The sequence below is a fragment of the Pinus tabuliformis genome, chromosome 3_1 (genome assembly GCF_031772625.1).
Source record: "Pinus tabuliformis cultivar Carrire ecotype Pingquan chromosome 3_1, CPIR1, whole genome shotgun sequence".
NCBI classification, from domain to species: Eukaryota; Viridiplantae; Streptophyta; class Pinopsida; order Pinales; family Pinaceae; genus Pinus; species Pinus tabuliformis.
Window position 1 is genome coordinate 237,373,912 of NC_142301.1, and position 72,089 is coordinate 237,446,000.

Consider the following 72,089-nt stretch of genomic DNA (forward strand, 5'->3'; position numbering starts at 1 on the left):
AGTTTCATTGCAGGTCTTCTACCTCAAGGTTGTGAAGATTGTATTCTTGGGGAATGCAATAGTGTGAAGCATACTTTGCAGAAAAAAGGTGTATATCAGCATACACTTGAACCAGAGAGTTGTGGAAACTTTGAAACCATTGAAGAGGTTGATGGTGTTCCAAAGGGAGCTACTTCTTCATTCAATTCACCTCATCATGAAGGTAATAAAGGTGAAAAAAAATGTATAAATCTAGTTCTAACCATATTCTTTTTTATTATGTTCAGCATGGTAAATTTGCATATAAGTATGGGAAAAGAATTGCATGTTCCTTTTGTGGTTTGGCTAACCATAATGTTTCTAGATGTCAGAAGAGAATGGCCACATACAGGAAAATTTTGATGGAAAGGAAGAAAAAAGCCAAAGGTCCATTGGACAAGGAAAATCATGTTGTCAAAAAGATGCACATGCATTGCACTTACTGCCATAAGCAAGGACATATTGCTACAAAATGTTGGACTCTGAATCCAACAATGCTTCCACGAAACTTGAAGAAGGTGGAAAGAGATAAGGCAGGAATGGAAAGAAAGTTTCCATAAATGATGTGTTTCACGATGATTCACATGTTTCTTTTGATGTGCAAACAAATGAAGGACCTTTGAAATGGATTGGTAAGAAATGGTTAGAATTCTTATCCAATTAAGATTGCATGTCTATTGATATAATGCATCTATTTGCATTTTTTTGTTAATGAGATGCAAGCTGCAGGTTTTACCAAGAAGGTGAATCAAGAAAGCTGAGTAGGAGACTCACTTTATTGCTGCAACATTATGTTCATTTCAGCTTCGAAAGTACAGTGTACTTAAGTGAAAGTTGAAGGATGAAACATTGTATTTCATTTCAGCTTCGAAAGTAAAGTGTGCTTAAGCGAAAGTTGAAAGATGAAATGCATGCATAAGCTCAATATGCATGAACACAAGGATGTTAATGATTTCCTTGTATTTGAACATGTATGTGTGATTAACTTGAAGGGTTGATTACTTCGTTGTAAACATGCATGTAATGTAATGTTGACTTGGAAAAAGTTAATTTGGTCTCCAAGATAGAGATAATGATGAAGTGTTTCATCTTTGAAAAAGAATTGCGGAATTCTTTTTCAACATGCTTGACTTGAAGGGTCTATTGTTTAAAGGCATGTTTTGTTGGCTTGTTATCTATTCAATCATTTGTATGCAGGTGTAAATACATGGAGATGTTCAAAAGATGTGAAATCTGTTTCTTTTGTTGAAGCAGGAGTTTAGGCCATCCAGTTGTTGTCTGTAATTCTGTTGTTGTTAATAGTTGTTGTTGATAGTATGTAAAACAGGTGCAAATGAAAATTTTGTGAAGTAGATTTAACTTCACATTGGTTTAAGCCACCTTAGATCAATGATCAAGGCAATGAAGTTCAAACTACCTTCTGTGACCTTCTTAGCAGGATTTCTCCATGAAGTCAAGGAGGAAGACAGTTCTTCCTAGGAGAGCAAGCACATCCGGGAAGGGGTGTTCAAAGGCTTTGGTTCAGAGGCACTATGCAAGGCAAGTGTATGGAGGCTAAAAGAAGAGAGTGAGGTACTCTCATTTACTATTTAGATCAATATATCAGTCTTTTGGAGTCCAAAAGCTTTTTAGTGGGAAGGCGTGATCCAAAATGGATCTTGGATAGACTTCTAAGTCTAAAAATTTTCCTCACAGAGGAAAATGAAAGTCAAAGAATGCTCTTAAAAATAGTCCGACTGCATAGATCTCTTCATTCTGAATCTAACGCAATTTGAATGGGCTAAAATGGACTTCAGATGAAGAAGTTATTGCAAAACGAAGATTGCTCATTATCCTTAGAAAAGGAGGCAAATCCTTATGAAAATGGGCTTAAGGCTTTATATGCGTTCCTTAAGGAAATTGCATCGGAGAAAAGCAAAGGAGTGGACAACAGGCCGAAGGATGCAGTGATATGTGATTGCGATTATCACATCACACATAACCCAAGGGGAAAGACCCGTAACATTGCAAAGAGCCGATGCGATGGGCCGATAGCGATAGCGCCAATAGAGCGATCGGTGATTGGCGAATCCCCAATACAAGGGCCATTGTGACTTTCATTGTGATTGTGATATGCGATGGTGCCGCTGCAAGGGGGCTGATGGCAATACACCGATGCGAGGGGGCTGATGGCGATACGCCGATGCGATGGGGCCGATAGCAATATGTGATGTGCCAATATTGACGATCGATGATCAATGGATCCCCAATATAAAGGGTCATTGACATATGCGATTGTGATATGCGATGGAAAGGCATACCCAATAAGTTTATAAGCGTGATTTCATAAGTTTTGAAATTTAGATTTACGAGATTTCTTTGTATTTTCGTGTAATTGGCCATTTCTTGGGTTTTAATCATTCCACCTGTGCGATTCCGATATTGCAACCAAAGGCGGACCCGATGGGATTATGGACGCAATTGGATAAAATTTGAGTTCCGACATAAAGTGTTTTGTTTGGATTTCCATGCCTTTTTGTATATTTCTGTTTGGAAAGAAGAATGCATTATGTCGTGGATTTTGTTCTGGAAAACGATCGCCTGTGCATTTACTTTATAACGGTTCCCATTCACTTGTGCCATGCTATAAGCGGGTGTGGCTGTAATAGGAATGCGTTATACGGAGAGAGCCAGAGAGCCACATAACCAAATGGCCAGACATAGAACCATAGAGGGATGATTGCACAGAGAGGGAGACAGATGGCCAGTCGAAGAGACACAAAGCCGCCAGGAATGATTTCTCATGATCAAAGGGACAGAGGAACGGATGGGGAAGAGCAGAGTCAGAGGATACCTCACAAAATCCAAAGAGCACGATTGACAGAGGGATTTTTTGGAGTTGCTCGGAGGTCGAGCGAATCCAGAGAGCTCAATTGGCTGAGATTTGCTTGGAGGTCGAGCGAACCAATGATAACACAGAGAGCCAGAGCCAGAGCAAGAGCCAGAGCCAAGAGCGAGAGCTAAGAGCAAGAACCAGAGCCAGAGCCAAGAGCTAGAGCAAGAGCCAGAGCCAAGAGCAAGAGCCAGAGTTGAGAGCCAAAACGAGAGCCAGAGCCGAGAGCCGGAGCCAAGAGTCGAGAGCTAAAGAGCTAAATGGGTAGGGATAAAGATGGTATTCTAAGCCCATTGGTTCAGTTGGAACCTTATGGAGTTGAGTCAAAGACTTGTAAAACAAAGATTACCATAATCCTAGAGAGCCTAGTCGAGTTGACTAGAGCTCACGGAGACGTAGCCCAAGGGGTTTGGGTGAACTCCTAAGTATATTGTTGTCTTATGTGTTTGCTGATTTGCTGCTTTATTTACTGTTATGTGTGTTTAAATATCAACATAAGAAAATATACATAAGCACTTGAATAGTTTAAAATCAAACACAAACATACACCCCTTTCAAGTTCTTTTAATTCTGCAAATTATCAATCATAAGCATAGATCTTGGGATTAAATAAGCTTTGGAGTGGGAGAGGTTGTTATAAGCATGACAAGAAGCCTTTAGTGCCCCATTTTCAGATCAGTGAATGGTTTTTTTCCCTTTTAGAATATTAATAAGGAAAGCCTATTTTTATGAAATTGTAATAAGGATACATGCCTTGGAAATCCAGATTTGGCATGGGTATAGGGATACTTTGTGAAAGTGATGGATAAGAATAAAATCAATTATTTAATTTTATTAATTTTTTTAATCAAAATATATAAAATTATATGAAACTTTAATTAAATAATTATATAAAACTTTAATTACGTAATTATTTAATTGATTAAATATCTTCATTACAAACCAGTGAAAAAATAATTAATTAGAAAATATCTTATTTAATAATGACAATAATCCAGCCAATCTACAAACATAACTACAACAAAATAAACAAAGCTTCACATTTCAATAAAGAAAGCTTAAAAAATTCCCTATATAAAATCAAAGCAAATGTGATGAACATTCAAACAAATGATATTAATGTCCCTTTCCACGGTGTTCATCGATTTCAGGGTATCTAGAAAGGTAAATAGTTAGAAAATGTCATTGTTAGTACCACTATTCTACAACCGCATAAGATTTTATTGTTTGATCGAATAGTTGGAAGATGTTGTTTAGGGTCCACTGTCACACAACCGTGCGCAAGAAGACCATTTGTATGATTGGTTACATTCTCAAGAGTCGATCACCAACTCTACTCTACAGAAAATCCGTGCAATAAACAGAACGAATGCGAAATCCAGGCCTGCGCTGGCGTACGAACAAGGAGATAAAAGAATTAAGATACCGGGATAGGGCCCATGGTTATAATGAATTATGGAAGGATGGGACTTCCATGGAATTTCAAATTTATCAGAGTTGTTATTGAAAATTCATCATAGCTGTAAAGTATTAAACAAATGAAAGTATTTTTATTGTTAGTATAATTTTTCATATTTGAGAAGGGATTTTCAAGTAAAGTGTTAACAAGTGAATGCAAAATTTAAATAGTTTTAAATGAAAAGAGTAAAACTAAATTATATTTATAACAAAATTTATATAATATCTAAATATTAAATAAATACAAATTATAATTTATTATTAAAATAATCTATATTATATATTAATTATATTTGTTTTTTCTATTGGAAAAAGAGGCAATCAGGTCTGGAATATTCTGCAATCAATAATATAAGAAAAAGACATCTGTGGAGTTGTGCCCTGTGGCTAATCAATTACCATTTTGGAGTCACCCACAATGAGAATCTTGTCAATAGCAGCACACTAAAAGGTCCCCCAAAGGGCCACTACATCTGCCCTTGAATTTCACTTTATAGAATTTAGAAAAACAGATAATTAGCCTATTTGACTTCCTTGATACTTAGCATGTTCCTTTAAAGACCGCCCACTTAATAATTAATAAAAGTAAATAATTATTTCATATAAAGAAATTTCTTATATAACACCCGTCATTTTAAAAAACAATCATTGACACGACTATTAACAAAATTGAGTTACTCAAGAAGAAAAACCTACTCTTCACTTCCGACTTCCTATGGCGATGCTTTGAATGAGAATAGGCGCAACCTGTCATTTTCATCATAACAACAATAGCATAAAAAAATCAGGCATAAAACTAACTTTTTATTATCGTGCATCAAATGTTGAGACAATCTTTATTAGAATGCGATGTTGGACAATGGTTGACCATGGTTGACTTTCATATTGAGACAATATTTGTCACAATGCGATGTTTCACTATGGTGTACCATGGTTGACCATGATATATTTTCTTATGGAGACAATCTTTGTCACAATGCGATGTTGGACCGTGGTTGATTTTCATATTGAGAAAATATTTGTCACAATGCAATGTTAGACCATGATTAACCATGATTTTAAACCAAGAGGAATTATATTAGAGACAAGAATTAATATTATAAATCCTATGAATAATATTAAACCCTAGGAATAAAAACCCTTACATTAATAAACCCAAGGGATTGATATTATAAACCCAGGCGAATAATAAACCCAAAGGATTAGTATTAAAAACCCAATGGATTATAAATCAAAGAGAATAATGTTAAGGGATATATATGATAAACCCAAGGTATATAAGCCCCAAGATAAATATTATAAACCATAAAATAAACATGGTTTACCATGGTTGATTTTCATATTGAGATAATATTTTTCTTAATACAGCATTGGACCATGGTTGACCATGGTTGATTTTAATATTGAGACAATATTTGTCACAATGTGATATTGGACCATGGTGGACCATGATTATAAGCTTAAGTTATTTATATTAAACCCTAGGATTAATATTATAAACCCTATGAATAATATTACACCTATGAACCGTAAGGTTAATATTATAAACCCAAGGGATTAATATTAAAAGCCTAAAAGATTAATATTATAAACCCTTGGAATTAATATTATAAATCCAAGGGATTAGAAAACACAGGGTATTAAGGTGAAACGCTAAGATTCATATTATAAACCCTTGCATTAATATTACAAACCATAACATTAAAAGACCAAATATTAAACTAAATATTATAAACCCAAATATTAAAAATAAACATTAGAAACCCTAATACTAAATATAATATTATGAACCTAATATCATAAACCCCAATATTATAAATCTAATAATAAATGCAATATTAAACACAATATTTTAAACCCAATATTAGAAACCCTAATATTAGAAACACTAATATTAAACACCAATTTTGTAATGTCATGTTGCGACGTTGAATAAATTGCAATGTAATGCAAGGCTACGATTGATTATATTTTACCATGATATCCTAGGTTGGCCATGTTTGACAATATTAACATTGGTTGACCATGTCGAGCATGGGTTGATAATGGGTTTTAAATGTTGATTATGGTATCTATGGTTGACCACATTAATAAATGTGGTTAACTAATTTTTAAATGTCACATTGCGACGTTTGATAAATTTCCACATTGTCGCACCATTGCGATATTCAACAAATTTTTGTCACACCATGCAATGTAACATTACAACCAGGATTTTCATAATGAGACAATGGTTTGTCACATTGAGATGTTTGACTAATTTGATTACGATTGACAATAATTTTCTATGATAGATTATGGTTGTCTATAATGATAATGAGAGGATACGGTTTACTATCGTTTTTCATATTCAAGCTAGAAATATTGACTATGTTTGATTATATCATCACGTTGACTATTATTAAATATGTTAAACATAGGGTTGACCAACTTCAATCATGGTCAACTATTTAAACATTGACCATCAAATATATATATATATATATATATATGAATGATAAATGTAATATAATTATATACTATAATTATTTTAATTATAATTTGAAATATATATTAATATTAATAAATAACTAATGCTAAAATAATCATATAAACATATCTTATACTATTAATATATTAATAATTATATATGGTTAACTAATCATTATTAGTATTAATATTTTAGTTAAACTATTTACTGATATTTTTATTGATTATATTATTTTAAATTATATTTATATCTAAACAAAATTATATATATATATATATATATATATATATATATATATATATATATATTACAAACTTAATATTATAAACCCAATATTTTAAAGCTATATTATAAATATTATTAATTAAATCGTAATATATATAAATTTTAAGAATATAAACCCTATATATTAATCTTTTTTGCTGAAGCAAGAGTAGGACCTTCTTTACCATTAATAATATACAAAATTTACAAAAAGCCACTCAGAAAAGTGGCGAAGGAGATCTGCCCCCCAAAGGAACCAAGAACGGGCCAAGGCAAAAGACTCGGCACAAAAAGCTTACCTTTCAACACATCAAAGCTAAACATGAAAAAGCCAAAATTGAACCTGAGTAGTGGACGGACCAGAGCAAAAGATAAAAGGGCCCCACCAGCCCTCCAAGACATGGAGAGAACCGTGCCCCAAAGAAACCAAACAACAAAGAGGGGCTCACGCAAACCCACCGAAAAACGAATCTCTCACCAGAATCTACAATGATGAACTATCGGGCCCTATCCAACGGCTTCGAACAAAATCGCAAAGGAAAGAAGCACTCCACTTAACTGACAACTCCTCCAACCTGCTCGACCCATCGTCGTCGTTGATTAACAAAAATGGATCCGACGGTCAAGGGAAATATCACACCCACCAAGAAAGCCGAATAAAAGCATGCGATGGGGGCCCCACCAATCTGCTCGTTCGATCTTGAGCATTGATTTTCCTCGCTCCATCGGATGGCTGAGCCAAAAATCATGCGCCTGAAGTCGTCGACCTTTAGGGAGCGGGGAGAGTGGTTTTTGGAACGGGCCCACCACCACATGTCACACTCTCTATGGCATCGCTGCCAAAAAATTAAAACCACTTTTGACATAAAAGCGATGCGATCGCTTCGAACCCGCTCCAGAGGTGGTATTGACTTCCGCCATTGAAAAAATTGGGTGATGTGGAAGTTTTAGATGCTGCTTTCTTCAGTCAGGGAAACTCTGTTGCCGGACGCGGAGAATATTCCTGATCGTGGTCAACTTTTTTGCTAACCTTGGCATACCTCCCATCATGTACCTTTCTGTCCAACCTTGAGAAGCTCTTTGACCGTTGTCCATTACTAGTTGGATTCTAAATTTTTGCTTCTATACTCTTCTTTGTCCTCCTCCGCCTGGTTATGACAGAGTTTTTTTAGATTGCTCTGCGCCATTGTGCTCCACCTCCTTAAAATTGCACTGTCCTTGCAGCTGACACCTTGATTGGCTAGAATTTCTGCCAATTTGTTGGCCTTTCTCCTCACATGAATAAATCTGAGAGTACAAAGTTCCTGTAGATGTACTTGGATCCTGTGTAGAACCTGAGTTAACCTCCTGTGTTTTGTGACCTTTGCTGGCCTTGTTCCATTACTGATTCTCTTCTATTATGACATTTTGACAATTGTTCTGTATAAAAAATTCTAAGCATTGTTCCAAGGCCATTAGTTCTGCCATGTTGTTAGTGGCTTTTCCTAAGTGTCCATGGAAGAGGGAGATTATGCTGCCTGTATCATCCCTTAGAACTCCCCCAAAGCCAACCACCCCCGGGTTGCCTTTGGAAGCTCCATCAATGTTGTACTTAAAAAAACCTTCACGGGGAGGATACCAGAATTCCTCCACCTTACCTCTCATGCTTGCTTTCCTGTCTAGATCTTGAGGAATAAGCCCCTGCATGTCTAACAACCAGAGAATTCTTAACTCTTCTACTGAGGGAGGATTTTTGGGGAGATTCCTAACCGTGGTGCCAATTGTCTCCTTAAGTTGTTTTACGATTAGCTTCACCAGGCTAAGAGAGGCAGTCTTTACCTCTTTGAATATTCTTTTGTTCCTTTCTTTCCACACATTCCATATAATGAAACTCGGGAAGAGATCCCAAGCTGATTTGAGAACTTCGTTATCAGAAAAATTATTCCTCCAATTGTTAAGAGTGTTAGCAATACTTTCTTTGTCTCTCTCAGACTATTTGAAAATGTTGGTAAAAAAATCCCATATCCTGTCGGTGAAGATACAACTGTTGAGAAGATGCTCGATAGTCTCCTCATGAGTCTCACAGAGATGACATTTGGAGGGTCCCAGCATGCCCCTTTTTTTAAGGTTGTCCCAGGTTAAAAGTTCCCTGTGGTGAACTAACCACATGAAGAGTTTGATTTTCATCCAACCTTTGTATCTCCAAAGCTTCTGCCAAGTTTTATTTGGAGCTTCAGGTTCCTGATCAAGGAGAAAACCTTTAGCTTCCTTAATATTAAAGCTTCCCTCTTTGTTGTTACTCCATCTCAGTTGGTCCTGCCCTTTCGTTACTAAAATTATTCTCTGATCTAGCATTCTCTTCAGGGACTCTGCTTTAGTGTTGAGGGTCCTATCCTCTCTACCCCCAATTTTTTTCCAAAGTCTCCATTTTCCAACATTATGTGGATTCTCCCAAAAGTCTTTCACCTTTACTAATCCTTGATTGTCAGTCTCATGCTTGAGGCCAAGAAATTCTTCCTTCAGTAGATTCGGTTCTTTTTGCCATTTGTCCTCCCAAAAAAGTGCCAGATTTCCCTATCTAATTTACCAAAAACTATTTTTTTGAACCACTTCTCTATTCTCCCAAGCCTTGTTCCATATGGGGGAGCCTTTCACTATTCCTATCATACGTATGATTTCAGAAGCCAACCAGGCATTGGCATATTTTTCCTTCCAGATGCTTGCCCATTGAGCTTTAGGTTCCTTAACCCACCTCCACCAAATTTTGGCTCCAAGAGCCTTGTTGAGAATCTCAGGATTGTCCAAACCCAAGCCTCCTTGGTTCTTGGGTTTGCAGATCTTTTCCCAAGAGACTAAGGCCCATTTTTTCCTTGTTTCCTCTTTGCCCCAAAGAAAATCTCGTTGAATATTCTGAAATTGCTGTAAGACTCCAATTGGAGCTAGGAGGGTTGATAGCATAAAGATTGGGATCGCTTGGAGAACTGCTTTAGTAAGAACCAGTCTACCAGCTAAATTTAAAGATCTGTTTGTCCATTTCCTGACCTTGTCTTGCATTTTAGTTACTAGAGGATCCCATATACTTTTGTGTCGGGGTTTAGCTGTAAGAGGAACTCCCAAATACTTAGAGGGAAGGGATTCTCTTTGAAAGCCTAAAATTCTGGAGACATTTCTCTGGATGGAAATATGAGTGTTAAAGAAAAAGACTTTTGATTTGGAAAGGTATACTTCCATACCTGTAGCCTTCGCAAAGTCATTCAAATTTTTTTGTAAGCAAGTGCTTATTTAACTGTGGGAATTCCCAGTAACATGGTATCATCTACAAATTGTTGATGAGTCAGAACTTTCCCATTCTCTGAACGTTGGAGTCCTTGAATTTTTCCCATTACTCTTGCATGCTTGATGGACCACCCCAGCCCTTCCATCATGGGGATGAAGAGAAAAGGAGAAAGCGGATCTCCCTGTCTAAGACTCCTGGAAGGGAGAAAAATTTCAGAAGGCGAGCCATTCACTAAAATTGAAAAGCTTAGAAGTCACAAGGGCCATGACCCATCTGACCCAATTATGATCAAAACCAAACGCTGTGAGCACTTCTTTGATGTAAATCCAATTTACTTTGTCATATGCTTTGGCTATGTCCAGTTGCATGATCATGCCCGCTCTCTTGTTGCAAGTTAACGAGTGGACCACCTCGTGAGCTTGAATTATGTTGTCTAGAATTTGTCTTCCTTCTACATACCCTGTTTGTTCCCCGGAGATGAGCGTGGGCAGCAGGGGTTTAAGTCTGTTAGCCACAACCTTGGAAATTATCTTGTAGACAACATTGCATAAGGAAATGGGCCTGTATCTCTCTGGTGTTTGAGCATTGTCCTATTTTGGAATAAGGGCAATAAAGGAGGTATTGAGAGCTTTAAAAATGGTCTTGTTCCACTTGGAGTCTTCGACAATCTCGACAATATCCCTTTTAACAATATTCCAGTAGGCTTTGAAGAAATCCACATTAAATCCGTCCGGACCTGGTGCCTTGCCATTTTGCATTTCCTTGAGGACCTCACTTATCTCCTTTTCAGTTACAGGTCTGTTGAGATTACAATTATCCTCTTTGGATACCAGTTTAGGTATATGTTTAATTAAGTTCTTAATGAAAGGTTTTCTTCCTAAAAAGTTTTCCTTGGCAATGTCCCGAAAATGCTTTACTAACACTCCATCTATCTCCTCATGGGATTGAAGAATTTGGCCATTCTCGTCCTTGATCGAAGAGATTATGTTGTGAGTTCTGTTTGCAATGGTAGATCTATGGAAAAATTTAGTATTTCGTTCTCCTTCTTTTAGCCATAGAACCCTAGATTTTTGTTTCCAAAAAATTTCTTCTTGTTTACACAGCATTCACCATTCTTGGTGATATTTCTCTACTTGATCATTTTTGTCTTTATCAAAGCCATTCTTGATCAGAGCTTGGTTGAGCTCTAGGATTTTGTTTTCCACAATCTTTTTGCTTGTGAAAATATTACCAAATTCCTTCTGGTTCCATTCCTTTAGCTTCTGCTTGATGTGTTTTAATCTCTTATGTAGCAGGAACATGGATGATACTTGAATCTACAGGTCTTCAGCCCACCATTTTCCAATGTTGCTGATGAAATCCGAGTGTGAAAGCCAAATATTTTCAAACCTAAACGGTTTGTTTCTTGGGGTACCAATGCCCTTGATCTCCATTTGAATTTGCCAATGATCCGAGCCTCCAAAAGTAAGAATATATGCTATTATTTCCTTGTCTAGAAGCATGAGCTCTTCAGAGATCATGAATCTGTCTAGCTTGGAAGCTACCTGGGAATCCCCTCCTCTTTTGTTGTCCCAAGTGCAAAGACCATTATTTGTCTCAATGTCCACCAGCTTCATGTTTTCTGAGAAACATTTGAAAGCTGAGGAATCTTTGTTTAGTGCTCTTGTGCCCCCTTTTTTCTCCAAGAGAGATCTAATCATGTTGAAATCTCCTCCTATAACCCAGAGTAGCCCTGCAAATCTGCGAAGGTCCACTAAGGACTCAATAAACTTGATTTTGTCATCTAACTTTTGAGGGCCATACACATTCGTTACAAGATAAGTGTCCCTGTCTCCTACAGGCTATATAACAACTGATAAATAATTCCTTGATCCCTCCATATCAATAATACCTATTTTTTGGGGATTCCATAAGATGAGGATACCCCCTGCTGTATTTTCTGCTTTGACTTCTATAAACTCATATCTGTTGAGCCACTTACTATGGATTTGTCTTATCTTTTGAACAGAGCATTTCGTTTCTTGGACAAAAATTATATCCGGAGCTACCTGTTTCATTCTATTATTAAGCATTCTCTGTTTTCTTTTACTTCCTAGACCTCTAATGTTCCAAGTTGTAAACTTCATAATTACAGATTGGTAAAGGAGTAATTGGTTAGGTCTTTCATCTTACCTGAGTCTATCATGAGCTTTCCACATTCCATTAATAGCTCGTTCTGCTTTTTTTTGCCCCTTTTTTCCCCGGGTTTCTTGGAGCTAATCCTGGAGTTGATTTTACCGCTTTCATTCCCTGCTTGCCCTGTCTTTCAATGTTGTTATCTTCTGCCAAGCCCTTTGTCTGAGTTTTCCATAAGAATAACTGCTTTATTCGATTGCATTCTTCTTGTGGTAGAGATTCTACTCCACCTGTTGTTCCCTTTCTCAAGAACCCTTCTAGATCTAGGTTTTCTCTGTCGAGGATCTCTTGTAACTCATTGTCTTCCATTTCCATCTCGCTCTGGGTCATTTCCTGATCCATATCCATCTCTTATTCACTCATCATAATCTCTTTCTGTTTTTCCTTTACCTGTTCCTGATCTTGTTCTTCTTCCTTTTCCTGCTTATCATCTCCATCCTTCAAAACTTGATTTTCAACTGTTGCATCTTCCTCCTCTTCAAGAACATGGAACTGATTTAGCCTCACTTTTTAGTCTCCACTTTGGTGATGTTTTGGCCCTTTTTTGTTGTTTTTACCTTTGTGAGCTACTTTGTGAAAGCCATTTGTTTCTTTCATTATGTTCGGTTAGCTTTTGTTCTCTGCCTTACTGAGAGGACAGTCTCTAAGAAGGTGCCCATGTTCATGACATTTTCGACATCTAAATGGAATATGCTCGTAGTCAATTTCCTGCACCCATTCCTCATCATAAACCTCCAATATGACCTCGTCCGGAAGTGCTCCTGATAGGTCCATCTCTACACAAATCCTAGCAAAGGAGGTATATTTTCCCCTTTTTGTGGCTTCAGAAGTTTTGACATACCTTCCTAATTTATTTCCTATGGCTGTTAGTGATTCTATTTTCCAATAATTTAGAGGTAGCAAATAGGGTCTTACCCAAACCGGGACTGAGGTAAAGGTTTCCCACTCTGGCACGAAGTTCATCACCCACGGCTGCATGTAGAGCCCTGTCGCTGTATAGAAGTAGGGCCCACCATCAAACACTCTGTCTTTGTCCTTAATGTTTGCAAACACCACAGTGAAAAAACCCGTGGATCCTAGATGAATATCAATGATTCCTTTAGGCTTCTAGTGGTATCTGATCCATGTTTGTAAAGCCTTTTTGGTGGGCCATAGTCCCATGAATTTGCATATGATTGCATAAGTCTACATGTGCTTCTTGTGGGCCTGCAACTCAGGGTTATTTAAGATTACTCTGGGAGTGACTTCAGGTTTGGGCTTGCACGGTCCCTTTTGTTTCCTGTCTTTTGTTCCCTGTTTTTTGTCATTTTCCTCTTTGTCTTTTGTGCCATCATTCTCCCTCTCCTTGTTACTTTCTGTTTCCTCTTCCCTATTTTTTCCTCCTTCCATCGTGTTACCTCTGCTTGATTCTGGAGGTGCCTTGCTCTTGTTAACCACTACCTCACTATAGAAGGGAGTGGAGCTCCCTCCTCTGCATTTGTCGAGGGAGAAAATCCCGTACAGAAACACTCAACCCTGGTTTTCTGCTCTTCCGCTCTCCTCCCAAATTTAATCTAAACCCTATATATTAATCACTGATACTATAAATAATTATATTTATTTGATTAGTATAACATTATTTAACATTTATATTACTAAAAATATTTTACTAATAATTTAACATTATCAATATACTTTTAATATTTAATAATATATTTTTAATAAATAAATAACGTTATTTATATTATTAATATTATAATTTAATTGAGCCTAGAGGCTCATTCTACAACCCAGTATGATGTGTAACCATGTCCGTCCATCATCAAAGTTGAAATTTTTCTCATGTCTACCAAAATAAAATTTAAAAAAAAATCTAAAAATTAAAAAATTAAATAACTATACAAAACATTTAAATAATGTCTGCTCATAAAAAAATTTCAATTGAAGAAATTGGATCCCTCTTTGATCATGTTAGATTGGTATTTAAGATAAATCTATGCTGGTATAATATTAAGTATATTGTCTTTAAAATTAATATTAATATTAATATTAAAACAACTACATTTACCCACTAAAACAATAAAAGTACTACAACAAAACTTGTTTTAAATTCATTACGTTTTCATTTTCCATTGTGCCTAATGAAGTGCGTTTTCATTTTCCATTATGCATAATGAAGTGTTGTTGTGGATTCTTCCTTAAAATAATAAAAAATTATATATTTATGACTCCAGTTAACATCATTCTTCTTTAAAACATTGATATCACGTTTCTTTGGAACAAAAAAACTCAATAACAATGTTTAATGTAAATTTTATTTATTTATTAAACTTTTTATTAATAGTATTTCCATGTTTCATATTTTCCATTTTCCCCAATATTTTTTTTTATAAAAACTCAATAATAAACTAATTTATTAAATAAAAAATATATTTAGAGGCATTCCTTAAGTTTTCATTTCTGCCAATGACATCGATATTCTTTTGCAATCCATGAGGCAATTGCAAAAGTTAAAAGAGCATAGAAGCGTTGTTGTAGATTTTATTGTAGATTAGGGATATTTAAGTAAATTCATGCTAGGGTTTGGTGGAAAAATGGTTCTCAATACTCAAGCAAAAACGCATGCATGCATCTCGTGTTGGATTGTTCCGATCCAACTGTTCACATTTTCACCCGACGAAAAACAACAAGATGTAAGTGAGAGTGTAGACTAGTTCAATGGGTTAAAAATGGATTGGATTAAAATTTTAGTTTCAATGAAATCTCTATTCTCTCTAATTGATAGTGGGTAGTTAATGTTTTGTCCAAGAAATTTTCTCTAACTCGATTAAAGTTGAAATTTATTAAACTAGAAATTTCATCTAAAGAGGTATATTTAAAAAAGAGATCAATATCTTTTGTAATAAATTTGGTTTTCCAATCAACTATATTGAAATACCTTACTCTTACATAATGAGATCATTATCTTTTCAATAAATTTTGATTTCTAACCAACTTTATTGAAATACCCCACTCTTACATGATGTATCAATATATACAATATATACTAAACTGGATGTATATTATATAATTTGTATTGTAGCAATAATATTTGCTTGATATCAAATGACTAGGGATGATGAATGCTTCCTTTATTTTATTGATCACTTACTAAACTAAGAATCAATTTTTTGATGTGATTCGCTAAACACAAAATTAAAAGGTTGAAATGGGAATTTAAAAAGTGTTAAAGCCTTGTAAACAAAGCATCGATTTTTCCATGTGAATGGCCAACCACAATATTAAAACGCTGAAATGGAAATTAGAAGAGTATTAAAGCCTAATAAACAACACAAAACATAAGCTTCAAATTCACAATTCGCAATGAATTAATGTTCAAAATTTCTTCAGGGTCTATAACCGCATTAATAATGCAATATACAAAGCTTTGATATTCAGTACCATGTGTAGGACCTCCATTCATATTTTTTCAAAACTAACCATAAAGAGAATTAATATAATAAATTCGAATATTTTTAATAGGAAAACCTTTGGAATGTACTACTATAGATGAATTAACTTCCTTTGACTGCACATATATTGTTGTGGCTAAATAGAAAAAATTCTTGCACCCCACTCCTCTCATGACACTCAATCCTAATGTAGTTTTCCTGATTTATCACATGATCTACATGCTCCCACAATTAAAATCAAAATCTCTCATCTACTATTGAACAATAAATCAAAATGTTAGAGTGATAAACAATAAATCACTAATTCATAGAAAATCAATGAGTAATGAACAATTAAAATTAAAATATCACGTATATTTTTAGAAAAATTAAACAAAATTAAACATTTGATGGACTGCTAAACAAAACACTATAGAAAAGCGACCTTATTTTGCATATGGAGATGAAATCCTTCAACTGGAGAATGGATTCATCAACTCATCCTAATAAAGAGATAATTTAATAAGAGGCGAGATATAAAACCATATTGCTCTACATTCCTTCGAGGTTTCTCATCATGTTCCTTCTTGCGACGTCCTTTTAGGGCCACAATGATGGTAATGTGAAAACCAGCTAAACCTTAGGATGGAATGAAAAGAAATGAATCGATGATGGAATGGAGTGGAATGAATTGAAATCAATAAAAAAACATGAATAATTGGGAGATTTGAATTTTTGAAACGCACATATTTTAAATGTAACGCACATGCAGAGAATGCAACACGTTTGAATGTATCTTTCAACAATTTTATTTTTAATTCTATTTTTTCAAAAATGGGCATACTCACATACTTTTGAGAATGTCATACATAGGCAACCACTCATTAAATGGAGTGGACAAAACACTTGTCTCTTTGCCAAGTGGTTGAGTAGGAATAAGTTTGAGAATATAGAAAGTTGTAAGTTTCAAAATAAAACCACGTTGCAATGCATGGTTTATAAGTTTTTTTTTAATTCATTTTTCACTAATTAAGATACATGTTAATCAACAAGAGGCATAATAAATTTTAATCATTTTTTGTAAACAAACAATTTAAGTATGGTTTAAACATATGATTAAGATATGAAAGGAAGTTATCACTTTCCATTCCATTAGTTGATGGAGTGGCTATGACGAGAATATATCGACATATTTCAATTTACACCATCAGATCAAAAAAATAATTAGCAAAATCATTACCGTTACCAATTCCAATAAGGAGGTGCCTATTGGCGTAAATATGATAATGAAAATTATCGCATTTTAGGAAGTATTCCAACAACTTCACTCTTTTAAATTTTCCCACGCTTCTGATAGTCATTGAGCATTCCTTGTCAAAACCTCTCTCCACCCTTAATTCATTCATGCATTATGTGCGAGCCTTGTTAAAGCCATTTGTAATTAAGTTTATTATTATGCTTGAAGTTGCCTATACTTTAGGGAGAAAACGGTTGAAGCTGCTTATTCTGTCATACGCAGCATATTTTCTTTGCATCTAAATTGTTCCTCAGATTTTATTTGATAAGAATTAAAGAAAAATGTGTTGTTGTGCTCTTTGATAATGAAAACTGAAACGTGTCATGATATTTTTTTAGATCTCTAGCCGAATTAATAGAAAGAGAAAGAATTTGTAGTTATTGATATTATGGCTCCAACTAATAGACCATCAACGCTGACAAAAGTAAAATAAACCATCTATTAAAATCTAATTAAGTTTCTTCTTCTTCTTGAAGTTGCATATACTTCAAGGACAAAATGGTTGAATCTACTTATTGTGTGTACGGAGGATGTTTTCAATGCGTCTCAATTGCTCCCCAAAATTTTATTTGAATTAAAGAAAGATATGTTGTTGTTGATGAATACCAAACCAGGGGTCTCTTCATTTTTTCCCCTGAAATCCTTTTATCATAGGACTTGTGGGTTTCGATCCACAACCTCTTACTTCCAACTCCATGAACAACACTATGGCCAAAAAATCATGACACACTTACATTCTATGAAGCACAACTAATTTCCTACCATTAGAATCTATTATGTTAGAAAGGCATAGGATCCAAAACACAAATTTCACTCATAAAATACATGAGCTATGGCTCTTGTATTGATCACACAAAAACTTGATTGATTACAATGAACCTGGTGAGGGATATTTATATGTTTCCAACTAGCGATTAGCCTAAAATAACTTGACATGAAACCCCACACTAAATTCATCTATCACTTAACTCAACTTGACTCAACACTCATTTAATTGACTCTCTAAGTTTATCCAACTCCTCACGTGGGAGTAATTAGCTTATTTTAACACTCCCTCTTAATTACGACCACTAAACTAGGACATGACTCATGAAAACTCAAACATGCCTACTGGTCTATATCTCAGCAAAGTTTACAACACCCAAGTTTCTTCTATGAAACTCAAACAAATTTTTTCTAATGACTTAGTAAATATATCAACCAATTGGTCACTAGATTTGCAAGGCTTCAAGTGAACTTCTCCATTGCTCACAAGTTATCTAATAAAGTGATATCTAGTATCAATATGCTTGCCCTTTTGATGAAACACGCTATTCTTGGAGAGTGCAATCATTGAGTTGTTGTCACAATATATTGTTGTTGATCCTTGTTGTTTCTCCTTAAGTCCATTAAATACTCTTCTTAACCACACTGCATGACATGTTGTTGATGTTGTTGCTACATATTCTTCTTCTGCTTACGAAAGTGTCACAATAGGCTACTTCTTATATGCCCATGAAATCAAGCTTGAACCAAGATGGAACACATAACCAGAAGTGCTCTTCCTATCATTCAAACTTCCTAAAAAACCACTGTCAATGTATCCAATCAATTCCTTATTTTGTGTGTTTGAATACATTATGCCACAACCTCTAGTTCATGCTATGTATAGCAGAATTCTTTTTCCTTCTCTCCAATATTTGTTTTTTGGAGACTCCATAAATTTGGAAATTAGACTTACTCTTTGCATAATATCTAGTCTTGTAATTGTGAGATACATGAGGTTTCCAACCAATCTTTTGAATACAGTTGGATTGACATATGATCTTTCATCATCGTTGCTTAAGTTTATACCTATTGCATCTGGTGTAGGGAAAATTTTGCAATAATCCATCCTAAATATTTTTAGCAAATATTTGACATATTTATTTTGACAAATAAAAATTCCTTTTTTCAGATTGCTTAACTTTTATGCCAAGAAAATATTTCATGAGATCGAGATCTGTCATCTCAAATTATTTCTTCATAGCTACTTTAAATTCATCTAACTCAAGATCACCTGTAATAATCATGTCATCATTAACATATAGGCAAACAATAAAAATCTTTCCATGCTCATTTACCTCTGTGTACAAGGTAGGCTCAATGTTCCTTCTACAAAATCCATTCTTAATCATGTAGCTATCAATTCTACTATACCAAGCTCTAGGCACCTGCATGAGTCCATAGAGCGCTTTCTTCAACCTGTAAACTTTATCTTCTTTACCTTCAAATTCATTACCTCGAGGTTGATACACATAAATTTATTCTTGTATATTTCCATTCAAGAAGCTTGATTTCACATCCATTTGATATACTATCCACTTGTCTGGAGATTTTGTGGCTAGAACTGCTCTTATAGTATCCAATCTTCCTACCAGAGCAAATGTTTCTCCAAAATCTATTCCTGATTGCTATGAGAATCGTTTTGCTAAATATGTCAATTTCACCTTTCTCATTCAACTTTGTCTTGTACACCCACTTCACACCAATGATATTTTTTTTCCATTGGCAAATAAACGAAATCCCATGTATCATTCTTTTCAATAACTTCAATTTCTTCATCCATGGCTTTCACCCAATTTTCATCTCTTATAGTTTCTTCAAACGAAGAAGGTTGGAATTAAACAATGCAAAATTTGTACTAACATCCAAATCATCAAAAATATCTTTTAGACTTCTCATATTTGTCTTACCATTGCTTGATTCATCACTTGATTGACTATTAGGAGAATCTCGATATGTTGATCTGCTTGAAGATCTATGCTCAACAAATCTTGGAGTCCTTCTTGGTGTGTCTCTGTTTGGTGTCTGCGCTTTTGATCCCTACTGCTCTTTTTCTACTACATCATCCTCTTCCATCAATGGTGCTTACATCAACTATTTTGTCTATACTACCATTCCATGACTCTTGTTCTTTGAACACAACACCTTTACTAATTATGGTCTTCTTGGAATTTGTAAGCTTTTGATTGCTTACTATAACATGTAAATATGCATTTTTCACTTTTATCATCCAATTTGCCTCTTCGCTCCTTAAGAGCATGTGCATAAGCTACACATCCAAAGACTCTAAGATGAGATATTCTGCAAGATATACTTGAACATGCTTTTTATAATACTCTATTCATCGTACTATTTGTAGGAGATCTATTGATCACATAAATAACACATGAAACTGCTTCTACTGAATACTCATTAGACATGTTCCTTTCTTTCAACATTATCCTTTCCATATTCATAATGGTTCTGTTCTTTCTCTCTGCTACACCATTTTGTTGCATGTGTATCTAGTTCTAAATTGTCTTCTGATTCCATGTTGTTTGCAATAATCATGGAATGCCTTCGAATCATATTCTCTGCCACAATTTGACCTTAATACCTTGACCTGTCGATCAGTTTGGTCCTTTGCTAAGGCTTTGAATTCCTTGAACTTTGAAAATGTTTCAGACTTCTGATTCAAGAAGTAAACCCAAGTATTTCTGCTATAGTCATCAATGACAGTGAGAAAGTAACAACTTCCACCAATCGACTGTGTCCTCATAGGTTCACACAAGTCTATATGCACTAGATCAAGAGGTTTATTTGCTCTGTATTCAACTCCCTTTGGAAAACTCTCACAGTGTTACTTTCCCAATATGAAACACTCACAAGTCATAGTATCATATTTTATGGGAGGTAATCCTCTGACCATCTCTTTCTGCTGCAACAATCTTAAACCAGAAAAGTGGAAATGTCCAAATTGAAAGTTCCATAACCAATAATCATTAGAACATGCAATTGTAAGCGAGCTAACCTGATCACTATAATTCATAATTATAGGAAAGAGTTTGTTCCTTGTCATCTACACCTTTTTTATCAGCTGCTTGCTTGGGGGCTTTTCATATATAACACATTCTTGTCCTTGAAAGATAACTATGTATCCTTTCTATGTCAATTGACCAATACTTATTAAATTATGTTTCAGACTAGGAACATAATATACCTATGATACTATCCTCGACTTCCCTGCTTGGTCAGAACATTGACCACTCTTTTTACATCTACATCCACAACCTTGTTAGTTTCCAACTATACCTCTGTCTTCATAGATTGATCCAAAATTGCAACCAAATTCTTGTTTCCTATCATGTGGTTATTGTAATCACTATCTAATAGCCACACACTATCAGAAGGTTCGTGTAAGGTATGGAAAGCTAGGAACATGGAGTTATTACTCTCTGTAGTGACATTAGTTGTCTGATTTCCTTGATTAACTATCTTCTTCCCGCAATCATGGGCATAGTGACAAAATTTATTGCAATAATAACATCTCACCTTTGATTTTTCAACTTTTTGATTATTGTTGAAGCTTCTACAGTTTCTTCCACTTCCATGTTCATTCTCTTCTAGGCCATCTCTTTGACCACCATGTTTTCTACCTCTGGATCTACTTTTTCCTCGACCTCTGTCTCTTGAAATAGAAACTTTACTTTTGAAATTGGTCTCCAAATTGGAATCCTTATTTCTTTCTATCATTGCCTCATGTGATAGAAGTGATACCATTAGCTCATCAACTGTCAGTGATGTCAAATCTTTGAATTCTTCTATGGTTGTTACCACAACACCAAATTTGGTAGAAAAATATCTAAGGATATTCTCAAACACTGTTTGATCTTTAATTTCCTCACCATAAATTTGTAGCCTATTTACGATAGTCATGAATCGATTCATGAAAGAATCCATGTTCTTTATGTCCTTCATCTCGACACTTTCAAAATCTCTCGTAGTATTATGCACCTTAAAAATATTGATTTTGGCCATACCTTTATAGCTTGTCTCCAAGGTATCCCATGCTTCTTTTGCTGAAGACATGATCATAATATTCTCGAACACTGCTTGGTCCACTCCTTGTTGGATAGGATACAACACTTGTGCATTCTTCTTCTTTTCCTTCTTCCATAGATCCCTCTCTTCATTAGTGAGAGCTCATTCTTCTGATTCCTCCTTAGGTTAGGAAAACTGAAACTGGACATAATCCCAAACATCATGAGACTCCAACATGGTCGCCATCTTAATGACCCACACATCATAGTCCTTCCTTGTAAATGATGGGAACTGGGGCTGGAAACTTGAGAAAGCCATCTTTCTTCAAAAGAAAACTTTCTCCTGAACTAATAAAATCCTCTCTTTCTAAAGAAATTTATAAAACCCTTTTCAATAAAACCATTATTCATTTTTTTCCTATATTAAAAATTATTTATACAAAAAAAGCACACTTTATAAATCACTCACACTCACACTATATAATAAACACCATACAATAAACTTTATGGAGCCCTTTTTAATAAATGAACTTTCAAATCTAAATAGATTCTTAACAACCTTCCACCCATGTGACTCTTTTATAAAACAAATACTTTTCAAAACTTTTTATGATACCAATTTGTTCACTTTTCCATGCTAACGTGTTTTGGAGTTAAATGCGGTTGCATGCTAATGGCTTTCACAACAATGAAGTCCCGTGTTAGTCCTCTAATGCTACCAACGTAAATTTGACTCGCATGTTAGAAAAGCGCCATATGTTTGTGACCTATGACACGACTCGTTTCTAGGCCCATGAGCATTATAATGCATTTAATACCAATTTAAGGGGTTTTATAGCACAACCAAGAGGAACATAAATTATTTCTCTCTTCTCTCTTAGGGATTACTACTGATCCACTCTTCCTGGCTCTTTATAACTTCACTTGGATAACAATTTTTTAGAAAGGTAGAGGAGCAAAAACAAAAATTTCACACATGAAACACATGAGCTCTGGCTCTTCTATTAATCACACAAAAACTTGATTGATTATAATGAACCCGGTGAGTAGGATATTTATATTTTTCCAGCTAGCGACTCACCTAAAATAACTTTACATGCAACCACACACTGAATTCATCTATCACTTAACCCGACTTGACTCAACACTTAGTTAACTGAATCTCTAATTTAAGCCAACTCCTCATGCGAGAGTAATTAGTTGATTTTAACATATTCAAGGTGGTTTGAAGTTGACCAAAATTTTTAGTTATTTAGAAAAATTCCTGTGATTGTTGGTGGATAATGGAGAAGGGGAAGTAGAATGTGAGACTCCAATGTTAGAGAGCACAATATACCTTCAACACTTCTCTATTGTCCTCCTGCACCACTCAAACCTTTGATTGAAGCCAAGAAAGAACCAAGTTCTCCCAAAATATTTTACATTTTCTCTAATTCTAATCTATATTTATTGCTCGGTTCAGGTCATGCAAACATAAGTGACCAACATATGTATAGAATAGTCCTCCAAAATGTATAATATAGAACGTAGGGGTAGATCTCATGAAATGTTAGGTTAGGCATGACTGCAACAATGAACTTTGCCCCATTTAGCATGCAAGTTTCAACGTTACGTTGAATTCCTTCACAACAGTTTTTTATTGGCATACAACTCTAGATGTTATGTAACCAGATAAAAAAACAGAAGAAGAGATAAATCAAGGACTTGAAAATAAACCTCTTCGAGGGGGGAACCTCCTTTTACATCACATGAATGAATAATTCTTGCATCATACAAATGACAAGACCTTCTTAGTATATATAGGAGTTTAAAGGGTCACAACATAATGAGGGTCCACATAATAATAATAATTTATGGGCACAACAATAACAGTAATGGGCTTGTATGGGGAACAACATTAAAAATATGGGGGCTACATAGGGAAAAAAATAACAATATGGGGGTTACACTAGTATAATTACAGGGATCTAACATGGACATCTCCTTCAAAAAAGTGTTTTCCTCAATGATTGAGTAGTTTGGGATGCTTCTGTGTAAAATTCTCATCCTCCCATGTGGAATCTTCAATGGGTAAGTTGTTCCACTTAATGAGATACTCTGAAATTGATTAATTTTCTAGCTAGCAGGTTCTTTCTATGACTTCTTCAGGGTCCAATCTGATTTTTCCTTCCTCGTAAAGCTCCACAATATTGTTTGAACTGAGATATTGTCACTTATAACCTTCTTTAAGCATGAAACATGGAAAACTGGGTGTACTTGGCAAGATGTAGGTAGCTCCAATTTGCATTCCATAGTACCAATGTTTTGCAACACCTTGTAAGGACCATAGAACTTTGGTGTTAATTTATTATCCTTCTCATCTTTCTTGAGGGATATTTGTTTATATGGTTGTATTTGTAAAAATACCCAATTGTCTACGTCACAACTTCTTTCACTACGATCTTGATCTGCCTGTTGTTTCATTCGATTATGTGCTAGAGTTAGGTTATCCTTTAAGAGTTGGACAAATTTCTATTGGTTTTCAATGTGATCTTCCATTGCTTGAACCCTAGAATTCTCTCTTAAAGGCGATGTGATGGATGATGGTGATATCCGTAAAATACCATAAATGGGGTCATTCTTGTTGTGGTACAGAAGGAAGTGTTATAGCACCATTTTTTCATAGGTAACCACTTGATCCATTGTGTTTGTTTATCATATACAAAGGAATGAAGATATTCTTCCAAAAAATTGTTCAATATCTCAGATTTCCCATTAGATTGAGGATGATAAGATGAGCTATGAGCTAATTGAGTACCTACACAAGTAAATAATTTTGTCCAATAATTTCTAATGAAAATGGTGTCTCTGTCACTTACAATAATCTTTGGGTTTCCATGTTGCTTTGAACTGTTTCCATAAATGCAGTAGCAACTACATTGACTTTGAAAGAATGATATAGTGCACAAAAGTGTGCATACTTGGTAAGTCTATCAACGACCACTATGATGATGCTTTTTCCTTTAGACTTGGGTAAACGTGTGATAAAATCAATTGATAACTCCTCCCAATGTTGGCTTGGAATGGCTAAAGGTTGTAACTGACTTGAGGCCTTAATTGTTTCAACTTTTTTTTGTTGGCAAACCAAACATTCTTCCACAAACCTTGAATATCATATTTAAGGCCATCCCAAAAAAAATCCTTTTAGACCGCGTGGTAAGTTTTTAAACATATTGAGTTCCCTCCTAAAGGGGAGATGTGAAATTCCAAAAGAATATTTTGCTTTAGTTGGGAGTTCTTACATAGATATAAGCTATCTTTGTACCATTATAAATCATTTTTCCAGCTAAATGTATTAGATTCATTGGGATCTTTCTTCAACTTCTAAATCAGTGTCCACACATCTTCATCATTCTTCCATTCATCTCTTGCTTCAATTATCCAACAAGGTTGGATAATATAAATGACACAAAGCAATGCTTTTGCATCCTCATCCCTTCTTGAGAGTGCATCTCCAACAACATTTTGCTTCCTTTTTTTAATGGATGATTTGAAATTGATAACCTAACATCTTTGTGACCCATTTTTGCTGCTCTTTTGAAAATGATCTTTGTTCCAAAAAGTATTTAATACTACCATGATATAGTTTTACCTTGAAGCGTCTTTCCATTCGGTAAGGGTGTCATTACGTCACGGAATGTAGTATTGCCAACATTTCCTTTTCATAAATAATATTGTGTAAATACTTTCTCTTGATTGGATGAATTTAAAAAAAAATGGGTCTTCCTTCTTGCATTAAAACAAGACCAATTCCATTTCCCAAGGCATCACTTTTCACAATAAATGTTTTTGTGAAGTCTAGTGTAGCTAAAACTGAAACTTAGCACATTTCCTCTTTAAGACACTGAAAGGCCTTAGTTTCTTATTGATTACAAAAAATCCATCTTTCATGAGTAATTTTGTTAGAGGTGCTATTATTTTCCCATAATTCTTAACAAACTTGCTATAATATCCTATCAACTAGAGAAATCCTCAAAGATGCTTTAGGGTTTTGTGGATTTTCCATTCCTTGAAGATTTTTATTTTGTTAGGGTCTACCTTAACACCCTCATGAGATACAATATGACCTAAATATTCCACCTTGTTGACCCCAAAGAAAAACTTGCAGGTTTTTGCATACAATTGCTTCTCCTCAAATAGTTTGAGCACCCTGTCAACATGTTGAAAATGATCATTCCAAGAGTTGTTATAGATTAGTATATCATAAAAGAATGCTAACACACATTTTCTAACGATGGGTTTGAAAAGGGAATTCATCAAACCGTGAAATGTGGAAGGTGCATTAGTAATCCCAAAAGGCATGACTATAAATTCATAATGACCTTCATGAGTTATGAATGCTATCTTCAAAATGTCTTCAGTTTTCATTCAAATTTGATGATGTCCTAAACGAATATCTAGCTTGGTGAAGTAAAATGATCCATGCAATTCATCCAACACTTCACCAATGACAAAAATGGACAATTTATCTTTAATAGTAATCTTTTTTAGCTCTGTATACTCTGGACACATATGCCATGATCATCTTTCTCGTGTACCAATACTATGAGGGAAGAGAAAGAACTTTGGATAGGTTGAATTATACTGACCTCTAGCATTTCTGCAACCATATGTTTAGTTTCACTCTTCTAGGAATAGGGATATCTTTAAGGTTTGATGCTTCAAGGAACACTTCATGGAATCAAGTGTATAGAATGATAAAGATCATGAATAGGTGGGAGACCCTTGTGAGTCTAAAATTCCTTAGAATGATTGTTATGTACTCTTTGGAGATATGGAGAATTGCGGACTTAGATGTTTGAACATCTAATTAGCATAATTGTGCTATGAAACCTCATTTTTGCTTCTTCAAAAGTGTTGTCATACCATTATATTTAATTATCTTACCAAATTTCCCAGTGATACCCCTTAATTCAATTTCTCTTCCTTTGTAGAAAAATTTCAAAAAAATTCCCTAGAAATTAAAAGCTATCATCCCCAAATATTGTAACCATTGGACTCCTAATACAAATTTAACACAACCAATTGGAATGACATTGATTGGACTATCCAATACATATTTCCCCATGGTTATATTGATATTATGAGACTTCCCTGAGCAATTTATAGTTCCTCCATCTGCAACTATATCTTGACACTCTCGTGTTGGGTATAGAAAGAAATTCAAATCCTTGGTTATATTACAATGAATTAAATTATGGGTACCACATAAATCAATCAAGACTATTACCTTTTTCTTCTTCACATATCCTTCTATCTTGAGAGTTTGAAGAGTGGTAATTCTTGCTAATGCATTACAAGATATGGTTAGATTCATTTCTTCCTTTTTGGTCATTGGTGTCAGTTCTTGGAGGATATCTTATTGTTTTGATGTTTCTTGTTCCTTTTCTTCCTCTTCTTGAAAATCTATGGAAAATAATTTCTTCTCAATGCACTTATGACCTTTAGTGTATTTTCTATCACAACTCTAAGAAGGTTATTTTGTCTTTTTTTTTCCTCTAGCTATTGTGGTTTCAACCTTGTAGGTTGTGAAAGTATAGGAATGGAAACACTTCCATATTTATAGTTGTGAGTGGTATACCTCCTTGTTGCGTTAATTTTTCTTTCAATGTTTCTTGCGACCCGGAATGGCTTCTCCAATGAATTATGTTCCCAAACGTGAACCTCATGTTGGATGTAATCCTTTAAAGTCCCTATAAATACATCAATCATATGATCATATGGAATATCATTTATATATTCAATCTTTGAAAGTCCTTAATGTTCTCAGCCATTGAACCCTTTTGTTTGATATTTATCAATTGGATAAAGGAGGCTTTTCTATTTTTATCCTCATATTGTGCTATCAACTCCTCCATAAAAATTAAACAAGTGACAAGTGATTTAAGATAACAAAGACATTGACAACATACAAACTAATTTATTTCTAAATATAAGGATGTAATGTGTACCTTTTGCATGTGTTTCACATCGTGTAGATTAAAGAATTTCTCCATCTATAGTATCCATGTTATCATATTTCTGCCATCAAACTTCCTCATATCAATCTTACGATTGTGGTTGGTCTTCAACCCAAAGTTTAAGTCTCTAAAATCATGATTCTTGTTCGTTAGGACAGGACAAATGTGGCATATGGGAGTAGGTGTCATGGTGGGTATAGGTCGAACATGGATGGCACGATCAGAGATGTTAGGTTCTTGGATACACATGATAGGAGAGGTGATCGACACAAGATATATTCTAGTTCTGGTTTCGACAGGTACCATGGTAATCATCGTTATCATCCTTACAGGAGGAATGATAGGGGATATTTTCTAGATGAGCTCAACAAAGATAAGCCACATAACTTTGATGGAGATTTGAATAAATTGGTAGATGAAGAGTCATGGCTACTTGGGATGAAGAAGTTATTTGAGGTGCATGATTACATAGAGGACATGAAGGCCAGAATAGCTATGTTGTGAAGGAAAATCCACTCTATGGACAAAGGCAATCCGTCTAGCCCAATGAGTGGGTCTAGCAACAAACCAAATAATCTAATATGCACTATCCTATCTTATGCTTGAAAAATGAAGGAAGAAGGAGGAACCTACCTCATTTTGATGCTAATCGATCGATCCTTAGAGATGGATTTGAATCTTTCAATCCAGGCCTTGCTCCTTAGATGTTCTTCACATCCAGAAACCTGCAAGAAGTATCAAAGTACTATGCAAGATATGAGATCATATATAAAATACATAAAACATAAACTACTTAATAGATCAAGGAACATTAAACTAATAGCATAAACATTTACGCAATTATGGAAAGTGAACATCATATGTATACATTAAGCAAATAAAAATGGAATCATACAACCTATTCCTTGATGTTGGAGCCCTCCTCTCGGTGGATGCCCAAGTCCAAGAAAACACTCTTCAATCACCCCTTCTCCAAGCTAGATTACGTAGCATGTAAGCATAATATCAACATATGGATGCAATAATCAATGACCAACCATTTGGGGATGGAAGGGAGGGAATTTATAGGAAGGGAGAGGGATTTAGGTATCCACAAAAGAGGGAGGGAGGTTCACATCTCAAGGGGAAAGCCCATGATGGTAAGATCGACAATATCAACAACAACCAATATCCATCTCGTTATTCCAGAAGGTTCTAGTGAGCAAAGCTTCTCTTCCAGTTTGGGAAATCATGCTAGAAGAGGTTCAGCCAATGAAAATCCATGCTAGCAACGCGAGTGTATAACTGAGCAACCTACCATCAACATGGGAAGGCAGTGGAGAAAAACCGGCTGATGCCAAAAATTAGGTTTTTAGGCAACCTTCTCCAGAATGGGTTCAGGGCAATTTTCCTTTGAATCTAAAGGGAGGTTTTGGTTTGTATATCATGATGGATATGCTACACATTATTTAATGTTTTGGCACTTCGGGATATGGCATGGGAAGTGAACATGAGATATGAAAAAATATTGTGTAATAGATGCCCCCTAAAGCATGAAGGAAGAACAAGGAGTGATGGATGAGATGCTTTACAAGTCAGTGCAAGGATGAGAACAACACTGTTAGGAGACCTGCAAATAAAAATTATACATATCTGATAGCTCTAATTATGATGACTAACAATATAGGAATATGCATCTAATAATGCATGAATCCGCAGTATCGAGGAAACCATCCGTCTAAAAGGGATCATGTGCAAAGATCCTCGGTATGGTCGTAGTCATTTGAATAGAAAGGATCATGAATATGGACCCACGGTATGGTTGCAACCATCCATCCAAAGGAAACACGTGTACAATCATGAATCACTCATAACTCCACGCAACCTAGATTCTATCAGACAAAATGCAGGGTCTTGCGCTCCATCTCGACCCGATCAATGTACAAATTCTAACATGTGAATAGATGAGTCAAAGTTGAACATGATAGAAAACCAGCTGATTACTGGTGAATGATGTAAATCGTTAACAGGCACGACAAAAGCCAGCAATAGTGACAATGGCTCTCAATGTACAATCAAAAAAATCCACGACTGTGAATAGTGGAACTAAATTCAAACACCCGTGGAATCATCCAATTGAAGGTCAATGATGTAAACCTACCATCAAATGAGAAGTACTTTCCATCAAGGCATGCAAGCTCTAAGGTACTTGAAGGGAGTTTCTAGATCATTTTCCCAGATAATGAGCTGAAGTTGATAGGAAGTGATCCATCGAAGGAAGGCCATAATGAATCCCACATCATCGACATGAAATAAACAAAATGTAGTAGATTATATAAGTGTGATCTAGTACTATGGCAAAAAGTTAGAGAGTGTATATGAAAATCTAGCAGATAGGACCTCTGCTGAACATATGGATGACATGACTCTGAAATTTGGTAGCATTTGACTCAACATAGGATTAGAGGTCATGAGAATGAAATGGTATGATTTGATGAGAGGAAAAATGGATTCCCCAAACCTAGGAAGGCAAGTGACAAAGTGAGGATGTCTCAAGCGTGACACGAGTAACAAATGAGTGTCATGTTCAAGAGTGACATGTTGCCTTTACAAGATACAAGTGATGAAGACACTCACTCCCCCCCTCCCCCCCACCATTTCTAGTGAACACCCCATATATTTTATATTGTAAGCTTGAAGGGATAACATATGCTTCCCATATAAGTTCACCCTTCAGATCAATCCATCCTAGTAATTTTTACGAGCCTTAGTAAGGAGGAACTCGATCTCATCATGTCGACAAGTCCTACGTCGTTTAAGTTTTACGAGCTCAACGAAGGTGAAACTCAACATCTTTTTCATGTTTAGACAATTTGAAAAAGAAGCGAAAAATAAAACTCCAAATGTCCCTTTTTGTAAATCGTCTCTTGAACCCGAAAATGTAGAAAAAAATATTCAAGACAACCTCTTAGCCATGTTTGACTAGGGTATTCCGTTTTTGTACAATAGTCTATCTTAGTCCAGAAAAGGGTTAAACTTACACTGAGTAGACATCATTTCATTTACTTTTATGAGTTTGAAATGACAAGTACTCAATGATCTTATCATTTTTTGAGAGTCAAAAAAGAGATTGAAGATGACTCTATGGGGTAACTTTTTCGTTTATTTTTTACGTGTCCGAAAAAGTGATAAAATAAAACTCATTGAATCAGTCAAGATAAATCACTGTCACCAAGAACATATCACCTGTGGCTACACAAGGAAACACACATTACTAATTTCGAGGAAAAATATTAAAAAATGAGTGAAATATCCCCTAATGTGGTAAAAATATTTTAAAAACTATAAATAAGGAAAAAATTAAGTCATTTTTACCATTTTACCAATTTGCAATTGTGAGAAAATTTGTACCTCATTTTACCTCTATTTTCAGGCAAGGATCATGAGACATCTAGGACTCCATTTGTCGAGCCGCTTGTTATAGGTAGTAGATTTGTCCCTTCACTTCATTTTGGTAGTCATTTTATGCTTTTTCATCCATAGGATAGGTTGTAAGGAAGATTTTCAAAAAATTTACATCATGGGTGACCAGTGTGGGTTTCACCCATTGGAATCGCACTTCTCACCATGAGGCCAGTTAGGCACTCACATTGGCAGCGCGAAAAAATTCTTAAATAGACACGTTGGTTCCAAGGTAAAAGACTTGAAGTGAAATATTCCATGAAAAATAGTTAATATTGATTTTCCTCTCCATGGATGCTTATGAAATGTTGGGTTTTTAATGTTTTGCTGGAAAACTAGATCAAAATGGTGATTGAATGGAAAGAGAGGGGTCATGAAGCTAAAGACCATCAGGCTATATAGGATGAAGACTATGTTGATGCCCTACAAGCATGTGGATTTCTCAAGTTCTTCATGATTCTCGGGATCAGAGCAAAATCTGAGTTATTGCAACACTTAATCAGTTGGTGGGATGTAGATTGCCAACTATTAATGTTCATGGATGAAGAGCTCAAAATAGAGGTCGCCGACGTCTACTTCATTCCTAGGTTGTCCAAAAAGGGACAATAGGTGTAGTTATCTGGATCATGCACTAGAGGAGAGAGCATGAATATGCTCATTGCAAGGCATTGTCCGGGAGCCAAAAAGGGTAACAGCAGGAAGATTGACATAAATACTATTACCAACTTCCCATTGCGAAAAATCCTACACAGCATGGCCTAAATAGCTGGGGAGCAAGCATTGCATGAGGCGTCAAAGTTTCATTTCCAGTATGTGATTGAGTTCCTAAATCCCACGGTTTTCAACTGGTGTGAAGGTTTTTTTGTGTGCATGAAGTGCCAACTAACTAAGTGCAAGAGGGGGAATCTGAAACAATTCAGTTTAAGATATATTTTGGTGACGTTCATCCTAGAATGTGTGCCATTGTTTCGCTATTAGTGGTTGGAAGTGGATCCACGAGCATCCAGAGATCCACGATTTCTTAGATGGAAAGAATTAATGTTGCGACATGGGGGTGGTTAATGGATGTCATTCCCTCCATCATTTTTTATATGGCTACATCAACAAGTAATCATGGTCAATGATTAGGCATATGCAGGGACGAATTTCTGAGAAAATCCAGACCTTCCACTCACTCCAGGGGAACACCTGACCCTTTCAGGTAAAAAACTTTTTTTGAATTTTTTTGAAGATTTTATCATTTTTCTTGTACGTGTACTGATATTTGACTTATAATGTGATGCAGATGTTGGACAAGAGAGACCTCTAGGGGTTTCTCAAATAGCCAGGCGAGTGGCACACCAGATCGAGGATGATCCTCCATATGTAGAGGGAGCAGTCCCCATCGTCAAGGTAGATTGTGTTAGCACCTAAATCTGCCTTAGGCCGAAGGAAGGCAAAAATTTAGGGTAACCACAAACCATGCTCAATCTGGTAGCTAGCCCTACCAGAGCAGGAGAGGGCTCTCTCCGAGTCACGCTCAGTGAATAGATGATCGAAAACAGTCTAAGATGACTTACAATGCAATATTTACCTTAGGCTAGTAAGTGAATAGGGATTCTAGAAAATATTTTTTGAAATGACCAAGCTTCTGGGATGTTAGGGGACTGATGCTCAGCAAAGAACAGAGAATTGAATATGAAGGCACAGATTATTCCGTGAGGCGAGGTAGGCGGAAAATGTAACAATTAAGTTTGAGGCACCACGGCATGAATAGATTGCTGAAGAAGGTGTAAAGGGCATAGTGACATGAATCCTTTTCAATAGAAGAAATAGCACTGAAACATGAAATTTTCCCACAGCCAGAACAATAAAAATTGGATTCTACCTAATCTCACTCAGAAAATTTCACTGGAAATGAGCATGAAATGAATTATGAAACATAACTAAGTACATATGAACACATAAGAAATAAACTTGCTACACTCACAACCACAAGAATCTCATGAAACAGAGCTGCTGGCTTTCATTAATTCTCTGTCAAAAATACACAGTGAAGAAACAAAGTTTCTTTCCCACAGTAACCCAGAAGTTACAAACCAGCCAACACTTTGCAAATAACTTGCATACAATATATAGAATGTCTGAGGAAGAGATAGAATGCCCAAGGGTTGGGGAGTTACTCGAATCATGGCGAAATGGAGATGGAGAGCCAACCATCAGCTACAGGTGCAGCGTTGCAAACATGACATTTGGCATTGGGGTGACCGTTTGCCTTCCTTCGCCACCTGGATAGAAGCCCATCTGGAGAAAAAACTCTTTAAATGAAGCCTTTGGTGCCAAAAAACCGAAGTGTAGATGACCGGGCCCACTTGGAGAAGTCGTGACCCGAAATTTCGTAAAACAGGAGCAAATTGGTAATTTTTTCCCCTGTGCGCCGCACCAAATTCTTTGTGCGTCGCAGCACTTTGGAGCCTATTTTGGGGCACTTGCAGGTGTCCAAAATGTGCCCAAGTGGGCTTGTTGGAAATCATGTCTTGTCTACTTTCTAACCCCACTAGAATTTCCAAATTTTGTGCTCATTTGCCACTCCAAATATTCATTCTCCCAAGACTACTTTCTTTGTGTCAAAAAAGTGGCAAAGAGGCCATTTTTGGGTGTTTTTTGACCTTTAGGAGACCCAGATCTTGTCAAAATTTCTTGCCCAGACACCAGTAGTCGTAATTTTTGATGCTGAATCCAAATATGCAAGTCATTCCTCGATTGGAGCCCTAGAATTTTAGCGTCGCGCCAGTGGCGCGGCGCACAGGGAGGAATTTCCTGTTTTTTGTCCAAAAATTTGCCAAGTGACCAAAATTTGCCCAAATTTTTTGAAATTTGAGCTGGAGGATCTCTATGGGGTGCCATGCTGAGCCAAGGAAGCCTCATCCAAGATTCTAAGCCTATCTTGCTCTTTTTCCCGTTTTACCCTTCTTGTTGCTTTCCTCAATTTTGCTTTTAAATTCCTTATCCGGGCTTGTGCACTCATGTTTCACACCCTGTAACGGAAATTCATGTGTCTCAATATAGCAAGGTTCTGATCAGATTTTTCCAATAGCCTCTCCAAATGCATGTTGACCCTCTCAAGGTTGGCCTCCCGATCCTCATTGACTGCTTGCTCCAAAGATGTGAACGCAACCCTTCTTCTTTGAGCTGATTGGCGATGCTCACGGATGTTCTACAGCTCCATGATCATCTATTGGTCCTCAAGATATTTGTTTATCCGCTCCAGGTAGTTCATGATCCACTTGGCCCTTTCTAAATCAATGGACAGATCCTCAATCTCTGATTGCTGCTCCTGGATGATCTCTATAAGCTCTGCATTTGTTGGTTCTGCATCTATCTCATCATCCTGGAGGAGAACATACTCGGTCTCTCGCTCACCTGATGGCCCTTCCTCCTGTGCTAGCTCCTTGCCCTTACCCTGCTCCTGTGATGTTGATGTCGGACGCGAGGCCCCTTCCACCCTGGGTGGAGATAACACTCGCTTTGCTGCTGCAAATAAGGGTCTACTACCCTTCTGGTATGTGATGTGTACTGGCATGGTGGCAGTCTCATGGTGCTCAAACTGATGTGAAGGACCCCCCACCTCATGCTCTGCCTCTGGTATCACCGGTGGAGCGCTGAAAAAATCACGAGAGATGAAGTCCTCCCAAGCAATACCCTTCAATCCCAACTGGTGGTCCACCAAAATCCAGATGAGAGAAAAATGATAGACATTGTCTCGCTGTTGTTGATGGGTCTTGTGCTGCATGAAATTCTTCATCCTCTCTATGTTCCCGCAGATGAAAAATGGGAGGCTCATCATCCGCACCCTGGTGAAGTGCATGAGCAACCTGATGTGATAGGTATAGAGGCGGGAAAACCTTCCCTCAAAACTGAAATACTTCATGATCAACCTCATGAGTGGGGCATACTCATCCTTAAAAAATCTGAATGGAAAAACTCTGGTGAGCTGGCTCAAACCGCTGTTTTTGATGTAAGGCTCATAATGATGCCTCTCCACCTTGTTTTTCTTATGCCATTGTCCCCAATGTTCGGTATTCATGTTGCCACTGATATGGTTTCCAGTGTCAATGTGAAAGTGACCCCAGCCAGGACAGATTGACCTCCCTGTAGATGAAGTGCAAAAAGGCAGGCCAACTCATGATGGACTCTGACATTTGCCACCCTTTGACAAAATTCGTAGCATGCCAAGTGCTGGAAACAAGACATGGCAAGAGGGCATGCCTGCAGCTCAGTGAGGGTGTTTGGCTCATCTCTCAGATGTCTGCCACTCCCGTGATGTCTCCTATGGGCCCTCTCTCCTGAAGATGTGTCACTATGGGTCCCCTCCTCATACTCCGATGAAACTTCTGATGCCATTACTGCTGTTTGTACCCTGAGTTTTATGCTGCCCTCTGAATCCAATGGAACTGGTAGATGCTCTGAAAATCTGTCACCAAGGGGACAATCAAACAGGGAGTATTAGGGAGAGGAATGATGAAATAGGGATAGGGTTTAAAGGGAGAGATTTATCAGGGATTTGGGAGTGTTTTGGGTATAGTATTGATGTGGTAGGGTTTGGGTTTTTTGAGTCATAGGAGGAGGGGGAAAAAGGAATATGATTACAGTGGTGTTAGGGTGATGATAAGGGGAAAATGATGCAGGGAAAATGGTGATAGGGGTAGGATAGGAGAACACTTTGACAACATTGTTACTGTATCAAAAACCCTAGAAGCTTGATTTCCTTTATGTCTTCCTTTGTTTACTTAAATTTTTTTTTTGCATTCGGTTCATAGTCTCAAAATCATGATATTCTCATCAAGTTTAATGCCAAGAGTAAATGTACGTTGCCTATCTTTTCAAATTCGATGAGCATCCGAAGCTTTTAGGCAAATTTATTGTTTTTCGGGCTTCATATCTCTATGCGCCGCGCGCACTGCCCAGTGCGTTGCGCCAGTGGTATTTTTACACTGTGGTCGGGCTCCCTGTGCGCCGCGCGCCTTGAGTGCGTCGTGCCTCCTCGTGTGTGCGCCGCGCGCTGCCAAAGCCGCCCAGACTTGCTTGGAAGAATAGGGGGAGGGTTTTAGTGGTGGATCTGGGGTGGCCTTTAGGGAAAAATGGTCAAGGGGAGATGGGGAAAATTGAGAGGAGAGGAAAAAAAAAAGGGAGTGGAGTGACCTCGATGCTAACATCACAATCTTGCAACCTCATCCATTGTTTTCCTTGGTGATTTTTTCATGGTTGGCCATTGTGCTTTACGGTACCATTTAAACATCTCATACATACCATATTAATGACAAAATTGATGGAGAAGAGGTGTCAACAGGGCCTACCTCTTGTTTTGCTAGCCTTCACCAAGATTTGAAATGATTTGCACTATTTTTATGCCCCTGGCTATGTGCGTTGCGCACCAAGCCCAGTGCATCGCGTGCTGAGTGTGTGTCGCACCCTTGAGAAAATTGAATGGCAAGCCGGCTGCATGTGCGCCGCGCCCTCTGTGTGCACCGCGCTCCTGGGTGTATGCGCCGTGCCTTCAAACACCAACTCTCACTCACTCAAACTCTTCACTATTTCGCTCTCTCACCTTTGGAATGCCTCCCCAAGTCTTGCAATAGCACAATGGCTTTTCTTTGGGCCACAACAAGTATATGTAGGCTTGGGAGAGATGGGTTTGATTTTTTCTTCTTTGAAAACCCACTTTCTAATGTTTGTGTTTGCACTTTTTTCATTGACTTTAAAACACCCTGATTTTCATTTTTTCTTTGAAATTTTGGCTCACATGATGGAACTTTCGGCATTTCTTTGCGGGGACTGTGTGACTAGGAAGTTGGCCATGGAAACCATGACTGCATCTGAAAAATCAACTTGTGCATTTTTGAAAAATTTTGTCATAGATGACCTTCTCTGACTTTTATTCAAAACAGAGTTTTGAAGAAGAGTCGAAGTCTTTACACTTGAAGATGAAGCTCTTTGAACCATAGCTATGTAAGGCCTCCCTCTGGCTTGCATGACTTGTTCTGGACATGCTTTCAAGGACCAAATTGATGAATTTAGACCCAATCATAAAAAATGATTTTGTCCTGTAAAGGACCAGACTTGGAATGTCATGAGCTTTGGTGATTATGGACAAATACCTGAGCCACCAGGGGCCAGAGATAAGGGAAAATGATTAGCATGACTTTCTCCATTAGATCATGGCATGTCCCTAGCGAAATGTAGCTGGGTAAATGGAGCAGGACACCTAAAATTGAAATGCACAAAGAGTTTTGATCTCTGACGGAGGGCTGACCAGACCGACTCTAACATTGGCTCCAATGGGGGATGGTAGCTCCTTGGAGGTGCCAAGAACAACAGATCTCTGGAGGAGCTAGACAGTGCCTTTTGTCCATTGGGCTATGGAGTCATCATTTTGATAAACAGCACAAGACTCTGACTTATTTATAAAACTGGAATAACCAAGAAATTGACTCAAACTTGACATTGAAATAACTCAAAAATTGACTTTACAGACTAAAACCAAAGTGAAAAAAATGGTATTTACAATGACATTGGAAGCAGTGTTAATAGATCAACAGTGATACCACTTGAGCAGCTGACCATTGATCGGCCCTCTAGGACAATCTTCCCCGTTCATTTCCTTCAGAAGGAAGGCATTCTGACCCCTATACGCTGCAATTTTGAAAGGACCTTTCCACAGATTTTCGAACTTTTCGTGCTTGCCTTTCTCTTCATTCCTTGCGTCCCACTTCAGCGCCACATCATCCAACTGAAATTTATCTGCTTTTTCTTTTCTGTCATAGATTTTCTTTATCTTTTCCTGCAACTTGGATGTGTTTTCTAAAACTTCTTCTCTTGTTTGCTGCAAGTGGATCGTTTGATTCAGCCTTCTCTGCATGGGATCTTCTTCACTGTCGGCCTCCTGAAGAAGTCTGACCACCGGGGTAGCAAGAGTGGCTGGGAATACTGTGTCAACTCCATAAACAAGCTCAAACAGTGACATCTCGATGGACTTTTTCTTATTGATCCGATCTGCCCAAAGTGCATGGACCAACCTCTTATTCTAGCTCTTCTTATTTATTTCCAGTAGCTTCTTGATGATGTTGACCAAAGATTTATTCGAAGATTCCCCCAATCCATTGCCTTGCAAATGATAGGCAGTTGAATGACCCAAAATTATGTGATATTATGACAAAATTCTACCATCCTTTTCGATTTTAAAGCTGCTGCATTATCGGTGATTAATTTGTTTGGACAACCCAAACGAGACAAGATGTTATTTTCGAGAAATGAGATGATTACCATGTTTGTGGCTTGTCTGGTAGGGGCTGCCTCAATCCATTTTGTGAAATAGTCCATCACTGTAAGGATCCATATATGCTGTCCGGAAGAGGCGGGATGAATTTCCCCAATGAAATCTAACCCCCACTGCTGGAAAGGAGCGCTCACTTCAATAGGCTTAAGTGGCAAAGGCTGTAATTTCTGTTTTCCTTCGAAAATCTGACATTTATGACAGCGCTTGACCATCTTATGCACATCATCAAACAAAGTAGGCCAGTAGTACCCTGCTCTCAAAATTTTGTTCGCTGTTGATTTCCAAAAAATATGACCACCACAATCTCCTCCATGGAAATCCTCCATGACCTTCTTTGTCTCCTCTTCCACCAAAAAATTTAGCAGAATGCCACCGGGATCTTTCCAATATAGTGCAAAATTCAAAATACAAAACTTGGCAGCTTTCAATTTGAGTGTTCTCGCTTTGTTTCTAGTCATGCCGAGCGGTGGTGATAGATTTTTCAGCACATATATTATATCTGAATACCATGGAGACAAATCAAACATTTTGGTTACCTGAATTGACATTCCTTCCTCATTCTCATCGGACATGGCAACGATTAGATTAATGTCCAATGCATGCAAGTTTGATTCGGCCATTAGCTTTGCCAACCCCTATCCTTTGACCAACTTTGTAGGCTTTATCTCCACATCATATTCCAGCAAGGCTGTGATCCATTTGCCTCTTCTCCCTTTCGGATCGGTCTGCACTAAAACATCTTTTACAACAGTATTAGGAACATAGGCCAGAATGTGAGAATGTAGGATATACACCCTGAAATCCTTCAATGCGTTCACCAATGCCAGGGCCTGCTTCTCAATGATGTTGTACTTCAAAGCCGCATCCCTTATAGCCTTGCTGAAGAATGCAATAGGTCTTTCATGATCATCTCTCTTCTGTAATAATACCACTACCATAGTGTGCTCAGAAGCAAATGAGAACAATATGGAATCCTGAGTGTAGTCCAGGCTGACTAGAACTGGAGCTGAAGAAAGGGCCAATTTGACCAAGTTGAAAGATTTTACAGCCTCATCTGTCCATTTCACCTCATTGTCCTTCTTAAGCATGTTGGTCATTTCTCTTAAGTGTTCTGCAAGATTACGCACAAAGCGATGCAGAAAATTCATCTTAGGGTTGAATGAATGTATCTCCTTTTTGTTCCTAGGCATATCGATTTTCTGAATTGCTTGCACACGTGCTGGGTTTATACGAACGCCATCCTTTGAAATGATGTGCCAAAGTAATTTGCCTTCCTCCATGGCGAACAAGCTCTTCTTAGGATTCAGTGATAGACCATATTTCCTGCACTTTTGAAAGACAATTTTTAGGTGATGCATGTGCTCTTCATCAGATTTGGAAAATACCATCAAATCATCCAAGTACACCACAAAAAACACATCCTTCTCATTTGCAAACGCCAAGTCCATTGCCTGCTGAAATGTGGCACCTGCATTCTTTAAACCGAAGGGAATTTTGGCATAGTGAAAGGTTCCCCATGGAGTGGTGAATGTTGTCCTGTCTCTATCATCTTCATGGACAGAAATTTGGTTATATCCAGAATAACCATCAAGCAGTGACATACGAGACACCCCCACTACTCGCTGAAGTATATGGTCCATCTTGGGCAGCGGATAGTTGTCCTTTAATGAGACCTTATTTAGATTTCTGAAATCGATGCATAGGCGGATCTCACCGGTCTTCTTGTGTGCAGGCACTAAGTTAGATATCCAATCTGAAAATCTGATGGGCACAATGATACCTAACTTGTACAACCTATTTACCTCCTTTTCGATAGATGGCAGCAACTTTGGATTTATCCTTATTAGCGTTTGTCTAAATGGTTTTTGATTGGGCTTGATAGGTATTGTGTGCTGAATAATATTTGTATCATAGGTCTTTAAATCAGAATAATCCCAAACAAATACATCTGCAAATGAAGCCATCAAACTGATGTATTTGTCCTTGATCTTTGGCGGTAATGCTTTGGACAATTTCACTAACTTCGGATTGGCAGCTGTAGCAATGTTGAATTCTTCTACACCTTTCTCCGTTGGCTGCAATGTTGGCTTGCGAGCTACATCATCCTGATCAAAAAGTTCCTCTAGGGGTATCAAGCCTTTAGGAATGATGTTATTCTTCAGCTGTAATACGTCCATTTGATTGATCTGCACTTCATTTGAACCATTCCCTTTGCCCTCATCGTTTTCCACATTAATTGAGGTTTCTTTGAACTTGCCTTTGTTGAGCAGAAAATCCTTAATCTCGTAAACATCTTTGAACACTTGCCAATATCGCTGATCGTCTGGAATGGTTGGACGGTGCTTGACATGGATTTCAAATTTATTTCTGGAGTTCATGGGGATCTTCAAGCTGCTTGCTGCCTTGGCAAGAGCATCAGTAATAATATTTTGTATATGTGGCACACATGTCAAGGTGTATTCTGAAAATAGCTTCAAGATGTCTAAAACTACATTATGATAGGCCTGCATCCTAGGATGCTTCACTTAATACTCACCTCTGACCTGTTTTATTATCAACTTGGAGTTGCCATATACCGCAATCCTCTTTGCATTCAGCTTTCTAAGAATCTTCAGGCCAGCAATCAAAGCTTCATACTTAGCTTCATTATTTGAACATTTAAAGGCCAGCCTGTAAGAGCAAACTCTCACGCTGCTAGGCACTTTGTTTGGGGTGGAGAAAGGACTGTGTACCCAAATACCAATACCAGTACCATCATTCCCTACTGGTCCATCAAAATCCATGGTCCATAAGCCTTCTTCATCTTCTTGCAAGTGCCAGAAATCTGTTTGCTATGCCTTGACTGTCTGCTGTCCATTGTCTTCAGCTGATTGCCCAATATTTTGCTGCTTTTCTTGTCCTTCTTTCTTCAAAATCTCTCTAAAATTTTCTTTTATTTATGGAATTTCATATTCTTCTACTATTTGACTATCTATCTCATTTAAACTATCTGAAAACAAAACAAAAGACTCTAAATCTGTATGTACATAGTTGATAGGATGATTCATAGGTTTCTCCTTACTTGTGATCATATATTTCATTTTTTGTTCCCGATATAACTTCCTCATTTGTCCAAACACCGGGATTGTTGCATAGTAGAAATCCAGCTGTAGTGTCCCTTTCAATTTCGCTACCCAAGACTTGGAAAGAAGCATGCCAAACCTTGGAGGAATATCTGGTACCACCACATCCATCAATACATTTTTCATAGGAAGCTGATCCAAACTCACAAGTAAGTCTTTGATGAGCCCTATACACCTTGCTCTGCTAGAATTGAATGAATAGAGATCATGATATTGGCGGGTGATGTCCAGACCAAGCTTATCCATGATAGCCTTGGGCATGAGATTGTGAGAAGCCCCAGAATCGAATGTGGCATTGTGTAGCACAAAATCATGTAATCGTAAACTGGTATAGAAGGGTGGCACATCGCTATCAGGAGACTCACCATTTGTTGCTGGTCCAAAAATCATTTCAGGCTGATCATCTTCTACATTTACCATGTCAAACATTGGGTCCAAATTCAACATTTTAGAAATTTGTCCTCTATAACTGTTGTTCTTCATTATTTCAGTCAAGGGGATGGATACCTTTAACTTAGAAATCTCATTCTCTAGGCTAAAAGCGAGAGTTCTTTCCACCTCTTGGACTGGGATCTCTTTCCTTTCCTTCTCTTTTGATGTGGCTGGCTGCTGTGATTGTTCTGCTGATTTTGATTTGCTGCTCTCCAGACCAACCGCCTCCTTTCCTTTTCTTTGTGTAGCTGATGGATCATTTTTTGTTGTTTCACCCTCCTTCTTTTTCTGAATTGGTTTGGCTGGCACATCTCTGTTTCTAAGAGAATATCACTGCTGTTGTGCAGACAAAGCATTCATATACCCCCTTTGATATTCTTATGATTCTTCCTCCAACACGGTGTCGCTAGCTAGAATAAAATCAGTGTCTTGGTGTGTAGTTGAAGTTACTGCACAATCTTCCTCTTCGGTGACGTAAGTAGGCAGCTCATCTGGAGTAAAGAGATGGTTTTCCTTGCCTATTACATTCCCGTCCTCATCTTACTCCGGTCCATGTAGAAAATTCTGCTGCAAAAGTGTTTGTACCGGTTGTTGTGCTGTCTGCTCTTGAGTTCGCTGATCTCTTTGTCTTATCCTATATTGTGGCTGCTGTTGGCCATGAAAGTTAGGATTCCTAACTTGTGGCTCTAGCTTGTCAAGTTTTACCCTTTCAAGCATCTGTTCTACCTTTTTGAGCAGTTGATCCATTGAAGAAGATTCTTCTTTCACAGTGGTTTTCTTCTCTGCTTTCGCTCTAGCTCTTTTGGACAACAGGTTTGCCTCAACGCTGACCGCAATTTTCTGCATGTCTTCCATTGTAGCTGGTTCTCTTTCTCTTAATTGGTACGCCATGTCAGCATCAAAACCATCTGGAAACTTCATCATCGCTAGTCCCACAGGTGGCTTTAGATGATCTGGAATTTCGTTGTAGACTGCATTAAATCTAACACAATAATCTTGGACCGAGTCACCAGAATTGCGTTTGATTTGTTCGTATTCGAACAGAATTTGAAGGGGATTCTTTTTCACTTCCCACCGGTTCAAAAATTGTCTTTGTAGTTCAGCCAAGGTAGTGATACTTGTAGCCATCAAACCTCTGAACCATTTCCTCACATCACCTGCAAATGTTTGTACAAAGAGCCTCATTGCCACATTCTCTGCATCGATCTCATGAAGTTCATAGAAGTCTGCCATTTTATCTACATGTTGTTGAGCTGTAATACTATTAGGAGTGCCATCAAAAAATGAGATTTTACTTTGATAATAATTTGGCATGTCATCTAGGACTTGGGGCAGAACAAGGGGTGAAAAACGGGCAACCATCATTCTCGGTGGATTTGTCCTTGGAGGTGTTGGAGGAGTGTGCACAGTTTGCAAGGGGCTTGCAATTGGAGTTTGGGGCTGTGTTGCAATGTAATTATCAATTAATCTATTAGCTCTTTTTGTTTCAAGGTCTACAAGAAATTGCGGATTGGGGATGGTATAATCAACAACCCTTTCGGATTTAGACTCGAACAAAGATATTTCAAATCGTTCGTCAAACTCAAGCTCTTCAAGATACTCAAAAATGTCAGGACATGAATGGGATTTGAACACGGGAGTTATGGTGCTTTCTTGACGAAGGAGTCTTGGGATCAAATTGGGATTTTCATAAATATGAGGAGGGTCTGGGTCTGGACTTGCTCTGGTATATCGTCTCGAAGCCAGCGTGCTATTGAGAGAAATTACGGGACACACCCAACTTACTCAGCCTTTCCAATCTTAAGCTCATCATCCGGAAGCCTAGAATTCTTATGAAACAAGGGGATTTGATTTTCAACTAATCCCCAGTGGAGTCGCCACTATGTTAGCACCTAAATATTCCTTAGGCTGAAGGAAGGCAAAAATTAGGGTAACCACAAACCACGCTCAGTCTGGTAGTTAGCCCTACCAGAGTAGGAGAGGGCTATCTCCGAGTCATGCTCAGTGAATATTGTTGGAAATAATACTGAGAGGGGGGGTGAATCAGTGTTATCAAGTCCAATATTCCCTTTTTCAAATTCAGATGATATACGCTACTTCAACTAATTAAACCCACGTATATACGCAACTATGTCGAAATAAAACCGCGTATACAATGCAAACTTATAATTTACTTTATCTGTCAGATGTTGATTATTAATCTGTGTATCAGAATCAATTAACCAGTAACCAGGAATAGTAAAAACAAAGCAGAAGACAATCATACACAAGAACACAAGATATAAGGTGGAAACCCAATGTGGGTGAAAACCACCTGCTACAGTTTGTCTCTATATTCTCTTTAATTAGAAACTTCTTTTTACAATTGTACTGGTGCAGTCCTTTACTAGTACGTAGGCTGCAACCTGCAGAGAGCTACAACTCTCTCTCGTTCTCCAGCTTCTCCTGGAAGGGAGATACAACCCCCTTAGCTCTTGCACTAGCCAAGATACTAGTACATAGGTGCTGACCTACAGAAGGCTACAACCTTCTCTTTCTTTCAGGGACCACGTTTCATAAATTTTCAGACTGGATCCACAAATAACATCAATCAAACATCAAGAATTTCTACATTAACCAATCACCTTCTCACCAATCAAAAACTGAATCAAAATAAACACTTCTCTGACAACTATACCCAGATCACAGTAACAGTAACCACACACCAAATCTGAACCCAGAACACTATAGCAATAAACAGAAGCAGCAAGATCACAACTCAAAATATATACGCTACTTTAATAGCCTGAAACCTGCGTGCATACGCTTCTGAGTATGGAACAACCTGCGTATACGCTGTTTTCCTTCAATGAACCTGCGTATATACGTGCCTTAGCTGAACTGAACCTGCGTACAGATCTACAAAAGATAATTCACTCTTTCAAATATTCAGGCACTAATTAACCCAGATTATCAGATTTATAGATCACGCATGCGCCATAACAGATCAAAATCATGCAAAGATATTATCATTCAAGCCAAGAGATTATGACCCATCAATAGAACTTATCCTTCTTTGCGCTAAGGTTCCTCCTTCATTCAGATCAGATCTGCTCCACAACGCTAATCACCAATATTTCAGATCTCGCACTTTATCAGATATTCAATAATAATTCAGATGATAATCATGCCTAATGATCTCCTCCCTCTTTTATAGTGCTAGGCCTTTCTCAATACCAAGGTCCAAAACCATAACAAAACAATACCAAGGGCCCAATACTTGGGATCAACACACTTGTCGAGATACCATGGTCCAAAACCATAGGTTCAAATACCGAGGACTAACTACCATGGACCAAAAGTAAGTTCTCCAACATATACGCACTTTTCTTTGCATGAAAGTGCGTGTATATGCATACGCGCCTTTGAAACGTCAAACCCGCGTGTATACACGTCTTTGTCTAGATGAACCTGCGTATATGTCTTTTTCCTTCATTTTGAAAGCCTGAACTGAGATCTGTTACCAAAGAGAGTTGCCATCAAGGACAACACTTGTGCCATAGCTCCAAACCTGTGCCATAATGCCAACAATCTCCCCTTTAGACTTGATGTCAACCCAAAATCCTCAAGTCATTCTCCCCCTTTGTCATCAAGGGCAAAGGGTTGTGCTCCCCCTGAGTGCATGCTGAAATTTCTGCCCTGCTGTGATGACCATGCTCCCCCTGATTGTAGGCAAGATTTGCAAAAGATGTTCTTTAAGAAGAACCATGACTTATACATCATAAAAGACCTTCCTATCACCAAAAGACTCAATACATACATCCATCACCCAACCAAGTGGGGATCATCCACCCAACCAAGTGGGGATACATCAGAAATTTACATATGACAACCAAGTTCATTACATGTTCATCCCAGGCATAGTGGGGAAACCAAAAATAGGTCGTTACATGACCTTGACACCATAAAAGAGATACCTCAAAAAGATACATGACATGCCGACGAAATATCTAGAACAAGACTTATGAAAGTCACCAATGACTGATAGCAGCAGCATCTGTCAATCACCATTCAGATCAGCAACCAAGATTTCCTTCTGTTTTCCTTCTGCCTTTGTTCCACATAAAACCAACAACAGCTGTGAACTAAAACCAAAAGCTTCTAAGATAATGCCAACAATGAATTATTAGAAGATTATCTGCTCCCCCTGAACCTGTGCCGGATAGTCTCTGTCAGACCCATATCAGAATGTCTTCAACCAGAGCCTGTCCCTACTGATATCCATCAAACCTCCATATACGCGATTTTCTCTGCACAAACCGGTGTACGTATGCGAATCCTCCTCAGGCAACTCGCGTACACCCATTTTTCTCTGAAACAGGCAAGTTTTAACAGCAAGATGATACATCAACTACTCCCAGCTTTTGTCTGAGGTATTCAAATGTCTCCCTGGGCAGTGGTTTGGTGAGAATATCAGCAACTTGTTCCTTAGAAGGAACATACTCCAATTTTACCTTTTGTTCCAAAACTTGTTCCCGGAGAAAGTGATACTTGATTGGTATGTGCTTGGTCTTTGAATGCATGACTGGGTTCTTTGAAATGCTGATTGCACTTGTATTATCACATAAGATGGAGATAGGTGGTGTACAAGTGATTTGAAAGTCCTGCAAGGTTTGCATCATCCAAAGAAGTTGAGTGCAACAAGATGCAGTAGCCACATATTCCGCTTCAGCTGTAGATAAAGCAATCGAACTCTGTTTCTTGCTGAACCAAGATACTAATCTGGAACCCATAAAGAATGCACCACCACTTGTGCTCTTCCTGTCATCCATGCTTCCAGCCCAATCTACATTTGTATAAGCATGAAGAGTGAGATCTGTATCTCTAGGATACCATAAGCCATAATTTTGAGTTCCTTGAAGATACTTGAAAATTCTCTTCACTGCTTGTAGATGAGTTTCCTTTGGATTTGCTTGAAATCTTCCAACTATTCCCACTGCATGCATGATGTCTGGTTAGGTACCTGTTAAATAAAGTAGACTTCCAATCATAGATCTATAGGTTGGTTGATGTACTGCTGCTGATTCATCATTTGCACTAAGACTGCATCCTGTAACCATAGGGGTACATACAGGTTTCGAATCTTCCATGCCATACTTCTTCAAAATCTGCTTGAGGTACTTGGTTTGAGACAAGAAGATACCACCTTCATTTTGTTGGATTTGCAATCCAAGAAAGTATGTAAGTTCTCCAAGCAAGGACATTTCGAATTCTTTTTGCATCACCAAGGCAAAGCTTTGACTCATAGCTTCTTCATTGCTTCCAAAGATAATATCATCTACATACACAACCAGTATTAGCAATTTGTCATTTTAAATTTTTATATAGAGATTGCTATCTGTTGATCCTTTTGAAAAACCTTGTTTATGAAGATACTTGTCCAAACGGTAATACCAAGCCCTTGGAGCCTGTTTAAGACCATAGAGAGCCTTTTTTAGTCTGCATACAAGATTTGGATCATTCCCAAGAATGAAGCCATCTGGTTGCTCAATGTACACTTCTTCTTCTAAGTCTCCATTCAGAAAGGCTGATTTCACGTCCATTTGAAATACTTTGAACTTTTGAAAGCTTGAGAGAGCAAGGAACATTCGGATGGCCTCAAGTCTAGCAACGGGAGCAAAAGTTTCTTCAAAGTCTATTCTTTCTTGTTGAGCATACCCTTTACACACAAGTCTGGCCTTGTTTCTGATTACTTCTCCATTTTCATTCAACTTATTTTTAAAGATCCATTTTGTCCCTATGACATTATTATATTTTGGTCTAGGAACCAACTCTCAAGTGTTGTTCTTTTCGATCTGCTCAAGTTCTTCATCCATTGCTTTGACCCAACATTCATCTTTGCATGCCTCTTTTACATCTTGTGGCTCAGTGGGGGAGAGCAATTCCAAATAGCTTGAGGCTTCTGCAATTGTTCTTGTTGTTTGTACACCTGCCTCTTTCTGTCCCAAAATCTGAAATTCTAGATGATTCTTCTGAACATACCTAGATGGAGTCTTCTCTTCTATCCTTATCTGCTCCTCTCGTGCCCCTTGAGGTTCTTCTTCATCATCAGTCTGATTTGGAGAGTAGTCTTCATCCTCTTCGATATTTTCATAATTTACTTGCCTAGGAATGTATCCTTTTTCATCAACCACTACATCAATGCTGTCAACAATTCTTCCAAGTCTTTTATTGTAACACTTATATGCTTTGCTGTGGGGAGAATAACCAAGGAGAATTCCTTCATCTGCTCTAGGTTCAAGTTTGCCAAGCTGTTCATCATTATTCTTAATATAGCATTTGCTTCCAAAAATTTTGAAATGCTTTACCGAAGGAGTCTCACCATACCAGAGCTCATGAGGAGTTTGAGTGCTGTTCACTCGGACATTTGTTTTGTTGAGAATAACAACCACAGCAAATGCAGCTTCACCCCAGAAGGTTGCGGGAGTTCCAGACTCATCAAGCATAGCACGAGCCATTTGTTGAACCGTTCTGTTCATCCTTTCCACCACTCCATTTTGCTGAGGAGTCCTAGCTGTAGAGAATTCCCTTCTTATTCCATGTTCTTCACAGAAATCAAAAAATTCATTCGAGGTAAACTCCCCACCTCTGTCGGACCTGAGGCACTTAATTTTGTGATCTGATTCGTTTTCGGCCAAGGCTTTGAAAGATTTGAATTTTTCGATGCTTCGTCCTTGTGTTTCATAAGTCCCAACCAAACCATCCTGGAGAAGTCGTCAATGAATAATATAAAGTATTCTTGTCCTCGAGGCGACCTTGTCCTAAATGGACCACATACATCTGTATGGACTAGTTCAAGAGGCTTGCTGGCTGATCCTTCCTTCTCACGAAAGTTAGTTCTGGTTTGCTTACCAAACTGACATGATTTACATATGGTGTTGTCTGGAATTTTGATATCTGGAAGACCACGAACTTCCTGGTATTTGCATTCTTTCCTTATTTGTGAAAAGCTTAGATGCCCCAACCTCCGGTGCCATAACCAATGTTCATCATCCTTGCTCAAATAGCATTGTTGTTGTCCTTCTTCAAATATGTATAGATTATTTGGAGTTCTTCTGCCTTTGGTCACTGTTTTTCTTGTATCAAGATCACGAACACTACATCCATTTGATTGAAATATTACCTTTGTTCCTTGATCACACATCTGACTGAAACTTAGTAGGTTATGCTTCAAGCCATCAACATACAAAACATTTCCAGCTTTGACCTTTTCTTTCAACTGAGCAGTGCCTTTTCCTTTTATGGCTGCAGGGGTATCATTTCCAAAAGAAACTTTCTTTCCCTTTTCTAAAGCAGTATATGATTCAAGTTTTTCTTTATCACCTGTCATATGCTTCGAACATCCGCTGTCGATGTACCATAGATTTTCTTGTCCTTCTGCATAAAAAGCTATCCCACATCTTTCTGTTTTTGGTTCCTTTATTCTCCATGTTCTGGTGCTTGAGGCTTGTTCCTTTGTCTGCCGAAACCTGCTCCTGCATTCAGAATCTTCATGACCGAAGTTATTACAAATAGAACATTCAATTTCATTTTCAAGGGCCGAAAAGTTGTTATAGGTCCTTTTCGTAATCCCAGTCATACTTCTTTGTTTTTGAGCTTCTCTAGTCATGATTGTCTTATAAGCAACACATTGAGCTGCTTTATGACCAAAGTTATGGCAAGAGAAACATTGGCCGTTGAAGAAACTTCTGCGATTATCAAATCTACCAGCCAAATGATTGTAATTTCTATTGTCATCCATTCTTGAAGAAAATTGAGAAGTTTTTACCTGTGGCTGGTTGTAGCTTTTGTTCACCCTTAAGATGGATTGCCCCTGGTTTACCTGGTAATCTTTGTTTGTTCTTGATGTAATTCGTCCCTGCTTTACCTGGTGATCTCCATTGGGCTTTTGCTCATTCCTCCTTGTTGCATCAAGATAACTCCTTGAGGTGGATGCTTGAGATGTTTCTCCATTATAACCCAGACCTGCCTTGATTAGTGGAGAGCGATGTACATTGATAATCTCATCCAGAGTTTCAGATCCTTTAACAAATTTAAGATTAAGAGCCTTTGTTTTCTCAATTTCTTTTCTAAGGCCAACAATTTCACATTCTAACTTCTCAAGAGATTTTTCTTTTTCATCAAGTTGGAATTGCAGAGTATCAATAATCATATCTTTTTCTTCTAAACATATTTTGAGTCGAGAGATCTCTTCATAAAAACCATCTACATCTATAACATCGATGTAATAATCATCTTCAAAGGCCATTAAAAGTTTATAATCATTACCTCGTTCATCTTCGTCACTATTTGATAGGCCATCACTGTCTTCATGAGTGTAGTAACTTTTCTTAGTTGCATTCTGTTTCTTGTTCCATCTAACAGGTTCCTTCCCTTTGTCAATCTTATCCTTGTGAGGACATTTGGCAGCATAGTGACCGACTCTTCCACAAGCAAAGCATTTGAAAGGTAACTTACCTCGGAACCGTCCAGTACCCCATTGAAGATTTCTGACAAAATTTGATTCTTCTTCTTCTTCTGACACGTGTCCTGACTCATAGTACTCTCCTTTGCCTTAAGCCTTGAAGGAAGCTTCTCTCCTATTTGATGGACCTCCTTTCCTCGTTTCATAAGCAGTTAGAATTCCGTGTAGTTGTGACATTTTAAGGCTTTGTAGACTCTCTTTTTCTTCTATTGCAAAAACTTTAGATTCAAACCTAGGGGACAAAGATCTTAGAACTTTTTCAACCACAACAGCCTCTTTTATTTCTTCACCCAAATTTTTCATACAATTAACAATCTCATCTACACGAAGAAAATAGTTAGCCACACTTTCGTCATTATACATCCTAAGATTTTGATACCGAATCCTGAGGGTTTGAAGTTTTGCTCGTTTTACCTGATCATCTCCTTCATAGCTCAGAACAATCTTGTCCCATATCTCTTTTGCGGATTTAAACTGCATTACCTTGATAAATTCTGATTGAGATAGGCATCCTAATAGAGTATTGACCGCCTTTGCATTTGTTTCATATTTCTTCTTCTTAGCCAGATCTGTAGGAGTTGCTGATGGAAAAGTATACCCTGTATCTATGATATCCCAGACTTCTGTACCAAGAGATTGAAGATAGGCAGTAACTCTTACCTTCCAATAAACGAAGTTTGTCCCATCAAAAATCGGTGGCCTGATTGATGCTTCCCTCTCGTAGTTGCTCATGATGAACGATCTTCCTTCAAGCGATCAAGCTTCTTCTGAAGGACCTGCTCTGATACCAATTGTTGGAAATAATACTGAGAGGGGGGGTGAATCAGTATTATCAAGTCAAATATTCCCTTTTTCAAATTCAGATGATATATGCTACTTCAACTAATTAAACCCGCGTATATACGCAACTATGTCGAAATAAAACCGCGTATACAATGCAAACTTATAATTTACTTTATCTGTCAGATGTTGATTGTTAATCTGTGTATCAGAATCAATTAACCAGTAACCAGGAACAGTAAAAACAGAGCAGAAGACAATCATACACAAGAACACAAGATATAAGGTGGAAACCCAATGTGGGTGAAAACCACCTGCTGCAATTCGTCTCTATCTTCTCTTTAATTAGAAACTTCTTTTTACAATTGTACTGGTGCAGTCCTTTACCAGTATGCAGGCTGCAACCTGCAGAGAGCTACAACTCTCTCTCATTTTCCAGCTTCTCCTGGAAGGGAGCTACAACCCCCTTAGCTCTTGCACTAGCCAAGATACTAGTACGTAGGTGCTGACCTATAGAAGGCTACAACCTTCTCTTTCTTTCAGGGACCACGTTTCATAAATTTTCAGACTGGATCCACAAATAACATCAATCAAACATCAAGAATTTCTGCATTAACCAATCACCTTCTCACCAATAAAAAACTGAATCAAAATAAACACTTCTCTGACAACTGTACCCAGATCACAGTAACAGTAACCACACACCAAATCTGAACCCAGAACACTACAGCAATAAACAGAAGCAGCAAGATCACAACTCAAAATATATACACTACTTTAATAGCCCGAAACCTGCGTGCATACGCTTCTGAGTATGGAACAACCTACGTATACGCTGTTTTCCTTCAATGAACCTGCGTATATACGCGCCTTAGCTGAACTGAACCTGCGTACAGATCTACAAAAGATAATTCACTCTTTCAAATATTCAGGCACTGATTAACCCAGATTATCAGATTTATAGATCACACATGCGCCATAACAGATCAAAATCATGCAAAGATATTATCATTCAAGCCAAGAGATTATGACCCATCAATAGAACTTATCCTTCTTTGCGCTAAGGTTCCTCCTTCATTCAGATCAGATCTGCTCCACAACGCTAATCACCAATATTTTAGATCTCACACTTTATCAGATATTCAATAATAATTCAGATGATGATCGTGCCTAATGATCTCCTCCCTCTTTTATAGTGCTAGGCCTTTCTCAATACCAAGGTCCAAAACCATAACAAAACAATACCAAGGGCCCAATACTTGGGATCAACACACTTGTCGAGATACCATGGTCCAAAACCATAGGTTCAAATACCGAGGACTAACTACCACGAACCAAAATTAAGTTCTCCAACATATACGCGCTTTTCTTTGTATGAAAGTGCGTGTATACGCATACGCGCCTTTGAAACGTCAAACCCGCGTGTATACACATCTTTTTCTAGAGGAACCTGCGTATATGTCTTTTTCCTTCATTTTGAAAGCCTGAACTGAGATTTGTTACCAAAGAGAGTTGCCATCAAGGACAACACCTGTGCCATAGCTCCAAACCTGTGCCATAATGCCAACAAATAGATGATCGAAAACTGTATGAGATGACTTACAATGCAATATTTACCTTAGGCTAATAAGTGAATAGGGATTCTGGAAAATATTTTTTGAAATGACCGAGCTTCTGGGATGTTATGGGACTGGCGCTCAGCAAAGAACAGAGAATTGAATATGAAGGCACAAATTATTCCGTGAGGCGAGGTAGGCAGAAAATGTAACAATTAAGTTTGAGGCACCACGGCATGAATAGATTGCTGAAGAAGGTGAAAAGGGCATAGTGACATGAATCCTTTTCAACAGAAGAAATAACACTGAAACATGAAATTTTCCCACAGGCAGAGCAATAAAAATTGGATTCTACCTAATCTCACTCAGAAAATTTCACTGGAAATGAGCATGAAATGAATTATGAAACATAACTAAATACATATGAACACATAAGAAATACACTTGCTACACTCACAACCACAAGAATCTCATGAAACAGAGCTGCTGCCTTTCATTAATTCTCTGTCAAAAATACACAGTGAAGAAACAAAGTTTCTTTCCCACAGTCTCCCAGAAGTTACAAACCAGCCAACCCTTTGCAAATAACTTGCATACAATATATAGAATGTGTGAGGAATAGATAGAATGCCCAAGGGTTGGGGAGTTACTCGAATCATGGTGAAATGGAGATGGAGAGCCAACCATCAGCTACAGGTGCAGCGTTGCAAACATGACATTTGGCATTGGGGTGACCATTTGCCTTCCTTTGCCACTTGGATAGAAGCCCATCTGGAGAAAAAACTCTTTAAATTCCACCTTTGGTGCCAAAAAACCGAAGTGTAGATGACCGGGCCCACTTGGAGAAGTCGCGACCCGAAATTTCGTGAAATGGGAGCAAATTGGTAATTTTTTCCCCTGTGCGCCGCGCCAAATTCTCTATGCGTCGCGCCACTTTGGAGCCTGTTTTGGGGCACTTTCAGGTGTCCAAAATGTGCCCAAGTGGGCTTGTTGGAAAGCTTGTCCTATCTACTTTCTAACCCCACTAGAATTTCCAAATTTGGTGCTCATTTTCCCCTCCAAATCTTCATTCTCCCAAGACTGCTTTCTGTGTGTCAAAAAAGTGGCAGAGAGGCCATTTTTGGGTGTTTTTTGACCTTTAGGATACCCAGATCTTGTCAAAATTTCTTTCCCGGACACCAGTAGTCATAATTTTCGATGCTGAATCCAAATATGCAAGCCGTTCCTTGATTGGAGCCCTATAATTTTAGCGTCGTGCCAGTGGCGTGACGCACAGGGAGGAATTTCTTGTTTTTTGTCCAAAAATTTGCCAAGTGACCAAAATTTGCCCAAATTTTTTGAAATTTGAGCTGGAGGTTCTCTATGGGGTGCCATGTTGAGCTAAGGAAGCCTCAGCCAAGATTCTAAGCCTATCTTGCTCTTTTTCCCATTTTACCCTTCTTGTTGCTTTCCTCAATTTTGCTTTTAAATTCCTTATCCGGGCTTGTGCACTCATGTTTCGCACCCTGTAACGGAAATTCATGTGTCTCAATATAGCAAGGTTCTGATCAGCTTTGTCCAGTAGCCTCTCCAAATTCATGTTGACCCTCTCAAGGTTGGCCTCCCGATCCTCATTGACTGCTTGCTCCAAAGATGTGAACGCAACCCTTCTTCTTTGAGCTGCTTGGCGATGCTCACAGATGTTCTGCAGCTCCATGATCGTCTGTTGGTCCTCAAGCTATTTGTTTCTCCACTCCAGGTAGTTCATGTTCCACTTGGCCCTTTCTAAATCAATGGAAAAATCCTGAATCGTTGATTGTTGCTCCCGGATGATCTCTATAAGCTCTGCATTTGTTGGTTTTGCATCTGTCTCATCATCCTGGAGGAGAAAAAACTCGGTCTCTCGCTCACCTGATGGCCCTTCCTCCTGTACTGGCTCCTTGCCCTTACCCTACTCCTGTGATGCTGATGTCGGAAGCGAGGTCCCTTCCACCCCGGGTGGAGATAACACTCGCTTTGCTGCTGCAAATAAGGGTCTACTGCCCTTCTGGTATGTGATGTATACTGGCATGGTGGCAGTCTCATGGTTCTCAAATTGATGTGAAGGACCCCCCACCTCATGCTCTGCCTCTGGTATCACCGGTGGAGCGCTGAAAAAATCACGGGAGATGAAGTCCTCCCAAGCAATACCCTGCAATCCCAACTGGTGGTCCACCAAAATCCTGATGAGAGCAAAATGATAGACACTGTTTAGCTGCTGTCGAGGGGTCTTGTGCTGCATGAAATTCTTCATCCTCTCTATGTTCCTGCAGATGAAAAATGGGAGGCTCATCATCCGCACCCTGGTGAAGTGCATGAGCAACCTGATGTGATAGGCATAGAGGCGGGAAAACCTTCCCTCACAACTGAAATACTTCATGATCAACATCATGAGTGGGGCATACTCATCCTTCAAAAATCTGAATGGAAAAACTTTGGTGAGCTGGCTCAAACAGCTGTTTTTGATGTAAGGCTCATAATGATGCCTCTCCACCTTTTTCTTATGCCATTATTCCCCAATGTTTGGTATTCCTATTGCCATTGATATGGTTTCCGGTGTCAATGTGAAAGTGACCCCAGCCAGGACAGATTGACCTCCCTGTAGATGAAGTGCAAAAAGGCGAGCCAACTCATGATGGACTCTAACAATTGCCACCGTTTGAAAAAATTCATAACATGCCAAATGCTGGAAACAAGACATGGCAAGAGGGCATGCCTGTAGCTCATTGAGGGTGTTTGGCTCATCTCTCAGATGTCTACCACTCCGGTGATGTCTCCTATGGGCCCTCTCTCCTGAAGATGTGTCACTGTGGGTCCCCTCCTCATACTCTGATGAAACTTCTGATGCCATTACTGTTGTTTGTACCCTGAGTTTTATGTTGCCCTCTGAATCCAATGGAACTGGTAGATGCTCTGAAAATCTGTCACCAAGGGGACAATAAAATAGGGAGTATTAGGAGAGGAATGATGAAATGGGAATAGGGGCTAAAGGGAGAGATTTATCAGGGATTTGGGAGTGTTTTGGGTATAGTATTGATGGGGTAGGGTTTGGGTTTTTTGAGTCATAGGAGGAGGGGGAAAAAGGAATATGATTACAGTGGTGTTAGGGTGATGATAAGGGGAAAATGATGCAGGGAAAATGGTGATAGGGGTAGGATAGGAGAACACTTTGACAACATTGTTACTATATCAAAAACCCTAGAAGCTTGATTTCCTTTATGTCTTCCTTTGTTTACTTAAATTTTTTTTTTTTGCATTCGGTTCATAGTCTCAAAATCATGATATTCTCATCATGTTTAATGCCAAGAGTAAATGTACGTTGCCTATCTTTTCAAATTCGATGAGCATCCCAAGCTTTTAGGCAAATTTATTGTTTTTTAGACTTCATATATCTATGCGCCGCACGCACTGCCCAGTGCGCCGCGCCAGTGGTATTTTTACACTGTGGCCGGGCTCCTAGTGCGCCGTGCCTCCTCGTGTGTGTGCTGCGCACTGCCAAAGTCGCCCAGACTTGCTTGGAAGAATAGGGGGAGGGTTTTAGTGGTGGATCTAGGGCGGCCTTTAGGGAAAAATGGTCAAGGGGAGATGGGGAAAAATGAGAGGAGAGGGAAAAAAAAGGGGAGTGGAGTGACCTCGGTGCTAACATCACAATCTTGCAACCTCATCCATTGTTTTCCTTGGTGATTTTTTCATGGTTGGCCATTGTGCTTTAGGGTACCATTTAAACATCTCATACATACCATATTAATGACAAAATTGATGGAGAAGAGGTGTCAACAGGGCCTACCTCTTGTTTTGCTAGCCTTCACCAAGATTTGAAATGATTTGCACTGTTTTTATGCCCCTAGTTGTGTGCGTCATGCGCCAAGCCCAGTGCGCCGCGCGTTGGGTGTGCGTCGCGCCCTTGAGAAAACTGAATGGCAGGCTGGCTGCGTGTGCGTCGCGCCCTCTGTGTACGCCGCACACCTGGGTGTATGCGTTGCACCTTCCAACACCAACTCTCACTCACTTAAACTCTTCACTATTTCACTCTCTCACCTTTGGAATGCCTCTCCAAGTCTTGCAATAGCACAATGGCTTTGCTTTGGGCCACAACAAGTATATATAGGCTCGGGAGAGATGGGTTTGATTTTTTCTTCTTTGAAAACCCACTTTCTAATGCTTGTGTTTGCACTTTTTTCATTGACTTTAAAACACCCTGATTTTCATTTTTTCTTTGAAATTTTGGCTCACATGATGGAATTTTCAGCATTTCTTTGCCAGGACTGTGTGACTGGGCATTTGGCCATGGAAACCATGACTGCATCTGAAAAATCAACTAGTGCATTTTTGAATTTTTTTTTCATAAATGACCTTTTTTGACTTTTCTTCAAAACAGAGTTTTGAAGAAGAGTCGAAGTCTTTCCACTTGAAGATGAAGCTCTCTGAACCATAGCTATGTAAGGCCTCCCCCTGGCTTGCATGACTTGTTCTGGACACGTTTTCAAGGACCAAATTGATGAATTCTTAGACCCAATCATAAAAAATGACTTTGTCCTGTAAAGGACTAGACTTGGACTGTCATGAGCTTTGGTGATTATGGACAAATACCTGAGCCAGCAGGGGCCAGACATAAGGGAAAATGATTAGCATGACTTTCTCCATCAGATCATGGCATGTCCCTAGAGAAATGCAGCCAGGTAAATGGAGTGGGACACCTAAAATTGAAATGCACAAAGAGTTTTGATCTCTGACGGAGGGCTGACCAGACCGACTCTAACAGATTGCAACCTAGAAATCTTAACCAGGGGGATTCCAGAGTATGCCTTGGTCGAAGAGGTTCCATTACATTATGAGAGGTACACCGTACGGGTATCTGCCAGAGTGCAATGACTGTTGGAGTGAGTCATTAAGGTTGTCTTGTGCTGTCATAAACACCATGTGGATGAATAGCCAACTCCTAGTTTACTTTCTGCACTATGTAGGCTTATAAAGCCATGTGTCTGAGAACACAAATTTTGTTATTTTGATGTAGCAATCTCTTTTCCAAACACTCAATATATATATATATATATATATATATATATATATATATATGTGTGTGTGTGTGTGTGTGTGTGTGTGTATGTATGTATGTATGTACACATGTATATGTATATATATATACATACATATATATGTGTGTGTGTGTGTATACATATGTATATGTATATGTATATATATATATGTATGTATGTATATCTATATACATATATATATATATATATATATATATATATATATATATATATGTATATATGTATATATATGTATATGTATACATATATATGTGTATACATATGTATATATATCTATATATATATATATATATGTATATCTATATACATATATATATATCTATATATATATATATATATATGTATATATATATATAGATATATATATATATATACATATATGTATATGTATACATATATATATACATACATGTGTACATATACATATATATATGGATAAGTATATACATATACATATACATATACATACACATACACATATATATACATACACACACACACATAGATATATACATACATACATGTTTTCCTCTTTACCATATCTAATATGTGATGTTTTATGATTTACAAGTTTCACAAATATCTATCTAGCACATGATTAGCCAATGCATCTATTAATGTGTTCATGCGTCTTGGAATTTGATGATAAGTAATAAAATCAAATTCTCGTTCCAATAAACGAACTCACAAATACATTCTCATAATTTGAGGGTTTCTAATTGAATATTTCCCATCAAGTTGTAGCACAGTGAGGTTTGAATCAATTTTTACGAATAACTATCTAATGCCAAGAGAGATAGCTTCTAAAAAAAGTTCGATACCGCACTATATTCGACAATGTTATTAGTCATCCGACCTAAACATATACCTTGTAAATTCACTAATTCACCATTCATGTCATATATTTTCCATGCAAAAGAAGATATATTCCATTTAATACGACAAGCACCATCAACAAAACCAAAAAAATTGTTGGATGACATGCAAACCATGTAGAGCACGAGGTAAGTAGAGGAATTTTTTTGCAAAATAAAACTAACACACAAAAAACACACTACACACTAATGTACATAAGTATTTACACTGATGATCACACATAATACTTCTTTAGGTAAATCCCACTTCAGGGCTCAACCAAAGAATTTCCTTAATAGTCCACTAACTTGTAGGCACCTTTCTGTAAAACATGTTTGAGAATGTAAGGCCCATGCCACATTGGTTAGAATTTCCCAGCTCCCAATTTGTAATTGGCTTGATCATAAAGCAAGACCAAGTCACCTTCAACAAAAATGTGAGGAGAGATAGTTCTATTGTATTGAGATTTTACTCGTCTCTTCTGGGATTCAATTACTAATGTTGTGAAGTGGCCAGTTTCATCAAGCCTTTTGAGGTAAACTAAATGCTCCTCTTTAGGTGAGGTATCAGGGATTAATTCAATGACTATTCTCAATGAAGGAATTTCACACTCAATCAAAAGAGTTGCCTCCGTACCATACATCAGCTGAAAGGGCTTAAATCCAGTGGTAGTGTTAGCTGCGGTTAGGTAAGCCCAAAGAGTTGAAAATAGCATAATATTAGAATTTGATTTATGCATCCCAATGGTTCATTGAACCATAATAACCAAGAATTTATTACTTGCCTCAACTTAGCCATTGGACTGTGGATAATAAGGAGTTGAGTTGTCGTGACGTAAACCCAATCAAGCAGTAAGTTACGGCATCATGTAATTCAGAAATGAGATCCATGATAATGATGGCTTGAGGGACACAAAATCGAACTATGAAATGGTTGAAAAGAAATTGAGCAACAACGATGATGATATAACCATGTCCCTTGGGTGAGCAAGGGTTACATGTCAGGAAATAAATCCCCCATTTAGCGAAGGCGCCAATGGTAACAATTGGGTGTAGGGATGTGGGTAGTGGCACATTGTTTTTGGTTGTAAATCTAGAAGGCATGACATTTTTGGACTGCTAAAATTTAAATATGGATGGCCAGAAATAACTGGCATGAAGGATTTTCTAAGCAGTAGCATACCCGAACATGTGACCACCACAAGCCCCAGAGTGGCAGTCATTGAGAACTCTCTCATCTTCTTCGAGTGTCAAACATTTATGAAGGATAGAATCGATACCAACATGGTACAAAGTATCACCAATGATTCGATATGGTTGGGACTAATGTTTAATGCGACTACGTTAAAAATTAGAGAACTTTTATGGAAAATTTTGCGTCTGGAGATAGACAATAATATATCGGTACCATGGGTCAAGAGTACTGATGAGAAAGAGTGTCTTGTCAGGAATGATCTCATCAAAAGCCATAGATGTGGTGGCAAAGGGAAGGTTACAAATCAATTTAGCAAAGACCAACGATTTCTTTGATTTGGTCGTAGCAAACTCCAAATCAAATTCTTTAAGGATAAAAATCCACTTAGAATATTCCCCCCCACCCCCCCAGTAACTGACGAGTCAAAATGTAGGTCATGGGGTTGCAGTAGGACATCATAGTGTCTTTTCATAAAATAATATAGTGTCGAAAGCATTGAAAAACATGAAAAACTTCTAAAGAAAGTTTCTCAACAAGGGAATATTGAGTTTATATATCAATAAGCTTATGGCTTAGGTATTAGATCATGTGTTCGTTTCCATCATCATCATCATCTTACACCAGTACCATGGTAGTAGTATTATCAGCTACGGTCAAGTACAAGAAGTAATCACAGTGGTAACCAGGAGGATGCAAAAAAGGAGCACTAATGAGAGTGTTCTTTAATGTGTCGAAATATTTTTGAGCGATTTCATCCCAAATAAATGGGATCCCCTTTTTCATCAAACGAGTAAATCCCTTGGCAAGATCAACATAATTGGTTACAAAATGGTGAAGGAAATTAGATTTCCCTTGCAAGCTCTGCAACTGATGTAAATATGGTGGAGGAGGTAAGCTTAGAATGGCCTCAGCTTTGAGGGGATCAATCTAGATGCCTTCCTTTCATACCACAAACCCTAGGAGATGACTAGATTCAATGAAAAAGACATACTTATGCAATTTAAACAAATATTGTAGTGTCTGCAACGAAGAAAAATCGCTCGTAGTTGGTCAAGATGATCATGACGCTTAACAGAATGAGTTGTTAAGTCATAAAAATATGGTTGAAAGATGTGTTTGATGTTATGAAAAGCATAAGACATCGTTCGTTGGAAGGTAGCACCAACATTTTTCAGACTGAAAGGGAGTTTCTTGTAGGAAAACTTTCCCCATGGATAGATAAAATAATTTTTATGGTGATTGGTGGGAAGAATGTTAATCTGGTTGTAGCTAGAAAAACCACCCATAAAAGAAAAAATTTCATTCTCGAAACATTCATCAATGATTTGATCAGTAAAAGGAGTTGGATAATTGTCTTTGGGACATGCTGGATTAATATCACAGTAATCAAGACAAACACAAATAGTTCGTTGTTTCTTAGTCACAGGGACAATGTTTGAAACCCAGGCTGTTAATGGAATCAGGTAGATGAAACTAGCCTTTAAAATTTTTTCAACCTCTCCCTTAATAGTGACCCCCTTTCTATGGTGCACTGGACGAAGTCATTAATGAATACGCTTTGCATTTGGGTAAGTAGGAATTTCATGCACAACTATACTTGGATCAATGCCAGGCATTTATTCACATGACCAGTCAAAGACATCATGAAATTCCTTAAAATGGGCAGTGTAAATCTTGATCTCATCAGGAGAACAAGAAACACTGACATGAATGTTCTCGAAAATTCTTGGTTTAACAAAAATTCTGATATGCATGGTAGCATTAATGTTCCCCATGTTTCCCTTGAACAAAAATTCATGCATCAAGAAGGGTGTTTGAGGTGGATGAGTAAGTGTATGGGAAACAAAGGTATATAGACATGATGAAGTCTCTCCAAGACTCGGGAGAAATGAGGAATGCTGATGAGCATCATTCCAAGCAATTTCCTAAAGAGACATAACCTCAGTGATACGCTCGTCAGTGGAAGATGTCTCATTCAAGGGATCTAGAGAATCCCAAGAATGAAGCCAAGGAGACTGTGAATACGCATCTAGATGCATACTAAGAGCAATATGACTTTCAAAAGTGGTCACCAAAGTGAAAAAAATAGCTTGGTAATCTTGTTCTACTAGGATGAGTGATATAACATCGCCAAAAGAATGAACCTAATCAGGGGATGGAATGATCCAAGGATCGTAAGAAGTAGAGATCATGTTGACAGAACCGACATGAGGAGGCGAGAGAGAAAAAATTCCAATAGTAGCAGACTCTTTAAAAAGACCTGCCCCAATGCTCTCATAAGGAATGTCTGTATTTCCCACATATGGCACGTTGCCATTCTAAGAATCAGAAGAGAAAAAGGATAATTGATCAATGGTGACTATTTTCCCTTCAAAAGGAAAACAAAGCATGCAAAACAGAGAATAGACCACACAAAACACATGAGTCCAACTTTGTCCATGTAGAAGATTATATTTCAAATTCACATCCACAAGTTCTACTTCTAATTTGACATTCTTCCCTTCCAACATGATGGGAAAACTTGTGAGAATACCATAAGGACAAGATCCTCTTCCATCAATGATTTCTAATGTGTTTAAAGATTGGTTGAGAGGCAGAGAGTCGATAGCTTTCTAGCATGAAACATACATGATGGAGGTGGAGGTACCCTCATCAATCATAGTCCGATGAATCGTCTTCACTTTAGAATGACTTCGTTCAAGAGCGCAAGTTGATGGGGAAGATGAGGAACATGATTTTTTAGGTCCAAAGTAATCAAATTCGAATTTTTAGTGTTAATTACTCCTCTAGTGGATAGTAATTCTTTCCTCTGTGTTGGAAAATTTTGGAGAACTTCCAAGGAAGACATCACCAAAGGTGCTTGAGCTAAATCCTTGACAATATTATAATGTTGGGAATCTCGCACATTTAGATTGTAAGATGATTTCTGAAGAACACCCTTGGGAGTCGATCAGATAACAAATTCATTACTATGTCTCTCAATATGAGGAGGATCAGAACTGGGCATAGTAGAAGTAAACGATGTATCAATAACTTCTTTCTCCATAGTTTGTTTTTGAAGAATTTGATAGTATTTTGATTGCGTGGCAACATAAATAGGCATTGTTCCACTCATGTAAACTTGAGAAACCAAAGATGTAGAATATTGTGGTTGTTCTATCAATGGGTCTACTCTGATCAGAAAGGTTCTATTAGTATAGTTGGTATCCCTTGAATGCCGTTTAAAAGGTGACTAACTTCCACACGATGGGGAGAATCCTTGGTATAATGATCTTTTTCACAAATGAGGCAAGGATATTTGGGCTTATATTTAGATGCATCATCAGCAGACAACTTTGGAGGATCCTATTTTGGGGTATCATATTTTTCTTTTCCTTTAACCTTCTTTACCTTTATAGGTTTTATCTGCTGTGGTAGACTGAACGAAATTAACCTAAGGGTTTTTACCATGATTTGGAGAGGGATTTGAAGGAGGATTGGATCCAGGATTCGAAACAGATTTTTCTTCAAAGAAGCTTTACTATATGTTTGGGCCACTGATCCAATAATACCATCGATAGGTGGTACATCTGGAAGCGTAGAAGATGCTAGATCTGTAGATGGTCTTGGAGCATCAGGAAAGAGATCATATAATGTGCTGGATTGGGAATACACCAAATATGAATATTGGGCATGGGCAATGGCTTGATCTTCAGTTAAACAACCTACCATCACTATGTCCTTGGTAATTTTGTTGACGAATGATTTGGTAAACCATTCAGTTAACAAATCATCTGGCATATCAAACTTGATAAGGCGACGCTGACATCTCCATTCATGGATATGATCAGAGATGTGGGTAGCAGTATTTTGTGTCAAAGACGTAAGAAGATGGGTAATAGTTTCATAATGAACCGGTAACTAGAATTGAGTAAGGAAGGCCATTCCCAAAGATCGAAGTCTTGATAGGCACCTCGAGGTAACTTGACATACCATATCGCAGCAACACCCATTAGAGTTCGCTGGAAAATATGTAGACGAACAAAGTGTTCAACCCAGGAATTAGATGAACATCATAAATGGTAATTCATAACATGGGCCTGGGGGTCTTCTCCAGAATTTCCTTTGAGTTTTAGACAAACACCAGCAATCTTAGTGGGAACTAGAGGCCAATAAGGCGAATGAAGTTTTGGTTAATTAGTGAGCCTTGACACATCCGAAAATTCCAATGTTTGCTAGAAATGGCAATTGTGGGTTGAAAGCATGGGAGGAATTTGATAAGGTCGAGCTTGTGGATTCCATCCTTATTGGTATGGATTTTGTCCCCAAAGTCGAAGATTTTGACCATAAGGAGTTTGATATTGCCCCCACTGAGAGGTATTCTGACCATACAAAGGTGGATTCTACCCCCACAAAGGTTGGTTTTGGCCAAGGTAAGGTTGATACTAACCTACCATAGGTTGTTGAGAAACATAAGGTGGATAAAAAATTTGCACAACATATGGATTATAAGATTGTTCTTGCAACCGTTGAACCTTGTGGTAAAATTGTTCGTCCTGCTGCTACAGGGCTTGACCTTGTGGTTGCAAAGGTTGACCTTGTTGATACAAAAGGTTGGTTTTGTTGCTACAAGTGCTATCCTTGCTGCTGCAATAGTTGTTGGTAAGACCCCTATTGCACATAAGGTCCTTGTTGTACAAAATATTGTTGTTGTACGTAAGGTTGTTGTTGTTGGTAATTTCCTTGTGGAATTTATTGAGTTCTAGGTTGGTACTGATAAGTTTCAGCTTGAATTTGACGAGATGACCCACATGAGGGATTTGAACCAGGCTGAATTTGGGGCCCTTCCTGCTGAGTAAAGGGTGGATTTTGAGGCTGTTGAGAGGCATACATAGGGTATGGTTGCTGGTACGATATCTGAGTCGAAAGAGGTTGTTGATACAGGATCTAGCGTGATCTAGATGGAATTGATAATCCACTAGGATAAGGTACACTGCCAACATTTTGACTATCTCTAGTAGCATGAGTTTGAGGTGCACTCACATAAACTCCACCTGAAACAGGAGGTACATAAGGTGGAGGTGGTTTTTTCTCCCCATGCGGTGGGATATTTGGTGACACATACTGGCCACTTAATGGAGGTCCTTGAAAACTTATAGGGACACTAATTGCCCCAATCGTAACTATTGGTTGTACAGGAACTGACGAAACTACAGTCATACATGAATTTGAGAGGCCACATTTGAAACAAGTGAACCAGAAGTAGGCATGGCATCCGCTAAACACATGGGATTGTGATAAAGTGAAGACACACTTGGAGTACCTAAAACAAATTGAGCCAAAGATGTATAACCAATTGGAAACAAAGGCTCATTGCTTTTAGGGGGTGGTGGAGGTGCAACACTTCCCACATATGGATAGCCTTCAAGTGGAAATTCATATTCAAAATCATTATCAACTCCAGGAGTATGAGTAGCTGAGACTTTTGGAGGACCTTGAGAAGAGGGTGGAAACTGACCTTCTAAAACCATGGGTGGAAACAGTTGGCGAGGAGGAATCTGAGATAGTCGTGGAGATAACTCCAAAGGTATACCAAGATTATCACACGAACTATAAGGTTGTTGAGGAGATATAACCAGTGGATCAAAAAGAGGATTCAGAGGAAATAAACCAAACATATGTTGACTCTTAGGGGCTTTTGGATAAGATTCCAAAGATGATGATGAGTCTTGAGGTGGATGAAGGGAAGCAAGGGGTTGGAAACTTGGGACAATTCCATGTTCAAGACCTTGGGCTTCAAGTGACTATGAAAGCTCAGGATGAACTGCTTGTGATGACCCTTCATTATCAGATGATGAAGGGGAAATATAAGTTTAACCCGTTGGTTTAGCCATGATGAAATTTTCTCAAAAAAAATAAAGGGGTGGTTGATTTTATCTTACAATTAAAATTTACTATCAATCAGGCAATATGAGTCCAAGGATAACTGCATAGGTAAGTCATGTCGTGGGTAGTTAAATTTTAGAACTTAAAAGAAAGAAAAAGATGAAAAAAGGTGTACTAGGCAAGAGGGTTTACCAAGTATCCGTGAACCATTATATACAACTTAGCTGAAATAAAGGACTTAATGTACGACGATTGATCTCCCTGAATATTTTGTTCCGTGTATCATATTTACAAGGCGGTTGACTCGGTTACCGGTTGCTAAAGGATAACAATCTAGTGGGGTCTCCCAATATATACTCGACAGTATGTGGAGTGCAATTCTGTGTTAGTGTTGTCTAATGCATAACTGTTCGGTGAGAGCATTCAGTTATACTTACCATACTAGAGTGCCTCCGGCGTACCCTAGAGTATTGGACAAGCTCCGATATACTTCCATATTGGAATGAGATTTCACCCCCAAGATACAATATAGGAAGTTAATGAGAGCTGCTAGTTTTATAGATGTTGGAACACGTCTATATCCTAGACTTCTAAATATTTGCATTAAGTTCCAAATGCTCCTTAGGCTAATTCAGTAAATTTTAAGTTTTTTCTTGAATTAGGTTTCAATTTTGGGCTCAAACGATGTCACCTGAATCTTAGTATGCAAGTATATGAGAAAAAGGAAACCTTTCATTTAAATGAATTCTATGCTAATGACAGAAGAGATTTCAAGCAACTAATGCATCAAACAAGAGAATGCATCAAAGAATATGCCAACACTAACTTTTTCCAAATGCAAAATGAAAGAGAAAAACTAAACTTCACTTTTAATAATGAATATGCAATCTATTGAAAGCAAAAAATGGTCTTCACTTCGCTAAGATATACTTTTACTTATATGATATTCTTTGATTTTCATATGTCTATATGTAGCTAAGCTTCAACTCAAGAAAAAACGAAGATTTTGGATCCAAATTACTCCTAAATGAAAACAAGGCATCAATCAAAGCAACACCAAATTCAAAGCACTCAATGAAAATGTCTTTCACTTTCTCCTTCAAATAGATAAGAAAATATACTCATTTCAATTTGAAAACCAAACAGTGTAATATATGTTTGAGAAATGAAAAAGATGGATTTCAAATGCAAGATAACCTAATACACATGAAAAACAAATTTGCACGAGAGAAATTGAAACTACTGTAAGACAATGTTTCGAGTGATTTTACCAGATGAACAGTCCTAATCATTCAGCAAACCAGAGACCTGAAGACACTCAAAAGCGATAAGAGACAATCAATCAACTTATAAACCCTAAAATCAATCCAATTTCCCTGAAACACTTGAAAGTTCAAAGGAGTAAGAATTTGCTAATAAAATGAGGTAATCAATCAAAATATCAACAAAAACGAGTCATGCAGGATAAAACAGGATCTCGGTGGTTTAGACACACTATAGTTTGACAGAGAAAGCCTAGATTTTTTCCAATCTCAGGGATCAAAGTAGATGTTAAGGAAAAACATGTGTTTAACAAGGGATAATCATGAATGTTTTAAGAAAAAGTGCAATGGGAGCACAACTATCACATCAAAAATTGCACTGGTGAAGGAAAGAATAAAAAGATAAGATGAGTTTCACAAACATTTCCAGACTAAGCACTCTGAGATAGAAACTAGTGATTGTGTAGACCTATATCAACCCAAACTAACTAAGAACATGATGGTCAGTCAAACTGATTAAGAGATCAATTGAGAAAGGAGGATGAACATGCTATAGCTTCCCTAATGAAGTCGCCATTTTGTTGTGAAGGAAAATCCCCTATGTAGATAAAGGTGATCCGTCTAGCCCAATGAGTGAGTCTAGCAACAAACCCAATAATCTAATACACACTTTCCTAGCTTATTCTTGACAAATGTAGGAAGAAGGGGGAACCTACCTCATTCTGATGATAATTGCTCGATCCTTAGAGATGGCTTTGAATCTTTCACTCCAGGCCTTGATCCTTGGTTGTTCTTCACATACGAAAACATGCAAGGAAGATCAAAGTACTATGCAAGATATGAGAGCATATATAACAAACATTAAACATAAACTACTCAACAGGTCAAGTAACATTAAGCTAATGGCATAAACATTTACATAATTATGGAATGTGAACATCAAATGTATATATTAAGAAATTAAAATGGGAAGTATACAACCTATTTCTTGATGTTGGAGCTCTCCTTTTGGTGGTTGTCCAAATCCAAGAAAATGAACTTCAAGAACTCTTTCTCCAAGCTAGAACAGGTAGCATGTAAGCATAATATTAGCATAAGGATTCATCAATCAATCACCAACCATTTTGGGATGGAAGGGAGTGAATTTATAGGTAGGGAGGGGGAGTTAGGGATCTACAAAAGAGGAAGGAAGGTCCAAATCTCAAGGGGAAATCCCACGATGATAATAACAAGAGGCCCAAATGAGAGAGATCACAATAGCAGCAACAACCAATATCCAGCTCGATGTTCCCGAAGGTTCTAGTGAGAAAATCTTCTCTTGTAGTTTGGGAAATCTCGTTAGAAGAGGTTCAACACAAGTTTTACTCTGAAAAGTGGCACTAGTAGCACAACTGTATAACTGAGAAACCTACCATCAACATGGGAAGGCAGTGGCGCAAAATGCACTAATGCCAAAAATTAGGTTTTTAGGAAACCTTCTCTAGAATGGGTTCAGGGAAGTTTTCCTTTGATTCTTTAGGGAGGTTTTGATATGTATATCATGATGGATATGTTGCATAGTAGTCAATGTTTTGGCACAGGAAGTGAACAGGAGATATGACAAAATACCGTGTAAGAATATATCTTCAGCCTCAACGAGAAAGCAACCAACTAGTGTGAATATGTGAAGCAGGTTACAAAGATCGGGACAGAAGAGTTGAGTTGGCATGAATTCGAGAGACTTTTTATGATGAAATATTTGTCACAGAAGTACTATGATAGTAAATCTAAGGAATTTTATGAGCTAAATATGGGATCAATAATGGATTAGGAGTATACAACCAAGTTCTTTGAGTTGGTGAGCTATGTACCACATATTAAGGATGAGAAAGCCAACATTCAGAGATTTTTTAGTGGATTACCATTAGAACTTAAAGATCGGATTGAGTATGATGAGCCTTGATCACTTGAAGAAGTCATTAGGAAGCTGAAGAACTTTTATGAGAAATCAAAGCATAATACAAAATCTTAGCAACGTTGGAAAGGGAAAGACAAGAATAAATTTAAATGGCAGCCGAAAAGAACAAGACCCCAGGATACAAGTGAGAAATAGAATGGTGTGCCTTACAAGAAGTTTATTGTACCTCGGTGTGGAGAACAACAAAAAAATGGTGACGGTAGGAGACAGTTGTAGTGTTGGACATGTGGTAAGGAGCATCTCAAGAAGGATTGTCTGCAGAATCAGGTTGGTAGGCCTCAGATCTATAGTACACAGGAAGCATAGATAGTTGGGGATGTTGGGAAGATCACTCCTCATATATATGCAACATTGGATAATAGGCAAGCAAATCACCAGGCATGTTTTATCAAGATGGATGACAAGATTTCTGATCAAGTTGTTTCTATTTTGATTGAACCTGGATTTAATTATAGTTATGTTAATATTGAACTGGTGGATAAATGTGGTTTGAATAAAGAAGTGCATGAAAAATATTGGTTAGTGAAGTTGGCTATGTACAAGAAAATAGTTCATCATTGGGTAAGAGCTTATGCATTTGAGTTGAATGGTATGCCTACATCAATGCATTTGAATGTGCTTCTGTTGGGATCATATTGTATGCTTTTGGGTATGGAATGGTTGTATCTTCATAGTACCTAGGTGGATTGTTATGAAAAGGCCATTAAATGCTTGGATAACAATGTAGAACAAATAATCTTGTTGGATAAGAAGAAATCTACCTCAGTCAGAATGGTTACGTCTATGTAGGAAAAGCTTAGCCATAGAAAAGGGTGTGTCTTATTTCTAGTGCATATTTATAGTAATGAAGGTAAGGATGTTTAGGATGTAGAGGTGTTGAGAAGGTACCCAGTTTTACAACAGTTTCAGGATGTGTTTCCCATAGAGATTTCAGAGTTTCCACCTCAGAGAGAAGTGGAATTTTCCATTGAGTTTGTACTAGGGGCAACACCAACATCAAAGGAACCATACAATATGAGCACACAAGAGTCAGTAGAGTTGAGGTTGCAGTTGAAGGAAATGCTTGACAAGGGATACATTAGGCCAAGTGTACCGCCTTGGAGTGCACCAATGTTGTTTGTGAAGAAGAAAGATGGTACTCTGAGGTTATGCATTGACTACATGCAGTTCAAGAAGGTAACTGTCAAGAACAAGTATCCATTGTCGATGACCGATGACTTTTTTGACCAGTTGAAGAGAGAAACAATGTTATCAGAGATTGAATTGAGATCCAGATACTATCAAGTATGAATCAATTAAGAGGACATTTACAAGACTACTTTTAGGACCAGGTATGGGAATTATGAGTTCTTTGTGGTTCCATTTGATCTAAATAATGCTCTAACTACTTTTATGTGCTTGATGAATAGTGTCTTGTGTCCTTATATGGACAAGTTTGTTATTGTGTGCATTGATGATATATTGATATATTCTAAGAATGAGGAAGAGCATACCAAACACTTAGCATCAGTGTTGAGATTTCTAAGAGAGCATCATTTGTATGCCAATCTTAGAAAATTTAGTTTCCTTCAGACATAGGTACATTACTTGGGAAATGTTGTCTCCAAGGAAGGCATAATAGTGGATCCGTAAAAGATAAGAGTTATCATGGAATGGGAAACTCCTAGGAATGTGGAAGAGGTAAATTCATCCATGGTGTTAGCATGTCACTATAGGAGGTTCATCAGAAACATATCACACATTGGATATCCTATTACATCATTGCAAAGAAAAGTTAAGAAGTTTGAATGAATAAAGGAATGTGAAACAAGTTTTGAGTAGTTGAAGTTGTTGTTAACAAATTCTCTAGTTCTTGAGATTCCATATCTGGATAAAGAGTTCGTGGTGTGTACAGATGGTTGTAAAGGAGGAATTGGTGGAGTCCATACGTAAGAAGGACAAGTAGTGTTTTATGAATCAAGGAAATTGAATGAGCATGAGTAGAATTATGTTAAACGCGATCTTGAGTTGGAAATGATCATCCATGTGTTGAAGATGTGGAGGAAATATATTCTTAGCAGGAGATTTTAACTAATGTGTGATAACAGTGGATTGAGATACTTGTTTGACCAACCAAATATGAATTTTAGGAAAGCTAAAAGGTTGGCCATGATCAATGAATTCAACTTTGAGATTAGGTACATCAAGGGGAAAGAAAACAAGGTTGCATATGATATTTGCAAAAGAATACAGGTAAATCACATTGCAACTATGATTTCATAAAATACAGATCTACAAGATCGGATCTTACAATAAGGAAAATAGGACGATAGGTACATGGAGCTTAGGCATAGGTTACATCAAGGTACAGGTGAATAGGATGTGGACAATTGTCTTACATCAGATGGTTTGATCATATTTAGGGATATGTGTAGGTTTTAACCCCGTACAGAAATTACCTGCACACGAATTCTAAAACATAGAAAATAAACAATGCGAGATCGTAACACATAAAACACATGTACACAGAGATTTTCCCCTAGATCCAAAAACCGGGACTACCACCTTGATTTTCATTATGTTCCTTTCAATCTCACAATACATATTTATACATGCAAAAGCATCCAATACCATGGACCGAAAACCATCGCGTCTAATACCATCGATCAAAAACCATCGCGTCCAAAAAACATGTGCGAAAAGCATGCATA